Here is a 71,457-nt window from a genome sequence, read left to right as displayed (position 1 = left end):
AACATTAAATTAATTGGGTATTAAATTTCATAATTATTTTAATTTTCTTTTTATAGAGTTATTATAGTCTTATGACCTGGATCGCGAATTTTACAAGTTAGCATTATTGACTCGAATTATTTTTTTTCCTTTTCTTTTATTTTTTTCTCAACTTCATCTTTTAATATTGGATTCATTAAGAATTAAATTTTATAATTATTATTATATTTTTATTTTCTTTGTATTAGATTGTCATGATTTCATAATTTGAATTGTGAGTTTTAAGAGTTGGATAGGTTAACTTAGGTTTTTCCTTTTCTTCTTTTAATTGAATATTTTTTTTTTAATTTTATCATTTAATATTGGGTTGATTGAGAATTAGACTTTATAATTTTTTTAAATTTTCTTTATAGAGTTATCCCTATCTTCTCACTCGATTTTGATAAGTCAACGCGAGTTGACTCAAGTTATTTTTTTTATTTAATTTTTTTTAATTTAATCCTTCTATATTGGGTTGATTAAAAATTAAAATTTATAATTTACTTTTTATTTGCTTTTCATATGGTTATCACAGTTTTATGACCCGGTCACGGGTTAAGCCGGTTAACTTGGGCTTTTTTGTTCTTTTTTTGGATGAATTTTTTTTCAATATTAAATTGGTTGGGAATTGAACTTTATTATTTATTTCAATCTTTTATTGTATGAGATTTTCATGACCCAAGTCACGAGTTTGTTCTGTTAACTTGAGTAGTTTTTTGTATTTTTATTGTAATTGATTTTTTTATTTTTTTATTTAACATTGAATTGATTATGAATTGAGTTTTATAATTTATTTTTTATATAGTTATTTTGCTCTCATAACTCATATTTAACAGATTAACTAGAGTTCATTTGACTCATTTTTTAAATTAAACTTTATTTTTAATTTTATCATTCAACTTTGAGTTAATTGAGAGTTAAATTTAACAAAAATAAGTTTTTATTTTTTATAGGGTTATCAGGGTCTCAAAACTTGAGTATTAGATTTGACAAGTTAATATAATATATTGTAATCGTAATATATTTTTTAAAAATATAACCTAAATAATCAATAAAAATATAATTTGATTTAAAATATTTAATATATTTTTTAAAAACATATTGAATATTTTAAATCAAATTATATTTTTATTGATTATCTAGGTTATATTTATACTTATCAAATCAACTATATCATATAAGTTTTTATATAATTTTAATTTTTTATTAAAAAACACATTAAAATTACCTAATGTTATTTTTTTTGTCCAAAAAATATTTGATACGAGCCGTCACGGGAGTGGGAGTGTATATATAATATACACATTGAACCAGTCATTCAAAAGATTTGAAAAGGGCAGGGGAATCCAGGAGAGAGATGGAGAAAAAGACAAATGGTGGCCCCCACGTAATAAAACACAAATATGGGACCCCTCTCTCTCTCTAAAGAGACAGCTTCGCTTCATGTCATCTGTCCCACTTACCTACTTCACCATGCAATAAAACACTTAAAACAAAGGAATTCACAGTAAGATAATTAAGGGGAAAAAACCAGCACAGAAAGCTGAGCAGATGAGATCAGTGCAGGCAGCATTTTATTAAGGAGCTTAGCTAGTGCCTCGCTCGCTGCCCTAAAAAGGCTACGAGCTATAGAATATATCTCAATCTCACCTCTCCTTGATCTCCTCCAATCCATGGTGCCAGTTAACCCAAAAAGGCAGCCCTCCCTTGCCAGGCCATCATGTTCTTCTTTTCTGCCCCTTTGACTCGTGACTTTATATATATTCGTGACTTTATATATATATATATATATATAACCTTTCCCTCTCCTGGCCATGACCCATCACGCATCATCATCATCATGCTCGTACTGTTATTCATATCACTGCCTGGTAGCTGCACTTACTTCTCATATACCATGCCATAACACCCCCCTGTCTATATATATATATACCATCAAATAAAGCCATTATAAAAACAAGTGGATAAAGAAGTAGCATTACTGTTTAAGCCCAGTAATCAATTAAATAATCCCTTGCATGCCATGCTCTCTCTCTCTCTCTCTCTCTCCCCCTCCCCACTGGCTGTATGAACATTATGATCATATGCGCCAATGTCCAATTGCATGGTTAATGCAAGCTCAACACAGCTAGCTAGCAGAAGAATAAAGGGGGGCCTGTTTGTACACGGTCTAGCAAGGCGAGGCAAGGCGAGGCTTATCAAAGCTTCCATATGCATGCACTTGTTTTATGTTTGTTGGAATATGCCCTCTCTTGAAAATGACTTCCAAGTACACAAATTTAACCATCCATGATATTAATATTATTGGCTCATATTTACCCATGCCACGACAACGCAAATACAGCCATATTATATTAGATCGTGGAACAATTTCATCCAAAAGAAGAACACCTACCTTTTTTGTCTTAAATAAAATATTTATTAAATCTTTCATTCATATCCTCATCAATGTTCTTATTTAAATGCATGCACATGGACAATCAAGTGCAAGTGAAAGTAGTTTAGCGATCAAAATGCAGCTCGAATGATTGTATAGAAAGGAAATAAACATCATGAGAGAGAGAGCGAGAGAGGAGAGTTAAGACGAGATGGAAATTTCTTCCAGTAACACTTGACTCCATTGTCTTTCAGCCAAGTTCCTTGTCGACTACTATTCAACGAGTTGCTTATACATTGTCTAGTTTTTGAAAGCTTTGAGATTTGCCTAAGAAGAAGAAAGCCTAAAAAAGTGTCATAGACTCAACATCGGTACATTAGAAATAAATACAAACTTCGTCTGAGATCCCAACCGCAAAACTCATACAGGCTGTCTTTGATAATTAAACCACCACTATTTCTTCTATAAAGTCATTTCTGAACCCTAAAGTTTCAGACAACGGTAGCTAGCCATGGGAGAAGCTCAAGTTCAGTGCCTCGATGTAAACCTGCTAAAGCACAACTGCGCAGAAAAGGTCATGCAAGCTAACCACGGTGACTATGAAAAGCTTGGAGAATAAAACAGCGATGCTGATCTTGCCACGGTGGCTATGAAAAGCTTGGAGAATAATACAGCGATGCTGATCTTGGATGACCAGATGAGTTTGATGCAGCCACGAAAGGATTCTGTTGCAACACGCTGGGACCCTCCGATGGACAACCCCACCTAACAGGACTCGTATTAACTAACCTAGTGGCAGTTGCATGAAAGTTGCCATTGTGCAACAATGGTGTTCCACCAAGTGGAGGGTGGTCTTGTGACTGATAACAAGTAAAGGGATTCAAATTACTCGTGTTATAAACTGGGATGGTTGGAACAGAGATACCAGATGGAACTGCTTGTCTTTCCCTCCAGCCTTCATTGTATCTTGTAATGTCACTGATCACAACAGTTTGACTTTCAGGAACATCATCAATGATGATTATTTCTTTTACAGGATGAGCAGATGAATCTGCACGCTTGCACTGGCGGTCAGGAGTTTCCGTAGCTTTCTGCAAAGTACACGTAGGAAACGCATCTAGCCTTCTCTTTAGCCTGTTCTGAGAACTTGAGAAATTATAATCATCTTTGCACTGTTGAGGCTTCATGGATGTTACAAAACCACCATCATATTGTTGGTCACAAAACATGCCTGCTGGTAACTGCGATGGTGCCCGGGGTAGCTTAGAATCAGTGTGGCTTCCAAAACTGTTGGACAACCCAACATCAAAACGTTGAACTGCTGTCTTGTAATATGGATCCCGACTAAAGATGGCAAAACCTTGAGGGGTGACGCGATGAAATGAATGACTGTCCTGATTCTGAATATTGCCAGGAGAGACTGCAGAAATTGTTGGAAAGTGAGGAGTTCGATTGATTGTTTGAGCACAAGGTTGGACCTGCCCAATTGGCATGGCTACATTATCATCTTTGTTGACCACCATTAAGTTCTTCCCCATCAGCCTTAGTATAGGATTAGAAGCAGATGGACTAGCAGAATCACCATCCGCACAAGCTAAAGATCTCACTGCAGAATTATTGGGAGAGTCCTTCAAAGGAATAGGGTCTCCGGGGGGCTTGATGAATGGGAGAACCATCTTTTCAGATCCTGAAGCTGAGTAACTGTTCAGGGGAACTAATTCAGGCCTGACATCCAAATTAATCGGCATTGGGTTTGAATTGCAACCCATTTGCTTGCTAACAGAAGGAAATGTCATCGATGGCATTTTCCTCCGCCTTAGTAGCTGTGATTCCTGGTGATTTAGAGCAACACTCTCAGCAAACCTCTCCTTTCTTTGGCAACGGCATGGCTGATCATTTTTTATGCCAAAAGATTCCTTCTCAATGGGGATCCCATCAAGTTTCACGTACTCTACCAAGAAAGTAGCTCTTTCAACTCTTGTAGTTGCTGCTTGTGGAGCTGCATCAGCATTCTGTGCCAAAGGTTCAAGTCCAGCAGAAGTTAAGCATGACCTCATACTGTCTTGAAAAACATAATGTCCTGCTGATGATGGTGGTTCTGAATAATTGAAATCAGGTCTGCCAGCCATGGAGTTAGAGATGGTCGATGCTGCGGATAGAGGGGAATCTGATGAATCTCCATCAATCACATCATACTGATCTGGAGATGACTGAACCTGGCTACTAGTCAATGATGAGTTTCCTTGAAAATCTTCAGAGCCCATATCTCTAGGACTTGGCAAAAATGACCCCGGGGGTCCTGGAATCAGAATGGGATCAACCTCAGGAAAAGAGTCTACTTTCGCAGCTTCAGAATCCAATTCCACCACCATCATATCAGCATTTTGGCCCATCATGCCACTGCCAGCTTCAGCAGCAGAAAACATCCCTTGGTCGTGAACAAAACCTGGCTCAGGTGGACCAGTTGACCCATCATTTTGCCTTGAAAGTCCTTCATGATCTTCAATAGACCGAAGACATTTTGATGGGACCTTTGAAGAAACACCTAGCTCATAGAAACCAGTGTCAACGGATTTACTCGTACCAGAGGTGCTCGTCCTCCCATCCAAAGTCTTGGAAGATGTTTCAACAACAATGTCCTCATGTATTGGAACTTGTGTTCCAGGAGATTCTAGGGGATCAATTTTGCGCAAATAATCATCATCATCATCAAATCTAGCTGAAGAATCTACATTTATCTCCTCATCATGACCATAGTCAGGTGTAGATTTTGAGCTCCTCAAAGACAAGGCTTCCAGCCTTTCAGAACTACATGACAATCTTTTTTCTTGCCTAGTTTCCCGGATGGAGCTTCCACCAAGAGACACGTCATCAGTTATTTCTTCTCTTTCAAGTACATTTTCTGTATGATCCTGCATCAAATCATACTGTTCATGAACCTCAGGATGCCTGCACATTGCCTCTTCATCTATTTCTCTTGTCGAAGGCTCTTCAGACTTGTCAAGGGTTGACCATCTCCTAACCTTGCCGGGCCTGGATTCAGTCACAGAAGATTGGCTGCTGACAGCCAGTACACTTTTCCTAAAGGAGCAGAATCTCAATGCTTTGGATACAACTGTACGAGAACTCCGGGATGATTTTGTGCTAGCAATGGGAGAGGTATCTGAATTATTACTTGTATCAGCATGAGTATAGATTGTCTTCTTGGTTAGTGAAGAGACCTTTATCCTGGGAGAGTCTGGAGGTCTTAGCAAACAGTTATCAAGTGTATAAGTGCCATCTTTGCTCAACTTCATCGCTGGAAACAACTTATCCACTTCGCCATTAATCCTGTCTCTCACTGGAAGATTTGTTACTATCTTTCTTCCAGGAGAGTGCTCCATCCTCTCATTTACATGGTCTTTATGAAATGGCTTCTCCGTCCTCTCAATGTTTCTATGAGAAGATATTGGGTTATCAGACAAAATGACTGATTTCTGAGTGCGGCTCCTCTCTGAAAGATGACCATTCTCAACCAGCAAGTCTTGAGCCAAATGCCATTTACATCTCACAGGTTGATGACCCTCTGGAGTTGGAATCTTCTTTGAAAAACCTCTTCGTTTGGAGCAAATCCATGGTCTTAAAGTCCCGCCATCATCGGGATTGATTTGCTTCAACATCCGTTGTTCTTTCTCACAACTTTTCCCCTCTCCGTTAAATTCTTCTTGACCTCCAGAAATCTGTTTAACAGCAATGTTGACAGCCGTATATAACTGACATTAATGTTACTGACTTTGCAACAAAAGATGGTGTAAAATTTGTAAATTAAAGTACAGGAGATCTATAAAATATGTTATAGAAGGGCTTGAGGTGGAAAGATAGTGTTTTAGCAATTTTTCTGCACAATAATTCCATCCAGTTAACATAAACACTAAACAGATGGACGCGACATAATATCAGCTGAAGCATCCAAGATGCATTTTTCCCCAAAACATAACATCATTAAGCTTCTCGATGGCATTAGAAAACAAAAGGAAAATTAACTGATCTATCGCATACTCAAATTCTCAAATTTCTTGGCTATTGAAAATGGACAAGGGTAGTCAGTGAGATGATTATATATAGTTTGGGAAGGAAATAAGAACATGTAGTGCAAGCAAGAGATTGTACCTGAGCGCAAGGCGCCTTGTGGAAGAAAATATTTTTGCTCTGAGAAGCAAGTTTTAGATACTTATGATGCTTTTGTGCTAGGCGTTTTTTCTTTTTCTTTGAAATGTATTTGCTTGCTTTGCCTCCTTTCAAAGATTTCTTTGCTCCAATATCCTCCCTTCTTGCACCAACATCCTCGCTTACTTTTGCTACTGGTGGAGTATCATTAAACTTAGATAAAATCCGAACTTTGGTACCATCTGCATCAATATAAACTGGACCTACATCAGCAGCATCCTCAGGATGAATTGGGGACACCCTTTGCTTTTTCCCTTCATTAGGCGCGTCACTCTTCTCAGTCTCTTGACCCGGCAAGCTTGACATGGTGGCCCAGCTCGTACCATTTCTTCGATCAAGCTCTTCTAACGTGCAATATTGAGCTGTAGCGTAAATATCCACCATCAACCGTGTCTTTCTCGGCTTAATTCTATACCTTGTTGGCTTAGAATCTGCTGTCCACTTGGGTGTTGATTCCATAGAAAGGCACTGATCAATGTGAGCATTCAAGGTAGTGTTTGATGAGGATGAGAAAGTTTTGCAAACAGGACAAACTTTTGAAGCCATTGTTTCTGATGTAGTAGTACAATTAGAAGCAATATCTTCAGCTGAGCTACGATCAGAGCTGCCACCAAATTTCACAATCAACCTGCACTTCTTAGCCAACGGCCTGGAGGTGCTTTCAGTCTTGTGAGTCACAGGAGCTTCAACTTCAACAGCGGCTTTGACCAAAGATTGAGTTTCTAATGGTGATCTAGGATGCCTGTTATCAGGAACTGAGTTTATCTCACTTGTTGTTGTGGATGGGAAATCATTTCCTTCTCCAGATCTACATGAACTAATGTCTACACAGGATTCTGCTAGCTTGTTATTTAATTGAGCATCATCAGACGAGTCTAGCAGCACACGATTGTCCGGCCTAGAAGCCTTCTTGTCAAAATTGCTTCTTTTGCTGATGTTTTCCTTCTCAACTGAACTGGTTTCACCTGTACATCTCTTAAAGAACTGGTTTCTTACAGTATCATGAGGCTGAAATTTTGGCAACACGTCCTTCACGCCATGTTTCAAACAAAGTTGTAAATTGTTTTGAGAAAAAGGCCAGCTATTTTTGATATCCTTGCTCCTGGCTTTAAATACATAATCTCTGCAGTGCAAACCACAGCTTCTGTTAGCATGAACTAAGATCAAGCTACCTATAATAAGCTAAAAACATCAAATTATATATGTAAGCTATAATGATCTTATTATGTACATAAGAACTGGAACCCTCAATTATATCATATGTTAACAACACAACAAGTTCGAAAGGGAAAATCTGGTTCATAGAACTGGAAGTGAATCCCAAAACAGTAGGAAAACAGCCAAGCAAGATCCAAGTGAAGGCAAGATTCGAAAATCTAGTGACTGAGAAAAAGTCTGCAGGTTGCAGCAGTATATGATTAGAAAAAGTACAGATTGTTTGTACAGAGCGACATGAAATCACAAGCAAAAATAATCAACAGAGATTAGAACCAGTGAGTAATGACACAGAAAATCATTAAAAAACACAAACATATGAACCCCAAAAAGAAGCCTTGAATATGATCATTAAAAGCCAAGCGAGAAAAAAGTCTTCAAAGACCAAAATAGAGACAAGATGGGAGGTGTGCCCATGTTGAACTGAGCCATAAGGGGAACATGTAACTCTGGATCTGACCCATCAAAAGATCTTAGAGATCGATTAGCTGACTTTGATCAGATCACCACCATGGGAAAGGAAGAAACAGAAAGAGGAGTAGTCAGCTTAGCAAAGCAAAGCAAGAGAGCCACGACAAAAAATAAATAAATCAAATTTTAAAAAAATAGTACTGTTCATATCCCTGAAAGAAAGGATCAGATAAGAAGAATGAATTGGTTTTACCTTATGGAGAAATTAGGAAGTGGACTATGATGATGATGATGATGATGAAGAGATGGGTTTCTGTTTGGCAGATTTTCTACTACTACCTCTGACAAATTAGGAGAAGGAAGCTTATTATTAGTACTGGTAGGAAGCTGGGAAGCCCTCTCATCACTACTATTCAGCTGGGAAGAAGAACATGAGGGATCTGGTACTGGAGGGTTTTCAATGGATAACATCTGATGCTATTATTCTCTCTTCTTGTGCTGTTTCGGTAACAGTCACAAGCAGCAGCAACTTCAGCTTCTCCACAACTATAACTTCCAGTACTGCTGTCTTGCCATATCTTTATCTTCTTAGTCTCCAGCATATATATAGCTAGTACCTAGTAGTATATCACTACAGCCCCTCTCTTTTTCCTTCTTTCGTTCACATATAACTTGTAGCAGTAGAAGAAGTATTGCCTTTCTTTTTATCTTTCTCTCTCTCTTTCTATTTCAAAAAACCCCACCACCAAAGAACTCTCACCACATGCGATTGACCTCCACAGCCGCAACAACAGCAAAGACGCAAACCAAAGCTCTAGCTAGCTATCTATATTTGTACACACGAACAAGAAGAAGATCAAGCAACCCCATTAGAATCTTCATCCATTTAACCTGCCTGCAAAGATCACAGACAGAAACAAAAGGAAAAGAAATCATGAGATCATTAACAGTTGTAGCAAAGGACATGGCCAGAAGTAGAAGATATTAATATCAGTGGAGGATTAGTGGGTAGCTAGCTAGCAATTAAGGAGAGATTCGTCCGTAGAAAACGTTATTTTATGTGGGAATGAGTGAAACGGAAGCATCCTGTAGTGTTTTTGATTGATCAAGCAAAGAAAAACACCAAAGTTTTCGCAAAACAACAAACACCCACTTCAGCAAAGATGATGTTGAAACTCTTCTCAAAAGTTTTGATGAGTATGCGTTATTTTATGTGGGGAAAACAAATCCACAAGAACAAAGAAAAGATGAAGTTGAATGTTCAAAGTACAGTATCATCAAATCAAATCAAATCTCATATGATTATGATAATACATAGATAATCATCGAGATTAAAAACCTTAATTAAGAGGTTGTAATCTGCATAAACACACAACTTTCAAAAATCCAAAAGGAGCAAGGAATATTGAAAGAGATGTAGCTATCCAGCCAGCCAGCCAGCTAGCCAGTGAATTGTGAATGAAGCAAAATAAAGACCAAAAAGAAACTGGAAAAAAAAAAAAAACCCTACTTTAGATAGATGGATTGAATATATGGATAGCTGAGCAGCCAGCTGAGAGAAATCAGGAGAGAGAGTCAGACACCCCAAGATTTCAGGCATCTCTAGATTTACAAAGTGAACAGTTTGAACTGACCAAAAAAACCCAGGAGAAAATCTAATCTAAGAAAGGAAAGGCATATTTATGACCAGGGACCAGACTAAAACTATTGACTGCTTTCAAATTAAATATTGAAACAGAAACAACCCGGAAAATCAAAGTGAGAGAAAAATGAAAGAAAGAGAGAGATCATGAAATCACACGAACCCATATAAGAGTTAATTTGAAAGCAAAAACAAGAAAAGACTTGATCTTTGAGACAGGAACAAGCAACCCACTAAATTGAAGAGAAAGAATTAATTATTAATAAGTTAAACAAACCTTAACAAGCTTTGAGATGGTATTGGGTTGAAGAGCAGAAAATGAAAGAAAGAAGGGAAAAAATGAGGCTTTTCCAATTTTCTTTAGAAGAGAGATGACGAGAAGGAAAAGGAAAGAGACAGTACAAGTGCTCCCAGAGAAGAATAGAGAGAGAGAGGGTATAAATGAGAAAGAAGAGAGGAGAAAAGAGCACCACCCACTCACACATCAAAAGGCGCATCAGGGCCTCTCTCTCTCTCTCTCTCTCTCAAACATTTAAACAAAAAAAAAAAAAAGTTGAAGTCTTTAGAGTAAGATACAAAAACAAAAAAAGTTGAAGTCTTTAGAGTAAGATTTTTATTGTTAATATGAATTTATTTGTAAAATACAGAACCCAAAAGCTCGAAACAAAGAGGTACAATTAAGTTTATGTTTAATTTTTATGGTTATAATTTGGAAAAAAAAAGTGTTTAAGAGATGAGAATTTGTAGAGGATCCCGATCCATACAAAATTTCTGTGTTTTTATTAGTCAAATATTTTTAAATATATAATTTAAGCAAAGCAAGATTGCACAAAAACAATAGATATGTAGAGGGTGTTTAGAACTGTGAAAATGAATTATTTTTTAAAGTATTTCTAAAAATATTTATTAAAATAATATATTTTTTATTTTTTAAAATTTATTTGTTATACTAATATATTAAAATAATACAAAAAATACAAAAAATAACTTTAAAAAATTAGAATTTTTTAATTTTTTTAAAACACAGCAAACAAGTATGCTCTAAATATGAATTTAAAATAAAAAAACAACGTGAAATTTCATTTGCGGCAATGTTTTTAACATTGTGATATATCCTGTTTTTTTAAAATATTTTTTGATTAAAAATATATTAATATTATTTTTATAATTTTTTTATTTTAAATATTAACATATTAAAATCATTAGAAAATATTAAAAAATCATTGTTTAATATTTCTGAAGCCTTTTAAAATACATCCAAGAACACAAGAGACTCTCCTTAACAGAATTGTGTTTATCTCGTTCATCCCAACATTATTATTATTATTATTTGTAAATTGAAAGTGGTAATAAAAGTTAAAAATCTCCTTTGCTGGCTTATCGTCCTCCCCCATGTAATCTTGTCTAAGCTTTCCTACTATTTTGTTACTTGTAGTTTTTGTATATGTGGTGTAAAAAATATGGTAAAATATTTGATAACATATTAAATAGTATTTTTTATTATAAAACTCATTATAAAATTAAATTTGAAATATAGTTTTTAAAAAGTAATTTTTACATATTTTTATAATTAAATTTTATAAAATTCGGTTTGTTTTTGGGTTTTAAAAGTGTTTTTAAAAAAATAATTTGGGTTTTAAAAATGTTTTTAAAAAAATATTTTTTTTATTTTAAATTAATATTTTTTTTTGTTTTTAGATTATTTTGATGCATTGATATGAAAAATATTTTTTTAAAAAAATTATTTTAATATATTTTTAATTAAAAACTACTTTAAAAAACAACTACAACCACATAATTATTAAACATTTTATATATTTTTTAAACAGTTATACAATTATTAAACATTTTATATATTTTTTAAATATACATAAATTTTAAATATAATTTTTTTAAAAACAAACAGGCGTTTAAATTCTATTAACCACCTGAACAAACGCACTCTACTATTACGACCCCTACAATTCACCAAGATTTACGTCACTTGTTTATTTATTTATTTTGTGTGTGTGTGTGTGTGTGTGTGTGAAAGAGGGCGTTTTCTTCCCTGTTTTCCCAACCTCTGCCACGTTGGCTTGTTTGTTCCTTGCCCCACGCTACAGAAGGACAAAACCTCTCTCATCTCTTGATTGTTGACAATTTACCACCCCCTTTGAGGATTTCCTGCTCCTCATTCACATCTTTTTCATAATTTTCGATGAGTCTGTGATCTACTAGAGAACCCATCCTCAAGCTAGCTATGAATCATTTTCTTCATTCGGTGTTCTTAAAAGCTAGCCAAGGTCAAAAGTTTCTGAAGTCTCCAGCGGTACATTCCGAAATAAATGCCTCCTTTCTTGTTTGAAAATTATGTTCTCTTTTCCATGCCCAACACATCTCAAATCTCGTAGATAAACGTGACCTGGGTGGGTGATCTAATTGTTCTAATTCCAAAAAATAAAAATAAAAATGGAGGGAACAAGACACAGTCGTCCATTGACGGCACCGCTGCTTGCTTTGTTCCACGATGGAGATGGAGATTAAAGAATGGCACTGGTCTTGAGAAGAGATTAAAGTTGGATTTTCTCAAGGGAGCGAGCTAGCACAGATAATGCATTGTGGGAGCTAGCATTCATGCACGCACCTAAGAGTACTAACACTCACTACCAAGAATTAAAGAGGAGCTGCAGCAAGATATATATATATTGGAAAGAAAGCAATGCTTGTCATGCATGTATACTGTAGATGCATGTCCCCATGATGTCTGCTGCCCTGCCCAGCACCGATCAAAAGGAGAATGAATGGAGGAGGAGGAGGAGGAGGAGGAGGAGATTTCTTCTTTTTACTTTTATATAAGAGGCCGGAGCTTTCTTCCTTCCTTTCCTCCTTTCCCTGATATTCTAAAGAGATATGTATATATATACACACCCTTTTCCTGATGCTACAAGTAGTCACTAATTAATTAATTAAATGGAGATATTAATAAAGGAGACTGTGTGTACGTATGCACTGTTATAATAATATTAATCTTTCCACAACGAATATATGATCATATGTGTGTGTGTATCAACTTTAAAGCTGATCATCGCCCCTGTGAGCTGTTAACATTAATTATTTTTATCAAGCAGCGTCGATCGAGGCTCTCCTGCTTTCGTAAAGCTTTGTATTTGTATGCAGTCTTCTTAATCCATTGATTGATTTGTTTGTTGATGATAGAGAGTAGTATTTCTGGTTTCAATTCAGCTCCTAAGTTGCCTTCGATATCCTTTCAAATAAATTTGGAAAACTTTAACATAAATTAATATATTAAAAAAACATCAATAATATCATCTTAGTCACACCACTTTGTAATCACTAGCATCACAGCTATCTCCATTCACCGTCTCATTGCCACCCTGCCGTTCCCTTCATAGAAAATTTTGGGTCTTTATTTATTAAAACAAAATTCTTTTAATAAATATGTTTTTTATATAAATCACTAGAAAGGAATGGTACAGCTTTCATCAATGGTGAAGGCAGGGGGGTTGACAGGAGCCCCGCACTTGCAAGGAAAAATTTTTCAGCCCCTCCTTTGGTTTTCATTTAATACATATTTTAATAAAACAAATTTTTTTAAAATAATTCTTTTAATTTGACCCTCCTTAATTTTTTTTTCTTACTCTGTCCCTGGCTTTCACCTATAATTTTTTATGAAGGAATAATTAAAATCTAATATAGTACAATACCGAAAATTTATTTTATGTTGTTTAGGGATTCACATGGTTGTTGGATGGTTTGTAATGACATATATGGGAGTTTATTTCAGCACATAGAATGCTGTTAACCAACATCAGCACCTCATTGTTTGGTATTATGATAAGGGTATTTTTTTAACTAAAAATATTATTTATCTAAAAATATATCAAAATAATTATTTTTTATTTTTTAATTTGTAATGTTAGTGCATTAAAACTATAAAAAAAATAAAAAATATATCGATTTAATGTTTTCCATATAGAACAGGGACTTATAGGTTTCGTCATTATAATTACAGCGGAAAAAATTAAGAAAAAACAGGCATAACCCTTCAAAAAAACTCATTTTTTCTTTGCCAAATTTATTTATAAAAACAGCAACTATCCCAATTTAAAAAAAAAAAAAAAAGAGGAAGGCAATACACACCTTAAATCTCATTACCATGCTTCTTCCTCTTCCTTTTAATTCTTACTCAACCCTTGATAGTCATGGCGTATAAATTAAAATAATAGAACCTACCTTTACAACCCTTTTCTAGCTGCAAATCAAATTCAGATGCGCCTCTGCCAAGAAAATATATACATGCTGATTGTTGTTGAGAAAGAATTGTACCTTGGGTTATATTTTATACAGCACAAAAGGTAGAGGGGGGGACAAAGGCAGACCCCACCAGCCATTGAAGGAATTATCAATTTCTAAAGAAAATCATGAAACCAACTTACTATAAGTAATTAATTTAATTTATGATATATATTATAAGCTTGACCGATTTATATAGCAGTACTTTTCCTCTTGGTTTATCAGTAGATTCTTAGACAATCTCTCTTTGATTGCAATCACTAGACTCCAGAGTACAAGTTCGAGAAAGGGATCCGAATGCAAGCAATTTCAAGGTAGGCACCAATCATAGCCCTTTCACTTTTCCTCTTCTTAAAATATATTCTTCTAATTAATTAACTACCATGCGCTTCAATTCCTCCAGTGGGTGTTCTTCATATTTATTTTCTTACATGCATTCATTGGAATCCATCCTTTTCCCAGGCCCATCTTTTATTCCCAGCAGCTAGCTTTCCATCGAATATTTAACCTGACCAAGATTCACTCTTACACAAGTACTGATGTTCTTCTTTGTGTTATTTATGTGTGTCTATATATAATGATAATACAAATATTTTTTAAAAAAAATATAATATTTAGATCATTCACTCAAATAAGTTTAATAAACTCCACTAATTTAATAATATTATTAAAAAAAATATCAACAATAAATAAACGACAACGACAACGACAACGACAATAATTTAATACAAATAATGAATTCTTATCAATATCATAAAAATATATCTTTTCAATATTCCAAAGATATATTCATGATTGAGGGCGGAAGGAAGGAGGACAAGCAAGGCCCGAGCAATATATATATATATATATATATAATTGGGTAATTAAGTGTGGATTATTTTTTATTATAAAAGGTGAGTTTTCTTATGGTAATTAAGTGTGATTTTGTAATTTAATTTTTTTTGAATTATTTTGAGCAATCTGATATAAATTTTGTAAATATAAAATCATTACTTTGCACAATAAATCCTATAGCCGATCAAAAATAAAAATATAAATATAAATTATATGTAAAATGTTTTAACAGAAAGATTGAAGCAAAGCCACTAATTAATTTATTTTTTATCAAACAAAACAAGGTAACTTAAATTTAAAATCTATTTTTGTTTTGTTTTGAGATGCCTGTTAATAATTTGATGAGGTTTTTTTTATATAATTCTATCATTTTTACTTCATTTTTTTCTCAAATCTGCTAGTTTTACCAAAAAAAATTTAATTCTTGTTATATTAATTAAATATATTTTATCGGTTTGTTTTTATTATACTTGGATTTTTTTAATGTTTTGTTTTTAGCAGAGCCACCAAAATTATTAATTTTTTCTCACGATATATGTTTTGATTTTAGGTTGAACCATGAACAAAATCAGAAGAATTTGATTTTTTAAAAAAAAAGGATAAAATATTGATAACTCAAAATCTAGTAAACCAACTCTAATGTCTAATGTTAAAGTTATGGTTGAGCAACTTCTTAAAAAAAAGGATAAAATATTGATAACTTAAAGTCTAGTAAACCAACTTTAATGTGTAATGTTAAAGTTATGGTTGAGCAACTCCAATGCTCTTTAATTTATAAAGAACCCGTGTTGATTAGTGAGAATCAGCTCTTTAATTTACAAAGAACCCGTGTTGATTAGTGAGAATCATTTTTTATTATTTTTTACTTTATTTCAAAGTTTATTAAACATAAATAATGCTTCGCTTTAACTAATGTTTCTTGTATACTTTATATGTTTATATTTGATAGGTATAAAAACCAACAACGTTAAAGTTATGAATATATTATGAAGATAAAATTAACTTCATTGCTTTGACTTAATTTAGTATTACTTCGAACCTTTTATCTTATACAAAGGTCATTATATGTTTATGGTTAGTTATTTGAATAAAACCAAATTATACAAGTTTTTTTTTACAACTCATGTACAATAAATTAAAATAAATATTATATCTTATTATATTAATTTTAGCCCTACTAACAAATAATCCTAGATCCGCCCCTATCCATGATCCTATTTATTAACAAAGTGAAAATTATATGATAATGAAATAATTATATAGAAGGAAAAATAAATAAAATATGAATCTCAATTCTCATAAAAAAATGATGAATGGAAAAATTTAAAAGAAAATAAATTAAAAAAAGAAAAATTGACTCAAGTTTATCTGAGTCATGACATAGGTGAATTCTTAATACAAGATAAGAAGACTGAATAAAATTATGAAACTCAATTCTTAAACCAAGTATTGAAAGGAAAAAAAAACAATGATAAAAGGCTCGAGTCAAACTTTATAAACTTACTGAATCCATGATCTAAGACATGATATTGAGATAATTTTATAAAAAAAAAGGTGAAAAAAAAAATATCAATTTCCAACAAACTTAATGATTGATGGACAAAATTAAAATTAGAAATAAAATGATTGAAGCTAACCCGGCCCAACTTTTAGAACTTATAATATAGATCATAAGACTGAATCACAACATAAAAAGTAAAATAAAAAAATTATAAAGTAAAATTCTCAGCCAACCCAAATAATTAGAGATAAACTTGAAAAAACATATTAAAAAAATGGATAAAAAAGAAGAAAAAAATATAGATCTAAAAAGAATGAGAGCTAAATTTGATAAAAAATAAAATAAAATAAAATTATAAAGGATAAAATTGAAAAAAAAATCATTTAAGAAAAGGATAAGAAAAACTCAAAATAACAATCAAAAGAATAAGGATCATATTTGATATGGAAATCGAATGTCAATTGATGAAATTGAAGAAAAGATAAATTCAATAAATAATTCAAGACTAAATACAATGCAATTAAAAAAATAAGAACAAAATCTGATATAAAAATAAAATTGAAAAAGATAAATTTTAAAAAAATAAACTAACTCAATAAATGATCTAATGCTAAATATATTACAGTCAAAATAATAGGAACTTAATTTGACTCGAGAAAAAAATAACCAAACTTCTTTGTATTTTTACACTAACCTACAAAAGAAGAAGTAGATGTAACTTATAACTGTAAGGAGAGAAATTTTTGAAATTCTTCAGCTAAAATACTAGAATCAATGAAAATACCTAATAAGACTGCTATTGCAGTATTATGTTGTGGTGCTTTTGTAACCTTGAAGTGGTACATGAACATTAGATTATGATTGACTGTCAGGTTTTCAGGTTTAATGTTGTTGTCTTAGTTAAGGATATTGAGTCTTTCAATGACCTTTCTACTTACAGAAACTACATTCGACAAAAGCAACCCTTATATAAGGTTTATTTTGATTACTAGAGAATGACTTAGAAGGTACTTCTAGTGCATAAGGATTGGAGGTAGAGAGGAATTTCTTTTTAGAATAAGACTGAAGATATTTTTTTTAGTCAATAATTCACTGACAACTAAGTCAATAAAAAAAGTGGAGAACAGTGCAAAATTAAACCTTTAAATTCTTAAAAATTATTGTGAAGTACAATTAAAAATTATATCAATTGATGTTGTTTTCTACGATAATATAGGCATCACATACCTTTAATTTTGCTAATTCTGTAAGAGCTAATTGATCTCAAGGATATGTTATGGCAAAATAAAACTCTTAAATACTCATATTCTTTTTACAAAAGAGCTCGTGTGTTGTTCTTTAATTGATATTGTTTTACAAAATTTAATTGGATTAATAACTTTTATACATGATCACAAATCTCACATGCTGTCTTATATTTCACTAGCTATGTATCTAGGAATCCTCAACAAAATTATTAATTTAGGATTCCTCTACAAAATTATTAATTAAAGTAATAATCTTTATATTATTTATTTTTTCATGTATCTATTAAAATAGTATAACTTTTATTAATACTTGTAGATTTTACATATATTTTACTGATATATCTTTATATTTTTTTTACTTTTAAAAAGATTTCTCATCGTATAACTTTAATTTATCAAATAACTTTAGCACAAATCATTTTTTATACCTAATAATACATTTCCATACTTGTAGTTATGATCAACAAATATTAAAACCATAAAAATAAAGTAAAAAATATTTTTTATTTATTTACATGAAATATTTTGATCAGTTTACGTATTAAGAACACAGGAAGAAGGCGGGGGAGGGGGGGTGAAATGAAAATAACCTTATACTTGCTTACGAGATGATGGTCCTACGTCCGGATTAAAACCAGGTACGAACGACTAAGATGGACGAGAGGACGGCATGATCAGTTTGTGGTTGCTGCCGCATCATCATATCAAATGACAGGTTAATTAAAGCTAGCTAGCTAGCTACCTGCCTGCCTACACAGGTTAATTAAAGCTAGCTAGCTAGCTAGCTAGCTACCTGCCTGCCTACCTAATGGCAGACGATCGACATGTCTATTATGATCTTGACGAAACATATATATCTACACATAATCGGTTGGTGCATTTCTAGAGATGATATGTATTCCTCCATCTCTCCATGTCCTTTCATCAAATCTCTTAGACTCCAGAATTGTCGCTGGGGCGACCTTGCCCCCCTCCATCCTTGAATCTTCTCGCTCGCCGCTGTCATTTGCCTGTTGAGACGACTGTTGACATATAAACAACTAAAAGGGTCGAGCAAGCACTGGCTGCCATTTGATACCACTACACATATATATATATATAGCAGTGATGCCTGCCCAACCCCCATGTTGGGGTCCAATCCCACATTGAATCTGAATACGTTCACATTGGGTGTGGTGATGACCGCTTCCAACTCTACACTTTACTTGGATCACGCCAAATCTCATATTAGTTTTCTTAATATATATAGTTTTTTTTAATAATTTGAAGTATTTATATCAAAAATATTACTATTTGTATTATAAGTATTATTATTTTTATTATAACTCAAAGAATTGATATAAAAATATTATTATTTATATTATAATTATCTTTTAAATTATTAATTATTAATAAAGATCCTACAAGGTGCAGGATAGAATTTGATGCTGGGTGCCGGATCCTGAACCCAAAACACCTCTGGATACTCACATCTCCAGATCCACAATTGCTTTGAATCCCGAGACCAATCGCCAGGAACACTCTCTACACTATTAATTTATTCCTTGCATTTCACAAAAATACCAAAATGCTGGCTAAAAAGCCCACTTCAAAAGTCAAATAGTTTGTTTTCTTTCGGTCATGATATATATATATATATATATATATATATATTTGGGGGGTTGGTGGGTCCCCTCAACATGTAAGTAGTATCATCACGACGTTACAAGAAAATGAAGAATGGAGAGGGGCCACGTGTACGGCGATTACTGCAACTGGAAGCCACGTTTACTTTCTTTTTATTTATTATAAGTTTTGACTACAACTCTCCTGTCCCTGCCTACCTAACCTCACACCCATTTGTTTTCAAATCTAACCCATATATGATCATGGATCCATGAATCTAATTCCCCATTTATCAATTAAACATTAATCCTATTTTTTAATTAAAATAATTTTTTTAAATTCAACTGGATTTTTATTGTATTGTGTGACAAGGTTAGAATAATCAACCATATCTTAACTTGATTAATTAAATCTAATTTAATTAATAACTTATTGTTACAATTATAAATTAAACACGATTTGAAGTTTGAAATGCTAGGTTTTTAGGTTGACTATATCAAATTGATATGAGTTTTATACTCATGCATGCACCTTCCTCGTAAAGAATATGTGGTGTATATTATAAATTTTATTATGAACCATAAATATAAAGTAAAATATATTTTATTAAAATAATATTTTTAAATTTTTTTTAATATCAACACATTAAAATTATTGAAAAAAACATCAATTTCATGTTTTTATAAGTAAAAATAGTTTAAAAGCACTTTAAAAAATATAATGAAACCTTAAAAACAAACATTCCATGGCATTTACAAAATGCGGTTCTTTTTGCGTGTTTAATATTATAGTTTAGAATGTATTTTGCTTGAAAATATATTAAAATAATTTAATTTTTTAAATATTTAGTTCCTTTACATGTTTACATCAAATCAAAACTAATGAGAATCACCAGAGAAAAACATCAACATTGTGATGCCTTCTAAAGGCAAGCACATTTTTAAAATGTAACTAAAAACATAAAAAAAAAAAGAAGAAAAGAGTCAACTTATGTTGATTACCATAAAAAAAAAAAGAAGAAGAAAAGAGTCAACTTATGTTGATTAATTAAGCTCATATCTTTTAATTTACTAGAACACCATGCAAAAAGAAACCTAGAACTATAGTCCTGTTTGTTTGTTGAAAATAGTTTTCTTTTAGAAAGTGAATTCCAAGAAAATGAATTATTTTCTGATATTTGGTAGTGTAATGAAAAATAGATTGGAAAACGCTTTCCAGTATTTGGTTATATCATGAAAAATAAACTGAAAAATAACTTATTAATGTTTTATTTTTCTCAAGTTTATTAAAATAATAAGAAACAAATCTTATAAATTAAAAGGTTGAATGAGAATGAAAGAAAAAAAAAATAATTTCATAAATTATCTCAAATAAAATAAATAATAATCAAAATCATAAAGATCAAATCTAAGAAATAAAAAAATAAAAGATGAAGAAATTAAAAAATAATAGTTAACATTTCATAAATTATTTTAAATAAAATAAGTAACAATCAAAAGAATAAGGACCAAATTTGATAGATAAAAAAAATTCAATAAAAAAATGATAAGGAAAAAACAAATAACAATTATAAAAATGAGGACCAAAGTTAATATAAAAATTAAATTTTAAGAGATAAAATTAAAAAATAAATATTCAAAACCAAATATATAGCAATCAAAAGTTTGAAGATCAAATTTGATATAATTAACAAATAATATAATATTTTAAAATTTTTTACAATTTTCGGAAAGTGTTTTTTGCCCAAATTTTTCAAGAAAATACTTTCTTGGAAATCAAACTAAATTTTTCTTTAACTGAAAAGTGTTTTTCGTTGACCAACTTTCTTAATAACAAATAAACACAAGAAAGTTTGGAAAATGATTTCCCAGAAACCACTTTCTGAGAAATAAACTGGCCTATATGATTAATCACATGTTTGATCAATCACTATCAGAAAATTGATAAATATAAATAGAAATATCGAGAAAATATTTTCATTGGTAAATTATCAATGTATTTCATCGAAAGAATTACAGTGGAAAACAATAATTAAAACAAAGCAAAAAAATGATTACGTGCCATTTTTTACCAACATAATTACTAATGTAATTTATTCCATTGGTAATTCTGCCAGTAAAATCATTGGTAAATTGTTAACACTATTCATCATGTTAATTATAAAGAAAATCACCGACAAAACATTCCGTTGGTATTTTATAAAGAGTTGTAGAACTATTCACTTTTTAATTGCAAGGTTAAGTACTATTTTTTACAGATAAAATCACCGATGAATTAAAAAGTTGTCGGTATCATGTGGTGATTTTTTAAAAAAATTTAAATTAAATATTACAGACGGAATCATCGATGGATTGAAAAGTCATTGGTGATATTTGGTGGTTTCTGAAAATTTATGATTAAATTCAAAATTTAAATTAAATATTATAGATGGAAGCACTAACGAAATGATTAAAAATATTAATATTTAATTATCCATCAACAAAAACATCGATAAAACACCCCCATAAAAAGTCTAGAATTCCTAATTTCACAATAGACCCATCTCCTTTCTTCTTCTTCTTTATTTTCTTCTCTTCTCTCCTCAATTCCTTTTATTCTTCTCCATGCTCTGGTATGTCTTCTTCTTTTTCTTTTTCTTCTCTTTTCTTCTCAACTCCTTCTCTTCTTCTCCATGCTCAAGTATGTCTTCTTCTTCTTTCTTATTTTTTCTTCTCAATTTTTTTTGTAATTAATATACTTTATGAATTTTTTTTGCTCTTCTTAGCTTCACTTGTAACTACATTAAGGTAAAAAAATTTTTTTTCATGTTTTTTCACTATATTTGTTTTTTATTTTATTTTTAATTGTTTTTGTTCTCAATAACTGTATGAATGTTGTTGTAGGATTTGTTTTTTCAATATGAGATCAATTTTTAGTTGATTTATTTATAGGATTTTTAATTTTTTTTTCATATGAATGTTTTTTAGTTGAATTTATTTTTTCGTGCTATTTATTTGTTGCAGATTTTTTTGAGTTGATTTTCTTCTTCTTTTTTCTAAGCATTTTGAGTATTATAGAGTGTTAATTAATATTAATTTAATTATTTTATAGATTGTAAAATATATTTTTTAAAATATTTTTAAATAATTACTGACGTAATTACATAAGGTTTGTTTTTGAGAGAATTACTGATAGAATGAAATATTTTTTTCTGACTTTTTCCATCGGTAAATCCATCAGTAATAATATTTTTTTATATTACAAATGAATTTATGATAAATAAAAAGTTACCAACTAAAAATTCAATAAAATAGTGATATAAATACCAATAAAAAATTACATTAATAAATGAATTATTATAAGTAGCCATTAATTATTTATCGCTCTGTCAACAAGCTAGTAGGAAAAAGGAGAAGATAGCAGCCAAGTAAGAAAATCATGGCAAAGAAAGAGGAAAACTCCAAGAGATGTCTGATTTAGGTTGCCAAATAGCGAGGCAGGCAGGTGGCATTTTGCTGCATATAGAAACCATGGATGAAGCCCCGCAGCTCCAAAACATTCCATGATTAATGAATTAAACTAACTAGCTGTAATCCACCAAGTCCATCTCCTTGTTACTTTCCATTCAAATAAATGCTGCTGCCTTCATATATATACATAGAACCGCTGGGGTATCTGCCACTCATATTTTAATTGCTTGTAATAACAATACCATAATTCTAATTCTTCTCCTGCGAATGAAAATATTTTATGTGCTTAGATTACTACTACTATATAGACTTCATCAAGAAAAAAAATTTATATTTATTTTTTTAAAAAAATATTTATGTATAAAATAACTAGTGTAACCAGCTTTAATTTAAACCTACTTGATGTGAAATCTTTACTTGACAACTTAAAAGCTCTAAAAATAAATAAAATATATTTATTAATTATATTTTATAAAATAAAAATTATGAGTACTTAATAGAAAAGATTGCCCAGCAAATCATTTATTAGATATCGTTGAAAATTAATAAAAAAATATATTTATTTGAATACATTTTAAAAGGCTACAATTTGCGGAATTCCCCGTTCACCTCAAGCATGCTCCGAGAAAAAGCAGCCACATAATCACAAGGTCTAAACGAATTAAAGACAAATAAGCATTATATATTGCTTAATTGAAGGAGATGTCGTTTTCGGGTGGTGTTTGCTTAACGTAACCATGCAGTTTTTTTCCTCCAAGAAACTTCAATTCCATCCATGTCTATCGATCATCTCCCAGCTCGACAAAGACACCTAGCTGTCCCCTTTTAACACCTAGCTAGGCCACTTCCATTACACAAACTACTTGCCCCGCACATGTCATGCTGATCTCTCACTCGTGAAGACAACACTATTCAACTGCAAAGCAATCTCTTTTACGACGAAGAAGAAGAGAGAAGCTCAACATCCTCGCATCCAAGTGCTCCTGCTATTACTACTAACAAGTGATTTGCCAAATCCTATGACTCTCATGAGCACGAGCCATGAAGGAAGAGATGATAGAAGATAATTCCACTCATGCCATGCGAAAATTCAAGCCTAACTTCCTTTCGTTTTTTCTTTAACACCAGCTGAATTCTCTTTTGACCTGGGGCAGCTAGCACAATGGGCCCCTTGTGTTTCAGACAACACCGTCATCGAGTCAAGAGTCGAGACCCATCAAGCTACTGCCAACATGTATCTGGGAACTTACGTCATCAACAGCTACACTGCAGGCTGGAGAAGTGGCTTTACTAACACTGGCTGTACGAGTGATTTAAGCCCAAGACTCAACAAACATTCAGCGAAATGAGTGGATGATACTGCAAAATAAAAGAGTACAGAGTGCAGATGAAGAATGGCCATTGTTACATTACTATTTCAGTGTTATTTGTCAGAAATTAATGCTTCAAAAAAGATCGGTAGCAGGGAGGAGAATGAATCAAATCCTTCTCTCCCCCTCAGCTTTCTTCATCCAGTTTAAGCACGCTCAATTCCTTCTGTGGGAGTTGGTATAAACCAACCTAAGTGCTGACAATACAATCTCTCAGTAGAAATATGTTTACTCACAAAGGCGATACAATCTCTAATTCGAAGCCAAATGTCAAGCTGTTGTTTGCATTTGAAAGCTACATCAAATCTGGTATATGCTTTGAGGTTATTTGAAGAGTGTACACCAAGACTTTATTAAATAACCAAGTTGAGATGTCGAAGGAATCAGAAACTCCAGCAATATTCAGTACTGAGTTCCAAGTATCCCTTTGGAGGAACTGAAATCAAAGAACGAACCTAGAAGGCACATGTAACATGCCCATTCAGATTGGAATCTGCCAGAAAAGCTTATCCATGTGATACTTTGTGCCTTGAGAACCCAGGTTGATTTCTTAATCAATAGGACAAACCTCTTGAACCATATAATGAAGAATCCCAACAGCCAAATAAAAGAAAATCATTCAACATTCCTAAAATTCCTATCAGGAAAGTCATTTCCTGCATCCTTTATAAACAACATAGTAAGGGAGAGTAAAAAAAAAAAAAAAACAATAAAAAGCGAAGGACGGTGGCATCCCGAGTCATTGCAACAAAAGACCCCAACGACCGAGAGTAGGCATTCCAAGCAGTAGTCCTTGCTGATTCAAAGAAACGCTGAATCAAAAGGGCTTCTCATACTCCTGCGGTGTTGGCTGCTCCCAGGCAGGTATGAAGCCTACAAGAAGAAACAAGAAACTTAGTCGAGTAGAAAAGATGGTGTGAGATAAGATGCTGCAAATATTAACTGATAAATTGATAGGCTATTTATTTGCTCAGAACATCAGCAGCATGCATGTTAAAACAAAATTGCTGTGCTGCTTGATTATAAAGATGAATATCGACTAAAACACAGCATTAATGAATATGATAACATGCTCATATGAATTACTACCGTGTTAGTTGAAAAAACAGTTCATCTATGCCTCTGAAATCTGGATTCCTCTAGCCGAGAGTGAATAAAAAAGAACTAGGAGGACCAGCCATCTAATGGTTCATTTCACATAGACATTTACTTATATGACATTCACAGGACATCAATGTTGTCAACTTGCTCTTGAAACCAACACACACTCCTATCATATTTTATGTAGCTAGCAGATATAAATATCCTTGCTCCTGCTGAGTAGCTAACTTCTGCTTGTAGGCCAAGTTTACGAGACCGAGACCTTAAAGCAGCCTTTTAGTTTTACTTTGAAATCTCTTTGCATTGGTTTCAGGACACCAATATCATTAATTTGCTTGTTTCACAAGATAATTATTAAGGTATTAACATTTTAAGTTCTATGATGAAGACAGTGATGCAACTGAAAAGAACTCATCCAATTCTCATATGATAAGGACTGCAAATTAGGAGCAAAACGTAGTTTATAGGCTATTGAGCACCCTGGAATCCTGGAGTGCACTTAAATTTATTAACGGTCAATTTTCATTTCAAACAATTTTGAAGCAAATAAAGCTAATGCAGCATCATGATTTACTATTCCCCTAGCTTGTTTTAAAATCGCACATTTTTTGGATTGCACATCAGGTTTTTGGTAAAAGACTTCAGCTTTAATTTGAATGTCAAGCAGAAGCAGAGACGCCAGAAAGTTATTAAAGATGCCAGGAGAAGAAGTTTCTTTATAATCCTTTCCTTCTCCAGTCTATATGCTTTTGAGATCCAAATGGAGCCATTTGTCATTAAAATATATTACTTATCTATAGATCTATGCACAATTTATTGTAAAAAAAAAAAAAAACACAAATTTCACAATAATGTGAACAACCATCACCAAATATACCTCGATGGTTAATGGTGGTAAAAATGCGTTTGTAAAGCCTATAAGCATGTGATTAAACACCAGAGTTAGGCAGATCGACTACATGAACTCTAGATTTATAAGAAATCAAACCAAGAAGTTAAATATGTGGCATACTTAATGGTATTTCTCCCAGGGACATATAAATCGAGTCATCATCACCAAGAGTCCCCTGAAACAATCAGTAATACTAAGTGAGTTATTCATCAACTATATGATGGAAATGTATTTATTTATCTATCTTCCACTACCAAAAAGATGAATTCTAAAACTAAGTGCCGCATAAATGCCATGAGATCATGTGCATAGAATTATATATTTAATGAAGCAATTGATTGGAATATGAATGGAATGCATACAGCATCAAGTAGCAAAATGCATACATCTTAAAATTCTTGCAGACTTTATTTTTTTTAATTCAAAGAACGGCTACTTGGTTTTCATGTTCTACTCAGGCTAATAGGTTACTTCTATCATACCTCTCCATTGTCAAGGCCCATTTCGTTTTGCAGTGGATTTATGTTCTCCGGAACAGAGGTACAATTTGGGAAATTGTTGAGAAACTCTGAGAGCAGAAGACCATCAAAGTTATCCTGAACATCAGTAACATTACCAACATTTTGTGAATGGTTGGGAAAACCTTCTGTCCCATTAAATGCAATCTCCGTCCTAAGAAGATGGACAAGTTAAGATCAGGTAGAAAAAAAACTACATCCAGTATCTGAACAGACTAAAATGAGAAGATCATAAACACAATAATGAAGTAAGCTTCTTGATGTGAGAAACATGCAAGGTACCTGCCATTATAGTTTGACAAGTTAAGAAACATATAAGAGCAAAGAGAAGGAATAATTATAAAAGGAACGTACTTTCTTTGTGAACTATCAAAGTCTTTGTCTTCCAGGGTATCATTCTCTAAATCAATTATTTCAACCTGCTTACCATCAGCCACATGTCTAGTATATTCACCAGAAACGTTGGAATTACTCATTGACAAATCAATGTCAACCTGTGGTGCTTGTTTTCCAATTGTCATAATAGATGGGTGTGTGAGAACTGGATCACTACGATGTGTGTCATTCATATCAGATGTTTCCATGAGATTAAGATCAACGATTTTAAATGAACTAGGAAAAAGCTGTTTCTCTTGTGCATACTTGAATCCTGGTTCACCACCAGTTCTTGGAAATCGACAATCACTAACATAAGTGTCTCGAGTAGCAGCCATGGTAACTTGCTGATCAGGTGAAACCCTCTCTTCTTGAGAACCCCCTGTATTTTCATTCAAATTAGAAAGGTGCAAGAGCTCATCAGTGGTGTTAACCAAGGATGGAAGCCATTCTCTAGGTTTCTTCACCACCTCGCTAAAATCACTGCCTTCTGCAGCCCGTTTCTCACCTCGCTCTTTGACTGAGGTGGACCTTCCAAAACCAGAAGGCCCCAGGCTTGATTCTTGTTCATTGTCATGTATAAAAGCTCTAACCGGAAAAGAATGAGACCTCACACATTTTCCCTGCACAGCACCATATTCAGGGCCTTCTTCATCCACATCCTCGGCAGACTGGACAACAGCTACTTCAGTTATTTCAGAGTTGGGACAATTTGAATCACAAGGTGCATTTGCTAACACATCAGCTGCCGAAACATTGTCCATGCCATCTTGAACTGAATCTTCAGATCCTTTGTTAAGCCCAATACCAGAAGTGCCTTCCTCTTCATTATTGGGAACTTGATCAACCCTGGAGGACCTACATGACAATGCAGAGCGTGTTTTCGTTGGCACATTGGCGAACTTGCTCAATGTTAGTAAATCAGATCCATTCTTGCCTGAGATGTCACCCTCCACGGCACTCTGCTGGATAGGTAAATCCTCTGAAACAATCTGTTTCTCAGTTTCATAATCATAATCGCTATCCTTCACCTCCCCGTTCCCAAGATTTAAGTTTGCTGTATCACCAGAGCGCTTGGAGGGTTCGCCACCAGTCTCTTCTTTCGGAACACTAGAAGAACTTGCCTTGGAGCCAGTTTCATCTGGGTGGTTGTACTTGCTCAGTCCTGATTCTATATCAGCAGTTTCTTCACTTTCTGGTGCCACCCCACTCAGAGCAGATTTCTCCATCCCATCAACAACATCATTGCTAACTTGCTGCTCTTCATAGTGTTCAGAAACTGTATCACTCTGCCCCTCCATATCAGGGGACACTCTATTCCTATCCGACAATGGCCCACTCCTCCCATATTCTCTACCCCACTCAGCACTATAACACCGGTTATGCTCACCCCTCCTCCTTCCTTTCACATGATTCCTCGAATTGAAGTCATCAGAGTATCTTCTCCTGCTCAGTCCAGTATCAGAAGCGCCACTCCCTAGCCGAGAATGGGCAGATGTTCGGCCCTCATGCATAAGGTCTTCTTGTTGCCTAAAGTCATGATAATCCCCAGCTTGCATTTTGAAACCACCATTCTGCCATTTACCAGAAAGTGCACTCTGAGGTAACAATCCCTTGGAAACTAAATACTCAGCTGCAAGCCTACCAGCTTCCATCAAAACATCACCTTTCTGTGTCGGTGGCTGAGGAGGTTGGCGAAAAGATCTGGGGTGGCCCTGGCCACGGCCAAAGCCACGGTTATTGAAGCTTCTGTGTTCGGAATTGTAAAAGCCATGGCCTCTAGTTGAAGTATCTGGTGATATCCTGGATGCACCCACGCTCACCCCCATGGCACCAGACCTGTATCCATTTCCAGGACTTCTATGCCTAGCATGCATGTTCCTGCTTCTGATAGTGTGTATCCAAGTGAAATGCTTATAAACCCTACAAGCAATCAATTGTCACAAAATTGAATGAAAACCAATGATAGCAAATACAGTACAAGTAGCACAGGTTAACATTGTAGCTCCGAGCAGCAAACCCGTAATCAATCTATCTTCAATCAGGGAATTTACAGACAAGACTAATTCTTTCTCACATTAATCAGCTACTATAGGGAGAAGGAAAAAATCCCAGAAAGAAATGATATTGTAGAGGTAAGAGGCAGGTAGCTAACAATCAAAAAGTAAAATTAATATTAACAACAGTGCAATTGTGTAAGCTTAATAAAAAAGTCAACAGATGAAAATAGTCAGAATATGAAGCAAATCCAGGAAACCCAGAATCTGAAACTCGAAAATGAAGAGGGATCTTGTCTAAAAATCTGACCTTTCTTGTGTTTTGCTATTACGGATTGTACAGTGTAAATGTCCAAGACAAGAAGAAGAAGATCCAGAGGTGTGGTTATTAGGGTTTGAAGATCCCACATCAAAATCCCGTCATCATCGTCGTCATCATCATCATCATCTACACCATGACAAAGAAATGAAGAATAAGAATCCTCAAAGTAGTCGAATAATTAATTTATCCAGTGTGTAAATAAAAAGGGAAGAACTTTAAGGTCAAATCGATCACAGGTTTTGCAGCTTTCTTTCGAACAAGGAAATGCAGACACGTATAATAACCCTACGAATTCAACCTCTTTTTTTATTTTTCCTTCCGTTTCTCCTCCCGCTGATGGTGAGCGGCTTTTGGATTGCTGGAGGTTCAGTTTTCAGTATTTTCTTTTCTTTTTTGTTTAAATTTTCCTTTCTTAAGATCTAAAAAAGATTAAAAAGAAAATAGAAAAAGGAAAAGAGAGATTGACAGGCGGAGCGTGAGTGATAATTTTTTCCCCACGTCAATGCGCTCTCTGGCACGTGTCTAAACATGTTTTATTCAGTAATGCGGGGATAAGATTAATTATATATTTTTATTATGCCTGCTGGATTTATATAGGCGATTCAAACCATATTTAGCTTAAAAAAACATAATAAATAATGTCTTTTGAAGCTATATATTCTTTGAAACGCAGCGAGAACTGAACAAAAACATCGATAATCTTAACTCGACGCATCTCAAACACAAACGCATGCAAACGAGTCCTCTTCTTGACTTGGGATGCAAATTGTTCTTTCACCACTGGTTTGCGGAATTCATGGGAATTTAGGGTTTATTTTGGCCGAAGATTATTGTACTTTTAGAAGAGCCCTTTGTTTTAGTTTTACCTCAAGTTTAGGTACAGGAATGGAAGAGAAATGGAATGGGGGTGTTGACTCTTGTGTGGTGAGGCAGGAAAATGGGTGGGTGCTAAAGGTGAGGTGCTCTTTCCACCCACAAGAAAAAGGGAAAGTTGAGCGTGTCCTTTCCACTCTCAGTGTCATTGTATACCGACCGTTTACTAATTGCCTTTTGCTCTGCTCCATGGAAACAAATGCGAAGGAATTCGTTGTTAGAAATAAGGCAGTGTAAGCCCATGAGTGGCTGGTGAAGGGTTGTGTAACAAGAAAAGGAACAGAGGGCCATAGGCTACTTTCATCGATGGATCATGGATGTTTGATGGGCTGCGTGCACAACGCCTTCATCCTCTTGCGCTATTGCTTGAACAGGGAATCTAGGTTTAATTTGGTACAAAAATAAAAGATGGTGGTCGAGGTCTTGCCTTGATCATATTGCATGGTATTTGTAAATTGTATGATTTTTTCATGGAAAAAGAAAAAGAAAAAGAAAAAGAAAAAAGAAAAAAGAAAAAGAAAGGAATAGACGTGGAAATTGTCAAATAACCAAAGCACATACTATTATTGTGTTTGGCGATATTCTCTCGCAAGAATCATGATAAGACAATTTATCAATGTCGACGCTTCCGTATTCAGGATTGTAAAAAGCCATGGCCTCTAGCAGAAGTATCTGGCTGGGCATGTCCTGGATGCATCCATGCCCAACCGCACGGTGCATGAGACTTCTAAAGCCTAGAATGAATGCATCTTTCCGATTCTCACAGTATCCTCTCCCAATCCAGGTGCAATGCTTATAAACCCTACAAGCAATTAGTTGTCGGAACAAAAACAATTGAAAACCCATGATAGCAAATGAGTGACTGCAAGTAGCACACATCATTATGGCTCCAAGGAAAAGAAGAACAATCTACAATTCCTGTGAAATTTAAGCATCTCTTTGTCCTTAATGAAGCAGTGAGGAAGGAAGACATGCTGGACCTAAAGAATCACGCTGGCAGTCAAACAAAGTCTTGATTAACGTTGAACTATCAGCCTGTATCTCCCTTTTCCTTTTTCTTCCATCTTTTTTTTTAAACTTCAATCATGCTTTGGACATTGAAATGTATCTAGGATATTACATCTCCAAGGTGCAATTTGTGCATGTGGAAAACCCACCACATAATATTTAATTATGAGCCTGCAAGCCAAGAGACTCAAGAATATATACCGATTATCTGTGGACTTGGATTAATTCCAAAATACAGACATCCAGCTATCCGGGTCTCTCTTTCAACCTGTCTTCTGCTGCGGCAGCGCACAAAACTCTGAGACTTGCCTAGCACTTCCATCACCACATTAATGCCCGTTTTCAATCATCTCAATATCACCCTCTTTTCTGTTCTGATGGACTCGTCCCCTCCGAGCTATCTCCTCTCTGCAATGGAGAAAGATATCCCAACCAAACAGAAGTTTCAGGAAACGGAAAATGATTAAGATGCCAAGATAATGAAAAAAAGAAAAAAGAAAAAAGAAAAAAGAAAAGAAAAGATGCTTAACATCAAATAACACAATTAAATGAATTTTCCTAGTCAATAAAATAGAGAATTCACAAAAATGATGTGATATTCACATGTATGCCACTATGGCACCGTGTCCACTGATAAGGTGTTCACAACATTCTTGTTCAGTTACGAGCTGTATATAAATAATGAAGAAAATTCACAGAATCAACAATCAAAAACTGTAGGCAAATTCAATGGCCTAGCAAGCTTGTTTTCAGGTATGCTAGTTATTGTACAGAAAGCAGCTCCCTGCAAACTCAACAGAGAAATAAATCTGTGTCGCATGGCATGTTGATTACTAAAACACGAAACATTTCTTAAAGCTAAAACAAAATTGTTGGTATGACCAGTTTATAGGTGACACAAAAATACTTCACACTTGTATATTTGAATCATGTAACTTGCCAATATCACCTAACCATTTTCTTGTTGGTCATAGAGCTGATGCAAAAATATGTTACTTCTGATATTTCAATGGTTGGAAGTTCCTATGGCAGCTGGCTACACTTTCAACATTAAGAGCCAGCTTCATGATCTAGGCTGGTGCCTGGTGGAATCCACTGTCAGAAAATTTTCTGCCAAAAAGATGGCTGGGTTTTTAATTCACGCAACAAACTTCCATTTTGTTTCAAAAGTACAATGTAAAGTTGCAAGAACTAGAGCACTCATTTGTATCAAACACCGGATCATTATCATATGTAGAAAAGAAACTAAGACCAACAACTACACGTCTAAAATACATGATGGAGAAGATGCATCGATTATAGAAAAGAAAGAAAGCTATCATTGAGACATTAAAATCAGTAAGAACCTGAGGCAATTCCAGATTGAGTCATAATGAAGGATAGCAACAACCCTTCGTTTCCATTCTTTTCGAGAGCCTCCACTACGCTTAACCACAGGCAACTGCTTGATGCCTTTGGCCTCCATCAAATCCTTGGCAATTGCCAAATCAGTGTCAGGATAACATGTCAAAAGTCCACGAACTTGACCTCGGTACCTTATCTCCCGGGTGCAAACAGTAGAAAGACAGGTATTTACCTGCACCACATAAAAAATGAAAACTTCAAATATCACACTGGAAAGCATACACAAGCAGAAAGAAAGTTATCTTCATCCTTTTATACATCTATGATTGTTGAATCTCCCGTGGAAGCATCACTAGATGTCTTGGACAGCCGTCTAATGTCACCATATGTTAGTATTCCTTCCAGTAAATCTTCATCATCAACTACGAGCAAGCAATTCTGTTTGCTGTCATGCATATATTTTATAGCTTCTTTCAATGTTGAGCTTAATGAAACCTTTGCATAGTTCTTTGACATGGCCTTAGAAACCTAACAACAAGCAGGGAAGAAGTGTAAATAAATTACACCTAATACACAATTCTGTCTGAAGATAGGGTTTTGGTGCACATTAAATAACAAAAATAACTTAAGCATGGAGCTTCATTTCTTAAATAAATCAATTGTCCAGGCAAAAAAATGGAAAAATTCAAACCTTGAGATTTTCTGCAAGCAAATCTTCATTGATTGCTTCATCATCAGTATCATTTGAAAGAGAAGAATAACCTCTAGCCAAACTATGAGGATCAGGTTTTTCATTCTCCTTGCCATGGTCAGCCACAGATGGGACCCATATCGCTAACCCAACAGCTCCCTGCTCACATTTCATGGCAGAAGAACTAAATTAGCATTTAAAATGTGAATGACAGGAAACATACGGCGGCGCCAACCACAACAAAGCCTACTTCACAATGAGCCAATGACAACAAAACATTTTCAGTCCCATTTGCAGTGATACCAGATTATTGATGAGACCAAGCAGTAAAAATACAGTTGACAGTTTATTAAACCAAAATACACTGTTTCTATGCAGAAATATAAGGTTTATGATTGGTTTTAACACAGTTTTGACCAAGAATATTATAGCCTTTAAAACAAAAAAAAAAACAAAAATTCTTCAATGAAAATCCTATCACATATCCAGTTACTGAGAGGATAAAATAAACATCTCAACAATCAAGATTATTCTGGAAAAATTATCAAGTAAATCTAATTACCATGAGCGGAAGGATTATCCTGTAATCTTTTGTCAACTCAAACAGAAGTAGAATTGATGTCAAGGGAACTGAACAAACTGATGCTAACGTAGCAGCCATTCCAACCTACAGCAAAAGATTTGAAATACTTTAATCAGCTTGATACAAATTAAAAGGCACTTCGCCCAAGAGAGAGATATCGAGACCACATCTCATTAAAGTTACAATAGCCCAAAATAAATACCAACTTACCAATGCATATGCCTGTGGCTGGGCAACAGCAGCATTTCCTGGAATGGCTGAATTGATAAGTTCTGCGGCTGAACCTCCAAATACAGCACCAACAGCTGCACCAATCATCAAACTTGGTGCATAAAGGCCACCTACAAGCAACGAACCCTTACACAGAGCAGTGGCCACAACTTTGGCTGCTGCTAGTTGGGTTAATAACCAGATTCCAGGAGCAGAAGCACTCTTTCCAGTGTGTAAGATTTCTTCAACATTGGTGAAACCCCAATATAGTATTCCAGGATACTTCAGAGCAATTATCCCAGCTCCTAAACCACCTAAAGCAGGGCATGCAACAGGATGAAGGCCAAATTTTTCTTTGATAAACTCAAATGACTTGGTGAACCAAGTGACCAAGCGACTGAAGGCCACACTTACAACACCACATAGCATGCCCAATATCAGGTATAAGGGTAATTCTGCAAAGCAGAACCAAAAATAGGATAAAAATAGTCAGATTTGCTAGTGATACCAGTTTCTTACCAGGATAGGATTTGCACACAAAGATCTTACTGTTTTTTTTCCTTCATTTAGTTAAATGGGGAGAAAAAATGAAAAATGAAAAAATCATTATATTGTGTTTTACACAGACGTTCATGTCAAATGCAGCATCATAATAAAGAAATAAATACTTCAAGAGAAACGAATAATACCAGCAGCAGATTTCAAATCATACGATGGCACTGTAAAAGCTGATTGTGTTCCAAGCAACGTGTTTGATACAGTTGATGATATTACAGAAGCCAACAGAATCATTGCAGTTGTAAATGGAGGTGAATTTTCAGCATGGAGAGGCCTCAATACAGTTTCAATAGCAAAGAAGCAACCAGCAACAGGTGCGTTGAAACCTGAATGAGAAGAGCAAAAAGAAAATTAGAATGGAATTCAGATAAGTGTTTGCTGGAGCAGAATGGATAGAAACAGAAGAAGGAATTGTGATTTGATCCTGACTTTGTTTGCATAACAGATCACCAGGGAAGCAGAGATGAAATACAGTTAGATTGACAAAAACTACAGGATGATTGCAGAATATTTCAGTTGTGTTTGGAAATTAGAGATTCCTACTCATGTGAAAAGGCTAATGAATGCACTACACATGATTAAAGTGTATAGGAAATCAGTCTCAACATCCAGATTCTTAATACCCTCGAAACATGCATGCCATTTTCCCATATTTTTTCTTTTCAATTTTTTTCTTCTAAATGCCATATAAAGTGTCATTGCTCCTCCTTCAAGCCTTATCATGCTCAAGTTAATTACTTTAAGGCTAATTTTTTATGAACAGTTGGTCTTCCACTAACTAGGAGGTGCAATCTAAAACCTTCACTTGAAAAAACAGAACAGATGGGTTGCATTATAAGTGAATGACAGGCCATATAAGATCGTGTTGTTTTAGGCTATGAATGACCAAAAGTTGCCGGATGCTAGTAAATATGTATAAAATAGATGATCTTGAAACCAAAGCAGCCAGCCGCAGCCAGGTAATATCTGGCTTTTGAAATGGTGATTATCTAAAGGAAGCAAATAAGCAGAAACAAAATCTTATCATGTAAAAAAGGAGAGATACCTGAAGAAATCCCAGCAGCTGCGCCAGCTGCAACAAGAGTATTCATCCTTTCTCTATTGTTTGCCATCATTAAAGAGAATCCATGGGCACATGATTTGCCGATGTCTACACTAGGTCCTTCAGGACCCAAAGAACAACCAGTACCTAAAGTAACAGCTGCCTGAATAGCTTTCACTGTAGGAAACACTCCTGCGACCAAATCAAAACCTTTTCGGTGAGAAGAAAGGTTCTGCCTTATTTGCTCCAATATTTCAACCAAGCCATGCATCATTCCAACAATAACTCCTCCAGCGACAGGGATTAAAAGAATCCGATGCCAAGTGTCTGACAGCCTTTGCAGGCGGAGCCATGCAGCACCCTCGTTTGGAGTCCCAGCCCAGGCCCATTCATGAATTAAATGAACCTAAAGAAGCATTACCAAGATATAAATGACCGAAATCCTGAGGAAACTAGCAATGCAAACATAAGTGCATGAAAAAGCATAAGAAAGAAACATGTACGCCTTTTTTTTATTTTTTTTTATTTTCTTTCTTCCCCCTTGCTGCTCTTCTTCTTCAATATGAGACAAATGTGATGTGATTGCACAGTTGATTGTTAAAAGGCTTATGGCAGAGAATTGAGTAGTAAGCAAAATCAATAATAATAAAAAAAAAAACTTAAGCACAGCCAATTATTGAGAAATTAAACAGAAACTGACCAGCAAAGTACAATGAGAATGAGAGAGAGATCCATCCAGATGAATTAAACAAAGAGAGAGAAGAAGGCAGGGAAAAACAAACCCCTTTATTGAAAGCGGCGACACAGAGACCGGAGGCGAGACCGAGAAGGCAACCAATAAGAAGCAAGGCCCATTCAGGAGTGGCACCATTCTCTAAAACGTCGCCGTCGTCGTGATCATTAATATTCTTAACACGGTGGTCATAATTACGATTTTGGCGGTGGTCATGATCTGATATGGATGGAGTGTCGTCGTCTTCGTCGTCTAGATGATGATAATGAAGATTGTTGTTGTTGAGAGAGGAGGAGGGACGACGACCTGAGAAACCTCGAATCAGATCTTTGATAGCAGCAGTCTTCTTATGTCCTCCTCTGCTGTTATCACTGCTGCTTCTGTTGAATCCTCCTCCTCGTCCTCCTCCTCCTGCTTGTGCTGCTTCCAAGTCGTTATTGTCTGCAACATGAACTAGTGGTTGTTGGTCATGGTCATCGTGTTGTTGTGTAATTGATGAATTGGATTTGAGGAGGATATGCTTCTGATCGCCGTCTTCCATTGTTTCTCTCAACATTTTTATCTCTTTCTTTCCATTCCTAGATTCCGAATCAAATCAAATCAAATAATTGTATATGTGTATGTGTATATATATGCCTTTCTTCCTCTTCCTCTTCTTCTCCTCCTTCTCCGCAACGACAATTAAATTGCTTCTTCTACTCCTTCATTTTTTTTTTTCCTTTCTCTTTGCTCTGCTAAACTGGTAATAAATATAATTGGTATTTCCGTCCTCGAATAAAATCACCTTTTCTCAACCTCAACCTATTCGATCTGGCTTGTTCCAAAACCAAATTCCATTTAGATACTCGAATTTATTTTTATTCTGATTCTATCCCTAAGACTGATCATTCCTCCCCACTCGATCCACCCAAATCCTTTTGATATTGGACACCACTCCCACCAATTTTTCTTTCTTTCTTTCTTTTTACTCCATCATTAAGTAATGGAAGGCAAGATTGTGCAATTAATCAAATCATATTTTGTTGTCTCAATTTCTATTTAGGGCAATAGACTGTTTAATGTCAATTTCATGCTGTAACCTTGCGGTTCAACTCCTGCCCTGCTAGTGGGAGTCCCTGCTATGAATGAAATCCGCCTGTCCCCACTATTACATGACACTCATAATTTACCACCAACACAATACGCGTTTCGGTGCGTAATCTCTTTTTTTTTTAAAAATAAAATAAAATTAGGTTTGTTGGTTATTTTATATATAAGAAAAATTAAAATATAAATTAAAAAATTTATACAAGTATTTAATTAAATAAATTAATAATTATTTATGTAAATAAATAAAAAATATTAACAATAAATAAAAAATTAATAGATAAATATATGTCAAAATATTTGATCTTGAAAATTAAAATTTTTATTGAATTTATTTATTAAAAATAAATAAAAAAACATACAAAACTAATTAAATAAAATAAAAAATATTATGCAAAGCTAAGTATATCATAAATATTATTTTACAATAAATATTTTTTTATAAAATAAAGCTCATTTGTATATATATAAAAAAGAACTCCTCAAAAAACAAATACAAAAAAAATATTTTTTTAAAAAAATTCTATTAAAAACATATTAGAAAAACCCAGGACATAATAAACCAATACAGAAAAAAATTAAAAACAACCACTTAACCAATTTTTTTACAATAGTATAAAATAATAAAATCATAAAAAAAATGAGAAGAAAAAAAAGAGTCTCAAACTATATGAACTTATTAGATTGAAAACACAAAAAAAGAAAAACTCAAAAACCCATTTTCCCAAGTAAATTAAACATTAAAAGATAAAACATAAAAAAAAATTAAACACCCAAAAAATTGTGATTAAAAAAATAAAGGTAAAAATCAAATTAAAAAATAAATTAGAGAGATTAAAACAATAAATTGGAGAGATAAATTAAAAAGAAAAACTTTCACATAAGGGAAAAAATAAAGATAATAAAGGCTACATTAAAAATAATAAAATAACATAAATTTTAATTAAAAATATAAAATACTTTTATTAAAGAGCCAAAAACTTTATAAACAATAAAAAAAACATACCCATATATCAGTACGTCATTATTACGCACCAACAAATTTTTTAAAGCAGGTTTCCAAATGAAAAATACAAGAATGCTCTTAATAAACTTAAGAATTAAAAAAAAGAGAGAGAGAGAGACACAGATGCCAGAGACTTATGCCTTGATTTTTGTTTTTTAGGGTAAAAATAAATTTTTACTTATTCTCTAATAAGTGAAAAACAAAAAAAAAAATCCTTGATACAGCTGTAATAATAATTTTTTTTTTGGTGCTTGAGAAGTAAATAAATATTTTGACTTTCTAAAATTTTTTTAAAAACTAAATAATCATTTGTGAACAATTCTAGAGGTAAAAATATATTTTAATTGCAAAAATTAAAAAAATTCACACCCCGGAACAATTCTAATGTTAAATAGAACTCCAGAAAAGACAAAACTACTATAAGTAACAAAACATCTTATTTTTTTCACTAAAACTAAAATAATAATTTCACCGTGTGAAACTCCAACCTCCGCCTCGGGTAAGGTTTCTGTTAATATCGCATTGCAATCCCAACCAATTTGATAGTGCAGTACAGATCTAAAAACACTGATTTGATACACCTCAAGCAGCGCTTCCTCCTCGGAAAATACTGCTTTTGCTTCGATGCATAAATGAGAGCACCACATCAAGAGGAAAATGAGAACGAATGGTTTTTGCCCATTTATATATAGAGAGAGGAGTGAAAGTTTTCTATTTTCCTTGCAACAGAAGTAAAATAATTATAACAACAATAAATAAACGTTTGAGAATATAAGGAAATGGAAGATTTTACATCTGAGGCCCAAGAGGCAGCCTACTCATGATTTGCTGATACAGTGTTGGATTGTTGGAGAGGTTCAGACTAGGTTCTGTCACAGGCTCCACCTTTGGTTCTTCTTTCGGCATCATGAATCCCATTTCATTCCCAGGATGTTGCTGCGCCATGTATGGATGGATGGGCATAACAGGCATCTTTGGTTGGCCCTGACCTAAGCCAGCCATCGCAAGATTGGCCAAGCCAGGTTGATTCATTCCAAATGAGAAGCCAGGCGAAGGCCCCAGCTGCTGCCTTCCAGGCAGGCTGAAGGATCCAAATGCAGGAGGCCGCTCAAACCTAGCCATGCTGTTGTGAACCTGTGATGGTTCATGTCTGTGAACATGGGTTTGAACAGCAACAGCAGCTTGGCCTGGGGTGGCAGTGGAGGTGCCAGAGTTCACATGGCTGCTATTGCGAGCAGCAGGAACATCGTGATTGTGCTTCCCCTCATACGTAGTGATCACTGACTTGAGGTCATGTGATGCCCTCTCCACATGCTTTCTAACCGTGCAGCCTGTACTAGTACACTTGTAATAACTCCTGCAAAAAATCACCCGATTATCAATTTCAAATTGTGAACACTTGATTTCTTGCCTTCTGCACAAGAAAGAAGGATTATTATCATTTGTGGGCTGGGAGTTTGAACAAGAGGCCAATGTTGATTTAACAACCTAGGATTTGGATTTCCTTTCACAACTTTCTGCCCATACTTCCGCCAGCGATATCCATCATCAAGGATATCCACCTCACTGGTTGTCTGGACCACAACTCTAGGCTCACGAATAGCTCTAGTGGCTCCACTCATTTCAGTTGCGTATGTTTCAATTTTCCTGAGATGTCAAACAACATCAGTAAATCTTGTGCTGACAATGACGTCATGAGAGGTGCATGCATGGAAAAACAAAGAGATGGAGTGGTAACCTTCTCTTCGACTCAGATTCTTCTCCTTCACCATCGTAACCTACACTGCCATGTGTAGCCCGATCATCATCTTCATCATTTGAAAAGGTAGATGAGGCATCAATGGCATCAGCTGACTCAAAGGGAGTTCCACTCTGAGCCTGTACCAAGGAGGATGGATTCCCAACTTCAGGGCCTGGGCCCCCAGATGCTGAAGATGTAACCTCAACATTGTCACGCCTCCAATCAGAAGTCCCTGCAGCATTTCCCATTTGTGTACCTGCCCATGCCGAATCATTAACAGAACCAATCTGTGGACCAACTTGTTCAGGAATGTCCAGTTGTGTATCCAGTGATCCAACAGCTGACCTCCGGTTGGGTAGCGGCTTGGGATGGCTGTGTGCCCCCTTGTATATGATCTCTGTTATATGGCCCTCGAGAGAACGTTCCACTTTCTTCTTAACTGGGCAATTTGGATGAGTGCACTTGTAATAACTCCGTGGATATTCACTTCCTTTTACTTGTTTCTGTCCATATTTTCTCCAATTATATCCATCTTCAGATGGCGTGCCACCAGTACCACCAGCAGCCATTGAATCTCCACTGGCTCTTTGATCTCCTTCTTCATCTTGTTGCTCATCAAGAGGTGAAGAATGCTCAGCATTGCCACTAACAGTATCAAAAGTCCTCTGATCTGCTACAGTATTTCCTCCATTATCCTTTTCAGTTGTCAATTTGAAGAATTCTGCTGGAAAATGAAGGGAGTTTCTACTCTCAGACTGAACTTTGGTGGGTGCAACATCATGTGACTGATGAGCATTTTCAGAGTGAACAGAAACATCAATACTGGGAAAGGATTGCTGTGGGAAAGTGGCTGAAGTTATCTGTATGAAGAAGGCAAATTTTAACCCTAAGACAGATATTATTTACCTATTTATATCATCCACTCCCTTCTAAGTCTCACGCTTAGAGTGCTGTTTTTTTTTTTTGTCCAAACAAATAGTCAAAAGGCAAGACTGCCAAGTGTAATTACCTTGCTTGTTCCACCAAGGAAAAATGAAGAGCCCGATTCTCCCATAGGCTTGAATGCGAAAGAAGATGAATTGATGTCTTCAAAGAAAGTTTCTTTACTTCTGTCAGGAAGTTTGGAGCTGACTGTGGAGTTCTTACTGCTACCATTTGGAAAAAATGAAAACTTTCCAGTAGTTGGAGATGGCTGAGCCTGAGGAGCAAGGCAGAAAAACTCATAAAAAAATGTTTTTACTTTCAATGTACTATTAATGTAATATAACGTTGATCTTGGAAAGAGAAAAAAATTAGAGATTTAAGATGCTACTGAGTGAGCCTCAAACAATGGTCATTGCCAGATAGAATAGCCTTGAACTGAGTAATTTGACCTCAGAAATATCAAAAAAGCATGTTTTATCAAGGTTTTTCTGTGGCTACTCCAGACATGCTCTGGTGTGCAGATATTAATCCATAGCTTGTCAACCTATTTCCAAATCAAAAGACATTTAATATGCATGTCCAAGCATAAGACACTGATTTACAGCAACAACATCATGATAAATGGGTACTTGCAAGGTAGGGCCTACATAATTTTTGAGCTGCAGCACAAAATTAAAACTTTCGCATTTGACTGAAACATTGATATCTATAGCTAAGCTGTCACATAATCCAGATTTGTTGTATGTAATTTCAGTGTGAAAAGATTCAGTCATCACATGCCAAAATATCTGTTTCCCAAAATTCCATCAAACATGATGAGATCATGCTTGAATAAACAGAGAAATATGAAGATGACCTAAAATTATAAATTATTAAAAAAAGCTAAACATCTTCCAGTGATCTCTTATAATTTATACGAGCAACCAATAATCTTAAGTAACAAATCAGGGTCCTAATCCGTCAAGATGTGAAGAAAAGGGAAAAGAAGAAAGCAACAACCCCAGAATGAGGACATTGTATTTGGGCAATAAATACAGAAATCAAAACTAGAAGTCGTACTTATATTTAATTGAGCTCATAATGATCAAAGCTTAACCAGAATTAATGCCTTGGCGCAACAATCTGGCATATAATAAGTTATGTTATTGGATTCAGTTCTTTGTTATTCTGATCTAACTTGAATAAAGCATTGATTGCAAATCTTGAGAGCTTGTCACTGTCTCCTCAGATTCCATTTTTCTCAAAGGTGGCAACAATACTTCTCTTGAAGGCCAAGAGCCAACCAAACAGCATGTATGAATTTCAAGATTCCAAAACTTACCAAGTTTGAAAGGAAAACTGGAGAATCCAGCAAGGTTGTTGGGCTGAGACCAGGTGGAATTGTCAAATAAGGAGACCTAATCTCAGGGTTCAGTGAAGTTTCAGCAGACCTGATACTTTCTGTATTCAACCTTGGAGCATTAAATCCAGCTCTGGCTGCCATTCTTTCAACGAGACCTCCACGTGAGTTTGATTTTTGCTCAGAAAATGAACCCAATTCAGTCAACTGGGCACCACTAGTTCGTGCTCCATCCTTTTTTTCAGCATTTCCTGTTGTCATCTGCTCTGGTTGTCCCAGAAAGAGCCCTTTAGTTCTATTCTCCCCATGGGGTTCTGTGATTGTACTTGAGTTAATGTCATCACCTATCATTGCTGAGAAAAATGCTCTTGGGCTCGGACTAGGAGGTACCCAGTCACCAATTATAGCAACATTATCATCAATCCCAGCCATGTTTCCAAAACCTTGGAACAAGGTCTGAGGCAGCTATTAGCCAAGGCGATGGGGACGGCTAAGTGCCTGAAAGATTTAAGCAAGCATATTACTACATGGCTCAATAAAATACAGTCCCAGGAGTTCAAAGAATCACAAATCACAAACATGCCAGAAAACAAAACCCCATAAATTTAGTTGCAAAGGGCATGTAAGTAGAAAAAAAGGTCGAAAAAGGTTGCCCTTTTCAACTGAATTCTTGTTTTACTCAAGCTACAAAACCAACACTTTCACTCAACAAACTGCAACATACTTGAGGTTAGTATACAATAACCGGAAAGCAACACAAAAACAAAAATTGCATCCAAACAATGTATTTTCAGTTATCAAAAAGAGATTCGGCTATCAAGTAACAACTTTGCCAGTAACTTATTCAAATTGAACCCAACTCAGCCTGATTTCCAATTCCAACTAAGCATTAAAAACCAATAAAATGAAAGGGATAAAAATTTACAAACTTAGAAACACATAACATCCAAGCTTAAATATTTCCCATCAAGATCTAACAATAATAAGGCATTTGATATTACCCAAAGAACGCAACATAAGAAAGATTCTGAAGATTAAAAAACACCCCACAAAATAAAGTCCAAGATTTAGACTAAAAAGGTGATTTAAATTATGAAGCTGAAGGTCAGTATCTTAAAATGGCAGGGAAGATATACCTGTCAGATATACAATAATAACAATAACAACAATAACAATAATATTAATAAAGAGTTTAAAAACTTGAGAGATACAAAAAAAAAAAGGGAGATAGAGAGAGAATGATTAAAAATGATTACCTGATTGATTAAGGAGTCAGGCTAAGATGATGATATCTTAGGAAAAAGACCCACCACCACACCTCAACCTTCACCACCACCACCACCAACCTGCCCCTTCAATGAATGAAGTCCGGTTCCTTTGATCACCTCTCTGTTTAATTCAATAGAAATGGAAATGACCAACTTTTTTGTTTTAGCCCAAAAATGATATGATGATGTTTATTGATTTTGAAAACCAAAATCACAAAAAGGAATCACCTTTATTTATTTACAGTCAAGAGGTTTTTTAAAACAAAAATAAAAACCAACAGACAGGGTTAAAAAGGAGAGGAGATGATTGTGGAAATGGAATGGTGGGGGACCAGAAATGGATGGAATCTTTGAAGAATGAAAAGGAAAAGAAAGCAAAAAACAAAAGCTTTATGGAACAGCATGTTTCATCTTCTTGTTTCTAGTTTCCACAATAACCTTCCTCTTTCGCCAGCATTTTTTTTAACTCTCTTGAATAAATAAACAGCAAGGTGTGGGGCCCTTCTCAGCAGATGCAGTTAGGAAGTGCCACGCGGGTGCTGAAGGGCAGTGTTGCCAAACATGTCTTGAGATGGGTGGTCGAGATGGATTTGAAAAGGCAGGGTGCAGAGGAGGGAGGGTTGCAGGGGATTAAGGATTTGGGATTTTGGGGATAAAAGAGTGGTTGCTGAGGCTGGAATGAAGAGGAAAAACAAGATTCAATAATGGCAAATATGTGTAACGTTGGGGTGTCAAATTTCATAGGTGCCTAACACCTGTGTGTTTTACCTCCTATGAAAGTGAAAGATGTTATAACTAACTCAATCTTCTATTGAGATCCAATAATCTCCTAATCATCCAATCCATCCTCTCCTGGTGCTGCGGTTAAAAATGATCTTAGATTCTGGTTTTTGGATTAGTTTTTTCGAATATTGTTTTTATTACCAAATAAAAAAAAAAGAAAAGTAATTCTCAACACTTTTATTCAAGAGCACATTCACCATGGATTTTAAGAGTCTTGCTTGCTTTGTGAACGTACGGAGGCCCCAAGGATGCAGGATCATGGAGTCTAGGATGGGGACAAATGGAAAAGGGCTTAATTCCCATTTTTAAACCTCTCTCTTGGAACCATCTTACAAACTCATAATAATAAGGATTAATTTTATGTTTCATAGTAATAAATCATAGTAGAGCGTTACATTTCCTAATTCTGACTGTTAAGGGGATCCAATTCCCTAATCTTTTCAGTGCAAATGCAACGCAGCAATACCGGCCTCATCCTACTCTCTCCCCTCCTTTGCTAAATAAGGGAGAAAGAATTTTCTTTCGGTACTGCTGGCGCTCTGATCTGATCTGATCTGATCTTGTGAGGAGCTGCCCACTCACCAATCAAGTAATTAAAGCTATTCTTCCTACCATCCTATTCCCTTTTATATATATATAAAAAAAACAATTCTTGAAATCTTAAATATTTCAAGTTAAAACAGGAGATGCAATTTTAAGATTATCTTCTTAAGAGAAATAATATTAATTAACCTATAAATTGCTTAAAGACATCCTCGCCATCATGGAAAAAAAAATGTAATGAAAACATATAGTTTTTCAAAAGCTAGCTATCATAAAGAGAAATAGATATACCAAGTTGGACTGCAAATGTAACATTCCTAACCTCAAACCTAACCTTACCCTGTTCATGGACAACCTAGCAATGATCACCAACGCAATGTCACACAGGACTAGCCGGCTAGTAGTGGTAAGTTTTCAACCAAAAATCTTTGAATGCACGCGATGAAAAGTTATTTCACGTTTAATTGACAGTGATAAACGATGATCGTCAGATCATTTAATAGCAGGGAGGCAGGCAGGCAGGCATGCATGCAACAGTATTATCAACCAAAAAGAATACTTTCACCCCTTTTTCTCAATTCAATCATTCACTCTCAGAATCACAAGTTAGGAGTGAGAAGTAGTGCTGCTGCATGCATGGTGCAATCTCACTCTATTTGCTGATTACAAGTCTTATTTGCTGGTTCGGTCTGTGATTTTGATGTGGAAAGGATTATCCAGGAAATGAGACGTCCGATGGGCACTTCTTTCTTTCTTTCATCTCATCTTACCTCGCTTCCCAGTCAAAAAGATACTCTTTGACCAAGTGTTTGTCTTTTTTACACTGCCCATGTTTTCACAACAAATCAAATCCATTGGCAAGTGGACCCCCATTGCAGGACTGATTTCACCTTTCCTGCGGTAACATGCTTGGGAGATTACTGCCTGCTACCGCTTTTTAGAAAGAAAAACTAAGAAATGGAAGCAACATCAGAGATGAAATCATGACAGGGATATATGTATATGCTAATTCTTATTTAGTTCTGACTTGTGAAATGTTCGTGAACATATTCTCATCACGTACCTCTATTTTTACCAAAGCCGAAGGACCTGCACTTTATCTTCAGAATTTGTTGCTCGAGACGCCTTGATTCATGCTAGAGACCAAGCAACCGTTTAAGCCTAGTGAGGTGCTGTCTGCTGTGTGACTTTCACAACCTGTTTGTCTCCATTTTTGTCACAAACCCAGGAAAATTATAAAAGTTGTTATTGGTGGGGGACCTCAAAAAGGGTGGGATTGGGACGCTGTAAGCCAATCTTGGACTCTTTCAAGGTAGAACTCGAGTCAGAGAATTAGCCAGTTTTCCTGTCAATGGGACCTCTCCTTGGACTGAATTCCATGGCTGAATAATCTCAAGATTCTGTTCCCAGTGGGCCATATGGACCCCATCTTAGAAGAGCTGAAAGAGCCCTGCTGTGCAGTAGACGTGTGCCTTGGATTAGCATTGTTTTGGCCCATACTGAGCCTAGAAAACTATCTTACTTGGGTTGCATATATACTTGTCTGTGGGCCTTTCCAAGTCATGGATGTTTTACAGGCATCAATCGTGATTCAGGACTGACTTGAATGATTAGACAGGAAAGGATTGAAGCACTGTAATCAAGGAGATCATACGTTGAATGCAGGTATCTATCTACACAGTCACATGCAGGTTAGGAAATGCCCTGTAATGTTTTTCCACGTGTGTGGCATTGTGGAATTTGTCCATGCCTTCTACGAATACGAAGGTATAAGAAATTTTTGTTTTTTATTATTAAAAAAATAAAATAAAAATTATTATTTAATATTTTAATTATTAAAAACTCTAATTGATTTTAAAAATTAAATATAGAGACTGATTATGTAAAGATAAAATATTAATATTTTAACCACGTCATATTTAAAGTAAGCTATATTGTTTTATTGTCTGATAAAAATCTATGGTCTTGTCATGTATATGTAAAGATAAAATATTAATATTTTAACTACGTCATATTTAAAGTAAGCTACATTGTTTTATTGTTTGATAAAAATCTACGGTCTTGTCATGTTTTCTAATTTTTTTGATCTATCTATAGTTTAAGAAAAGAAATCTTTATTTTATCGGGTAAAACCTAAAAATTCCACCATCCACAAAAAACTTTGATATCCGGAATACTTTTTACGTGTAATATAGTACCCTAGATACTATAAGACAAACAAAATAATTTTTTTTTTGAAATTTTAGTCTAGTTCTTGTGAGTTTAATAAATTGGTTATTAAAGTCAAAATACATGTTAAAACATATTTTGAAGTTTTTTGTATTATATGAAAACATAATATGATTTTTTTTTAATCTTTGAAAGACTTGGTTGTATGCATAAAAACGTTTCATTTTTATGAAAACGGGGCATTTTAATACTAGATTTGTATCTTTATAGTATAAAAATATAAACTAATATTAATCAAAATATCATTAAACATTTACGCGGGAAAATCATGAATTTCAAAATAATTTTTTATATATTTCTTTTACCGGGCCGGACCCGGCCTATAGAAAATTAGGCCTACTTTCTGCAAGACTGGACTTAACTTAGTCATGTAGGATGGGCTAATGATCCACCCCATATCCACCAGAAATGGGTTATTATGTGTCATAACTCAATTCTGAGTTATTTCTCATAAATCATTTTCTTTTTAAAATAAAAAAAATAACAATAAAGACTGAAAAGTTAGAGAAAGCAAATTAGGGAATCAAGCTGTAATTTTGGAGGAATTCAAGGCCTAATTATACCTTATTATGCCTAAAAATAAAGAAAAAAATATAAATTCAAGGTCAAATAAAATAATTATTGGATGAATTTGCATAAAAATTAAGTCCGAGAATATAATTAAATTTTTAATAGGCTAATTTGATTTAATCATGGGCCAAATTAAATTTTAATTATGTTTAAGAATCAATTTAGTTCTAATTGAAGGATGTAATTAAGTGTAAGGACTTAATTATATTTTAAATGGATCAAATTAATTTTATTTTAGGCTTAATTGATAAAAAATTAAGTTTGGAAGCCTAATTTTAAGGTTTTATATCATCATTTTGCACTTAAAGTATCAATAACTCTTTAACTAAAGCATGTTTTATAATAACATATCTAATAATATAGTATACATTTAATTTGTGATAAATGTTCATTTTAAATGCATGCCTATCACATAAATGTAAGGATTGATTGATGAATTTAAGAACTGAAATTGAAAGGGCAAAGAGATGGCCAAATTTAGAAAAAAAGATGGTGCAGTCCAAATTGGGTCTTTTAGGTCTACTTTATATGGATAGAAAGGTAAGATTTAAGCCTACAATATTTATATGGAGCTCAAGATTTAAAAAGATCATTTGTAAGTCCAAATTGTAGCAACAACAAAGAAGTCTGAATATGTCCTCTAGCCCGTGCACTGTTTAGTGTTTGGCCCATATCTGGAGTTCCAGAAATCTAAATGATTAGTACTTAAAAGTGCATTTTTTATCAAGGTTTTATGTCATTATTTTGCACTTGAAGTATCAATAACTCCTTAACTAAAGCATGTTTTATAATAATATATCTAATAATATAAGATACCTTTAATTTATGGTAAATATTCATTTTAAATGCAGGCCTATCACATAAATAAAAGGATTGATTGATGAATTTAAGAACTGAAATTGAAAGGACAAAGAGATGGCCAAACTTAGAAAAAAAGATGGTGCAGTCCAAATTGGGTCTTTTAGGTCTACTTTATATGGATAGAAAGGTAAGATTTAAGCCTACAATAGTCTACTTTATATGGATAGAAATGTAAGATTTAGGCCTATAATGTTTATATGGAGCTCAAGATTTAAAAAGACCATTTGTAAGTCCAAATTGTAGCAACAACAAAGAAGTCTGAATATGTCCTCTAGCCCGTGCACTGTTTAGTGTTTGGCCCATATCTGGAGTTCCAGCAATCTAAATGATTAGTACTTAAAAGTGCATTTTTTATCAAGGTTTTATGTCATTATTTTGCACTTGAAGTATCAATAACTCCTTAACTAAAGCATGTTTTATAATAATATATCTAATAATATAAGATACCTTTAATTTATGGTAAATATTTATTTTAAATGTAGGCCTATCACATAAATGAAAGGATTGATTGATGACTTTAAGAACTGAAATTGAAAGGACAAAGAGATGGTCAAACCTAGAAAAGAGATAGCGGTGCAATCCAAACCGGAACACTGTCCGGTAATTAGGTCATATAAAAAGAATGAGAGAACAAAATGGGGGCAGCCAACCAAGAGGAGAAAAATGCCCCCCTCCTCTAAGAAGCCTGAAATCATGCTTTCCTCTTTCTTTTTCATTAGTTTTTCAACAAATATGCAAGGCTAAACTCATTTTCTTAGTTGTAATGACATGAAAACCTTCGAATTTCAAGAATTGTGAGATTTATTTTACCTTTTCTTTTCAGTTTATATGATGAATATGTTTGTTCTCTTATACTTATTTTTTCTAAGATTGTTTATTTTAATTGTTAGAACATATTCAAAGTTATTATTGTAGACAATCTATTGCTAAGTTTGATATCAAAACCAGAGTTGTGGTATATGAACTTGTAAAGCAACTGAGTTTAATAATTATGGCGGGGGTATTAATATTAGGGAGAACATTCAATCAAATCAAACATAGATTACAGACAATTAAGTTTTCTTGATTAATCAACTTATATAGTTCTTAAGGCTATCATTGAATTAGATTACTAGTGTGGACATTGTAGTTGTTTGATGGTTAATGTTAGTTATATGGCGGATCTATTAAGTAACTAATGTTAAGAAGGGATAAAAATTCAAAATATAAATTGATGTCTCGTTTCCATGATCAATTCTAATTTTTATAAGTGGATGTGTGCTTGCGACCAAAGTTTATTCTCTTGATAATTTTTTGATTTTATTAAATTTTGCTTGATAGTTTTTTGTTTTTCTTTCTTTAGCCTAGATAACATCCAACCCCCCCCCTCCCTGAAAATTGCATATCATCTAGTATAAAAATCTAACTTGAACCTTCCTCATGGGATCAATCTCTTGCTTGCTCTATACTATCTTGTGTGTTGTGTTTGAAGCTAAGGTAATTAATTTATGCGATTGTGACATCGTAAAAAATTTTGGTGCCGTTACTGAGGAAGTAATTTTAGTTGATTCTTATGCTATTATTTTTATTTGTTATGATTGCAATGGGTTTGTGTTCATATTATGGGTTTCTTCCAATTCTATTCACCTAGCCTTGATTAATTGTAGAAGCTTTCTCTTAAAGACGCTGCAAGTATGGATGCTATGCCCAGCAATACCAGTATGGTATTCACAAGTGAGCTCTAGCTTTACAAATTAGGATCAGGTGGCTGCAAAGTACTCGAGAATCAAGAGTTATCTACCCAATGCTTAATAGTTTATGGTACATCTCATTTAGGGGCAGCAGTAATGGAGGTAATTGTTCTTAGACTCTTTGGTAATTTCTAATTTAGCTTTTGACTTTAAAATTTTAGGGCTCATGTTTTTTAATGTTGACAATGTGGGATGGAATGTAGTAGTTTTTGGATGAGTTTCTCCTATCCTTATAGTTATCTTCAACATGATGGACTTGTTTTCTTTTGAAGCCTTTTTTCTCGATAGGTGCAGAAATTCTACCACTCTTGACACCTTGCTCTATGCATTTATACACTATCATAAAGTCAATGAATTATTAGGTTGAACTACCCATCACATGTTTGTAATATGGCGCTTTGAGTGTGTTGGCAAATAAAGAGACCATCTCTTTGTCCAGAAGTGGAGGATGTACTTCAACAGCTGATTCTCGCCATCTTTGAGCGTGTTCCCTTATTCTTTCTTGTTCTTTTCTCTAGATTGGGCAAGCTGGTTTTGTTGGGAGTGATGTCGAGGTTGTACTTGTACTGCTTGATAAAATTATCCACCAATTATGGATTTCCAAATCATTCAACGAATGAAGTCAAAATTTATCAGTTTTAACTGACCTTATTTGAAATGAAAACAGACCATCTTTGTTATCCCTTCACTTTCTAAAGATTATATCCCTTATTGTCCTCATTTAAGCCTGATGGAATATTTTTTTAAACAAACCCTGACTAGGATCACACCCCCACAACGAGGGTAAATAAGAGATATTTTAAAGATAGTAATCCTTATTTTTCTTTTAGCTCGTTCCTTTATCTGTTCTCTGTTCTCCTTTTTTTTCTTCTTTTTCCCTTTCCCTCCTCTGTTCTACCTTGATTTTTCTTTCCCTCTCTTTTTCTGTTTCAATTTTTCCCCATCTTCTGGTCTCTCCCCCCTGTTTCCTTCCCTGTTTTCTCTTCTTTATTCTTTCCCCTATTTTTTTCTTTTCTCCTTTTACTTTGTGTTTTTCTTCCTTTGCTCTTCACCCCTTTCTCTTCAGAAAAATTCCCCCCTATTTTTTTTAGCACCAGTCCTCTAGTATTTATAGGCAGAGAAGGAGAGGGTCAACTTACTAGAGGAGGGGGTGCTAAAAAATAGGGTAAGTTGAGCTAGGGAGTTGCTGGCAGAGCATAGCTCCCCTAACTTTCTTCATCATTGTGGCATGGTGTGGTGGCAGGGCATGTTTGGGCATGGGTCCTTGCTGGGTTTCTTAAGCAAGTGGGGTGGAGAGAGAGAGACTGTGTTGCAGGGAGAGAAACTTCTTCCCCTGCCTCTGCCATGTGCAGGGGAAGAAGAAGCACGGTGTCGTTCAAAACGACATTATTTCGTGCTCACCCTCCTTATATTATTATTATTATTATTAGCATAATAATAATAATAATAATAATAATAATAATAATGCAATAAAATGACACTATTTTGACAAAAATGCATCATTTCATTTAAAGAAAAAAGGCACCAAAGAGCTAATTTTCAAATCAGTCCCTCTATTCATGAGCTTTTTTTAGTTTAGTCCTTGATTTTGAATTTCTTCAATCAAGTCCTTAATTGACCATTAAACTTTAATATTTATGCAATTAAGCCCCTGATTTGATCAAATCAACTCTTAAAAAATATAATCTGACCTTAGAACTTTAATTTATTTTAATTAAAGCCTAAATTGAATTAAACATCAATTTTTTCTTGTAATCAAACTTTCCATAAATTTAATTAAACCTTTAATAAAATTTAATTGAATTCATAAATATTTGATTTTGGACTTTTCTTCTTCCAATCAAATTTTCTTCATCTACAAGGCTTTCGTCGGCCAACAATATACTATTAAATTTCAATATTTGTATTTTTAAATCTCCTCAACTAATTTTTAGTCATTTTCTAAGTGTTCTGAAATTCTCTTTATACTGTCATTATTTTTTTGAATTTTTTCTGACTATATTTTTTATCTTTTTATATATTTTTTCTGTACAGAACCCAAAAAAGGATTATAATAAATATTATGGAAGCTATAGGGAGGGGGCTCGACTCAGGTGCATGGAGCTGCACAGTTGAGCTCACTGTAACATTTGCTTTAATTTCTCACAGAAATAGCTCCATGTAAAAGGCATGGTTTGAAATGCCTGCATCACCAAAAAAGAACATAAGGGACTATGCTAATGCCATGAGAATTGAGAAGGAACAGAAACAATCTTATCCTCAACCAAAAAATAATTAAAAAACAACAACATTGTTATTCATGATCAATCCCCCAACTGGATGGATTTGAGACTAGATGACGTCTTGGAATAAAAAAAATGAAAAAAAAAATCAAACTGGATTGAAGAAAACAGGAATGGTGGGCCACGTTGGGTTTTTTTTTCTTCCCTAAAATCAGAAGCAATCTGAGGACTTTCAGTAGGAAGAATTCGAGCCAGGAAAGATTTGTTTACATGCATGCTTGTGTTGACAAATGCATCTTTATCAACCACAAGAGTTCTATCAAGAACATCATGAGAGAGTTTTGAGTCCTGGAATCTAAATAAAAGAGATGTTGACGATGCTCAAAAGATTCATATTCCTAAGCAGAAACCTAGTGCTAGACCTTTCTTGATAAAACAGGCAAACAAAGATCATAACGGGCCTAACACTCAACACGCAGGATGCCATATATCAGACAAAAATCACCAGCATTTGCTTATGTCACCATATTGTCAAGAGTTGCCTTTTCTTTCTTTATTTATCCGTTTTACACTGCCAATGGATCCTTTGAAAGCGCAATGAGATGAGCACAAGTTGTTACAAGAGATTCCATTACTTGAGATGCTGCTTGTTTACAACGGTTGCAATCAACAACGAGAATATAAATCTAATTACATTCCAAAACTTTCTTATTACATTCTCAATGAATCTCAATAGGATGATGTCAAAAATTCTACAGGGTTCTTGAAAAGAAACTTAGATAATCTTTAGCAGCCTCCCCAGGGGCGCTTCAGTTAAATGGATGGCGGCGTGTGTTGCAACTTGATTTGGGGTGTGTAATAAATCTAAAGCAGCTTGAAACGGTATAGCCTTCATGACGATCCGTAAAAGGATAGGGGCAAAAGACTAATGGGAATGTTACAGGGGTTGACTGGAAAAGAAATGCTTGTGGATCATCATATTCCTGAATCAATTGCCGTAATCCGTTCCACATCATCTACTGAAGTTTACTACTAAATGCAAGAAATGTACTTTGTGATTTACTTTCCAACAATGCTACCACTACAACTTTACAGAACTGTGTGTTCATTTCTAAAATCATGGCTTCCTATAAACAGCAATAATTGGAAAATAAACAAACAAATAGTGAAGCATCAGTTAGCAAAACTGTGACGGAATAAAGAAGCTAATGGTGAAGAGAGACAGTTTCAAGTCTTTTGCATTATACATCATGATCAATGGAAACAAAAAGTATAAGTTACCCATCGTTGAGCAACTGAAAGACCCGCTCGTTTGTTCTCTCCCCATTTTCCAGCAACTTTCTCAGTGTCATTTCAGCATTCTATTATTTACAGTAGCTGAAGTTTGAAGGATTACCCCATATCCAATTCAGAAGCGCAAATGACCACTTCCATATCTGTAATCACAGGCAGAGCAGATCAAAGGTGCCAAAAGACAAAACCTTAAAGTCCAATCAAAAGCTAAACATCATTAGCTGGACTCTTTCTCCCTGAATTCATCAATGCTTGCATCTTTCAAGGAGAATCCATCTAGGATATCGCTTTCAGAGTCAACCTGAAGCTCTTTGAACATAGCCATAACCTGTATCATGGTCGGCCGTCTGAAAGGCCTGTCATCAAGGCACTCGAATGCGATTCTCAAATACTGGTATAATTCAGCTTCTCCAGATTTTTGTGTCATCAACTCAGGGTCCAGTATCCCATTGCTTCTCTTCTCTCTATATAGCTGCTTTGCCCATCCAACAAGGTTGTTATCATCACCAAACTCAGCGGAATCTATGGGCTTCTTGCCCGAGAGGAGCTCCAGAAGTATGACACCATAGCTGTAGACATCCCCTTTTGATGTGCATCTAAAGCTCTGATAATACTCAGGGGGCACATAACCTGGAGTTCCTGCAAGTGTACTCACGCTAAGATGTGTGTCAAGGGCGTTCACCAATCTTGCCATTCCAAAATCAGATACCCGCGCTTCAAAGTTTTCATCTAAAAGAACATTACTAGACTTCATGTCACGGTGGATAATGTGAGGTATGCAGCTGTGATGAAGGAAAGCAAGGCCTCTTGCTGACCCTATTGCAATCTTCTTTCTTGCTGCCCAATCAAGCCTTGAGCATCCTCCTTTGGACCTGTCATGAAGAACAGACTCTAAACTCCCCCATTTCATGTATTCATACACAAGAAGCCTCTCCTCTCCAATTTTGCAGTAACCCAACAAAGGAACCAGGTTGCGGTGCTTGATCTTCCCAATAGTTTCCATTTCTGCCATAAACTCTCTGTCCCCCTGACCTGTGACATGAATCAGCTTCTTTATAGCAACAATACATCCATCTTTTAGTTGTGCCTTGTATACCTCTCCAAATCCACCAGACCCTATTAAGCTATCAGCACTGAAACCATTCGTAGCTTCAAGTAGATGGGCAAAAGTCAACTTTCTTAGAGGTTTCTCGAAAGTGGCAATGTTGATGCTCAAAGGCTCAGGAACACCTGAAAGTTTCCAGCTGCTGCTACCTGAAGTTGGGAGGCTGTCGATGTACTTCTCCCTCTGTTCTTCCTTCCGCTGGTACCTCTTTACTCGATAAAGAGCCAATGTAAGACCAAAGAGGCATAAGACGAAAAATGTGATGCCAATGACCACCCCTACTTCCACAGATTGCTTCTTTCCCCGAGGGGCAAAACTTTGTGGGTGACCTCCAGAGCTACAAGGGGGCAATGGTACACCGCAGAGGCCAGAATTGTTTTCATACCTGGATTGGGGGAAAGTAGTTAGCTGCCCTCCAGAAGGGATAGGACCAGTGAGGTTGTTGTTCGACACATCAAGATCACTAAGAAATGAGAGAGTCCCTAAAGACCCTGGCAGAAATCCTTGGAGATCATTGTGTGAGAGATCCAGAACTCCAATCGCTTTCAAACCCCCAAAACTGTCAGGAATATTTCCAGTTAGCTTATTGTGCCCCAAGTTCAAGACCTGCAAATAGCTCATCGAACCAAAATTTTGAGGGATAGTTCCTGACAACGAATTGTAGGCAAGATCAAGGAATATCATGCTGCCATTTGTGACGAATGTATAAACTGTCATGCCAGAATAAATTCTTGTTGTAGGACAAGAGTGAACCATAGGAAGATTTTCCAACCTTTCTGCCCGGATCCCCTGAAATTCAACCAGTCCCCCAGCACCTCGGCATGATGTCCCACCCTCATTTCTTACAAATGCAAACTGCTTCCCGGATACAATTCCAGGAACAACTAGACCAGCTTGGTCTGCAAGCTCAGGTGGAAGAGGACCAGTTAGGTTGTTGCTGTTCAAATCAAGCCAAATGAGGCTCCGACACTTGCCAAGCTCTGGTGGTATTTGCCCGGTAAGTGAATTATTACCCATTTGGAGAACAGCCAGGTCAACTAGATTTCCAATGCCAGCAGGAATTTCTCCAGTAAGCCGGTTGCTGGAAAGAGAAACCCAGATCATATTAGTGCAATTACCAATGGACTGAGGAATGCTTCCTGTGATGAGATTGTTATTGAGAATCAAAGTCTCGAGGTTTCCTCCATTAACACAAATGCCTTCCGGGATCTCACCAGTGAGATTGTTTGCCCACATTACCAAGTCCAAAAGATTTGGCAAGGTCCAAACCTCCAAGGGAATTGGTCCATTCAAGCTGTTGAAACTAAGATCAATGCTCCTCAGGTTTTTGCAGCTTCCAAGCTCGGATGGAACTTTTCCTGATAGGTAATTATCAGCTAGGAGTAACTTTTGGAGTGCTGTTGGATTCGAGGAGGAACACAACTTAGAAGGAACATCCCCCGTGAAGCCATTAGAACTGAGGTCAAGCACTTGAAGCTGAGTACAATTTGCGAGAGAAAGAGGGACGGTACCGGTAATGTTGTTGAATGGAACATACAGATATATCAGACTTTGAAGATTGCTTACAACAGTAATGAGGAAATCCCCGGAGAGTAGATTGTTGCCAAGATTCAGACTCTGCATAGAAGAACACGATGCAAAAGTCAGCGGCAAGCAACCAGTGAGTTTGTTTGCTGATAGATCCAATTCCTGTAGAGTTCCACAGGTCTGTCCCAACTCAAGAGGAATGTCACCATGAAACAGATTGTGAGCCAGAGACAACTGCCTTAAATTCGTGAAACTCCCCAAAAAGGTACCAGGAATCTTTAATTGTAGCTCGTTACGGGAGAGGTTAAGCGTCTGTAGAAGCAAACAATTCCTCAAACTTAATGGAAATCCAATGCCGGAGAGCCTATTTTGTGACAAACTGAGCCAAGTAAGATTGCAATAGTGCCCAAAATCAAGGCTGGAGAAGTTGGCAGAGAGGTTGTTGTGTGAGAGATCCAAATATTTGAGAGATGGAGAGTCTGCAACAAAATTAGGTGGTATCTCCCCAGATAATAGATTGTATGATAGGTCTAAAACCGATAAACTGTTGCAGGACAAGGGAGTCACCGCAAGTTTTCCAGCAAGCTTGTTATCGGAGAAGTTAAGATGATTCAAGTTCTGGCAGGTGGAAAGAGAGTAGGCCAGCCAGGTGGAATCGGAAATAGTATTGCGAGAGAGGTCAAGCTGTAGCAAGGAAGGACTAAATCGAAGGGAACCACCAGGAATGGAATTATGAGAGAGATTAACATAAGAGAGGTGACTGCAAGACTCAAAAAAGGACTTTCTTGGAAGAGGGTCCGAGATGTTGTTTGAAGACAAGTCAAGACTCTCAAGAACACAAGAAGAGGAAGCAGAAAGATCAGAAGCAGAGAAAGAATTGCCTTGCAAATAAAGATGTTTGAGAGATGGCAAGGCCCCAGTTAGGTTATAGAGGTTTAGGGTTCCAATCAGACCAGCGTTGGTGAGGTTGAGAGTGGTGACATGGGAATCAAGAGAGCAAGAGATGCCTGACCATGAACATGGAGTAGCAGAATTCGGAGACCAGTTGGCTAATAAATTACTTGGATCAGAGTGAACAGAGGATTTCTTGAAGGCTAATAATCCCACAACTTCATCATTGGTACTTTGCTGCGATGACAACTCTCTGGTTTGTGATGATGATGGCATAAATAGCAACAGCAACACATAACCAAAGATTCTAATCATGGCTTTGGGTGGTGGCCTTTGTGATGATATCCTCCATTGTTTCTTCATTTTTTTTCCTTTTGGGGTTAATCTGGGTGTTCAGATTTGCTGAAATATCCCCTCTTAATTAGTCTCTCTGCATTAGTGGTGCAATTGAATCAATCTTGAAAAAATGACAGCTTAATCTCTCCTTTCTTCTGTCTGTTAGCTTCTCTGTATCTTCCTTCCAATCAAAGAAGCATCTCTCCCAAAGCATTTAGAGATCTGTTCTTAATTAAATCATCTTCTGAGGTTTCATATTTCACCAAATTTCCAAACTTTGACTTGCTGCTTGAAAATCTGAAATAAAGAAAAAAGTTGTATTAATTAATAATAAATTAAGAAAAGAAAGAGATGGTGGAAATCACTATCAAGGTAGTAATCAAGTGTACTAAAATTCCAAACCTTTTCCCCAAAAAAACTGATAATAATAACATCAAAAAATAAAAAAGAGAAAGAGAAGGGAGGGGGGGATTTTACCTGGAGAAGTTATGAAGTAGAGGGGAGGTGATGTGATGGTTTCTTGTACAGTACAAATTAAGTCCAAGGAAATCAGAGAATCAGTTAAGGAAGAAGACAGAAGTGTGCGTGTGTGTGAGGGGAAGGGTACGATGTGCAGAAAGAAAGAAATGTCGGCTGTCACTTGTTGACAGATAGCATTACCACCGTGTGACAGACATGAACTAGTACTAGAAATAGCATCATTACCAATCAAATAAACCAAAATTATTCAAGAATCAGCCAGAAACACGAACGAGAACAAGCAGTCGTGCTAGGCTGCTCAGCCCAGGTGCCAGGCAGAGGTGGATGCTTAGGAAAAGGAGGAGGAGAAGAAAATAGGCATAGAAGTAAAGAAAGAAAAAGATGTCAAGACCAAGTAAAGTGAAATCTCCACACGCACACATTTCAGAGGGAGAGAGAGGAGAATAGAATATTAGTAGTAGTGAGTCTCTTGAGAGGACAGGTTGAATGGTGGTGCATTGGGGGTAGGCAAGGGAACAGAGAGAGAGAGAGAGAGAGAGAAGGCAAAGGGAGGGAGGGAGGGAAGGGAAGGGAAGAGTGAATTGTGGGAGATGTGAATCTGTTGCTCCCCCACTTATTTTTTAAAATTTGTTCTCATTTTTCGGGTACAGTCAAACCTTTGGATTTCATCCTCTCTTCTCTCTCCCTTCCAAACTCCATCTTTTCTAGGAAATAGGAGGAGCTTTTGGCTTGCTTGTACGCCTCTCCCTCCCTCCCTTATATATATATATATTCCATTTCTCACCTCAATTTCTTTTTGTTTGTTTAATCTTTCATCCTCCACGGTACTTCTTCTACCGTATCGAAATCTTCATTTCCCGAATTTAATTAAAAAAAATACTGAGAAAGCTACATCCTCATACTCGTGCATAATAACTAGAAATCTGTAGCTTTTTACCCCCAACGTGTATCTCATCTTAACATGCCACAAGACACGCTAGCTCACCACCCTAAGTTTGCCCCTTTCTTGGCACTTCACTGCCCCGCCCCCCCGGCCCCTCCAGTACTCTTTTCTTTTCATCTCTGAATAATCTTCGATGATGATGTAGTTTAGTTTACCCACCGCCATGTTCGATTCGAATGTATTCAGGTGTGCAAGTATATATGGCAAAACACAAGAAAAAGATTAAGAAAATCCCAGCCTATTTGCTCTCTCTCTCTCTCTCTCTCTCAAATTTCGCGTTCTATGAAAATTAATTTGCACCTGATACATGTTTGTATTAGGATTACCATTATATATTGTTACTCGGGGAAATTTCTTATAGAGGCAGTAGCAGCGCTCCTAACTCAAGCTAGCATGCTCTTCAGTTCACACAACAATAATGTTATTAAAAAGATTCTAGTCATTCTCCTCCTAGCTCCTCTTCTTCCTTGTTGTTATTGTTATTACGATAAGTAAAGTAGAGAATTTTCCAAGTCAGTTGTTAGCAAATCAGGCTAGTATATATAAAAATAACTTACATGACATGAAATACTTGTAGTGGAGTACCCCAAAGGCAACTCAATCCAAGCTGTCAAGTTTCCCTTCTTTATTTTCATTGCCATTCATGATTTATATAATTAATCTATGTTAATATTGGGAATATGTACAATTCCTTGATTAGTTTTTAATTTAATTATTGAACCAGCCTTTTATTCTTCGGCATAATTCACATGACATGAAATAATTATTTTTTTTATTTGAAAAATATTAAATTAATATTTTTAAAATTAATTAATATACATGCGCGCTCCCATAAATTAATATTTTTAAAATTAATTAATATCATGCGCGCTCCCATAAAAATAAAAAAAATATTATTTTAATATATTTTTAATTAAAAAATACCCTACACGGCATCAGCAAACACCCAATTACTATATTTATCTATATATCTTGACTCACCTACTTTATTGTTTGAAAAAATCATTCGTATTTTGTTCACATAAGCAATTAATAATAATAATGTTTGAATATTCTACAAATCATTTGTATTTTGTCCACATAAATAGGCAATTAATAATAATATATAATAATGCGAGGAGATAGCAACATCTTGTGCCAAGACTAAATAGAAGGTAATGACCCTCTGTTTTCTACTTAATTAATTACACATGAAATTGGCCATAGGTTCATATTCCTGTCTATCCAATATGAACCAACTCTTAATTTTAAGTGTTAAAATTGAGTTTTCGTAATCAAGTTTTAAACAATTGAATTCGAAGGTAAGATAAAATTACATGTAGAAAATTTATTTACTTCATATATAATTAATTAAGCGCATTCCATGTCGATTTTTTTTATTGAAAAATAGAATTTATCAAATAATTGCCACTAATAAGAAATATGGGCACGTTCCTTATAGATTTTATTCTTAAGAGTCAATATTAAACCCCCACAAATTATATATATATATATATATATGGACATGGATTGGCAAGCAAGAATGAAGCAACGATAGCTGTAAAGTGCAATGTTGTTGTTGTTAATTTTATTTCCTTGATGCATGATGTAGTATATTATATTAATTAATTTCCTACTCTTAATTTGTAGTTGAAGCCATAGTGAATGAGAAATAGAACACCCAGCCACAGAGGGAGAGGTAATTAATGACGTTAGGTAGGATAGACCCAAAGAGAAATTAATTGAGAAAAATACATGTAGACGTCGTAGTTGTTGTCTAGTTTCAGGTCAATGGTTATTGTGGGAGTACATGCATGAAACAAGAAGAGGCTTGCTTAATTAGCCAAGGCAGCATAAAAGAATGGATGCGCATCGATGATCTCTTACATCATGCATGATGGAACTGAGAGAGCGATATTAATTAAATTGAAAAACCCTGAGATGCAACTAAGATTAAAAAAAAAGAGAGAGAATCCCTTGGCATAGGGATATCGGATGTAGTGGAAGGGACAACATCTTGCTTGGAAAGTGGTGGGTTCCCTATACTATGGGGCACTAGTATTTCTATGTTAATATTAATTGACGATAAGTGCCAACATGTATAGACATCTTTGATTCTTGAAAGATGATACAGATTAGTAGAAGGCTAAGCATAGGCAGGCACGGGGCGCGGGACGTCGGGCCGGCTGGATGGCTATGGGTATTGGATGGAACTTGGAAGTGTGTGGGCACCAAATCACATGAAAGAAAAAAGAAAGAAGGCGGGGAAGATGAAGGGGAGTGGGGAAGCATTTTGTCTCTATACACGCACCACACGAGTGCATCTTGTCGTCTCCTACCTGGCTGCTACCTCGTCAATGTTTTCGTGATATCAAAGCCTGCTAGCTGCTCTCTTCCAAGTTAAAACATTATTCTTATAAGGAAGAGGACAAAACCATCTCTTCCACAAGTCACAACCCCACAACACGTGCAGTCAAGTAGGTAGTTTGAAAAAACCATCTAGGTACCCCACAACACGTGCAGTCAAGTAGGTAGCTAGAGAGCACCCACGGCATTAGCCTAGCGGTGGCAGGAGTATTTGCTCCTTCCACTGCCACAGGTTTGATTTTTGGAGTTGCATACTTGTGAGCTCTGCGCTGTGAGGCTTACATGGTCGTTAACTTCAGGGCCCGTGGGATTAGTCGTGGTGCGCGTAAGCTGGCCCGGACACCCACGTTAATCTAAAAAAAAAAAAAAGTAGGTAGTTTGAAAAATCATCTAGATAATGGCTAAGTGGTAAAGATTTAGAATTAAAAGGTTTGCTCCCTCTATGGTCTCAGGTTCGAGTCCTTGGTTGCTCGTATGATGACCACTGGAGGCTTACATGATCGTTAACTTCAGAACCCGTGGAATTAATCGTGGTGCACGCAAACTGGCCCGGATACCCATATTAATCCAAAAAAAAGTAGAACTTCAAGACCCGTGAGATTAGTCGTGATGCATGCAAGCTGGTCCGGACACCCACGTTAATCTAAAAAAAATAAATAGCTAGAGAGATGAGACAAAAGGTCCTTTTCCACGTAAGACTTGTAACATGCATGGATGGATAACCGGGTAGAAATTGGAAACTTGATTAGATTAAAGAGATTAAATACGACAACGATTATTGAGAGGAAAAAAAGCACATACTACTTGCTTTCAGATAGAAAACAGCGGAATCCAGGCAGATTTCTGAACCCGTATCCCTTTTATATATATATATATATATATATGTTGATTATCAAGACAAGGGTGTGGCCCCTTCCTCTTACCAAAGCCAGGACTTTTCATTAACGTTGGTCATTAACTCCTCCTTGGTCACTATTTAATTTCCCAACTCGTGGAAACGTGAAGGTACCCCAGTACTGTTTATTAATTATGTGTCCTTCTCATTTTACCACACGAGCGTCCCTCTTTTAATCAATTCATTCATTCATTTCAGTTCATCGATATCTCAATATTCATGCAGATTACAGTTGATCGAGTCGCTGGTATTAATTACAATTGCTCTCCGTTTCTGTTTTTTAACCCTTTTTTTTCATATAGAAATTAAGAGAATATTGATCAATTCTTTCTTAACGGGATCTTACCTGAGGCAGGCACCGAGTTTGAAACAATGACATAAGATCAGAAATTTTTAATAATCGTTCTGGTCACACGATTGAAAATTTCGTTTGAATGAAGGTGCTGATTTCTTTTGAAAATTTGGAACAATAGAAATATTCCTTTAGGTCTCCTTGAGCGGGTGAAAAAGGAGGACAAAAACCAATTGGTCTAGCTGGTGATAGCACTGGCAATTAGTGAACGAATTGTGGTGGGGCTAAGGTGGACCCTTTCGAAATACTTGACTCGGAAGATGTGCATTATATTGTGCGTTTGAAATGGACTCCTTTTTTCAAATAATTTTTAACTATAATAGGGTTTTTTTTTTTACAGAAAACGTGTCCAAAATATATGTGCAAATGGTAGGGACATTAGCTGGAATTGGTTAGCTTAGAATAGACGTCTAATGGCAGCTACACATCCTGATTTAATGCCATATCTAGGGTTTGGCAGGCACTGCATCTGCAAACTTCCCAAGCCTACAAATTTGGACTTTTCTTTAACATTCAAACTCTCTTTTTTCGCGATGAGAATAGTATCTTTAAACTAATTTACGCTACAACAAAAGAGAGAATTCGCCTTATAAGATCTTTACTTGTGGAGATTTAACTTTTTTCTTTTCAAAAAAACAAAAAAAGAGTTCGAAATTTAACATAATTATTAAACTTATTTAAGTTTGTGTTTTCAAAATTGATTGAAAAATGAATATATATAATCTCGAGTAATGTACAGATAAATTAATTTATAAGTATTATTTACGTACTCTTGATTTAAAAAGAATGCTATGAAAGAGAATTAAAGGAGATATATGATTAATTTTTCTTTTTCTATTTTGATTCCATATAGGTTAAATTATTTTTGTGGGACACCATGAAGTCATTAATAAACGAGTTTTTTAAAAGTATTTATTAAATAAAAATATATCAAAATAATATTTTTTTAGAATATTTTTTTATTTTTTATAGCATCATATTAAAATTATAAATAAATATCTTTAAAACCATGAATTTGATGATTTTTTAAATAAAAAATAATATTAAAAAATTTTAAGAACCTAATTATAACGCAAACACTTATAATTAAGGAGACCCTTTTCCTAAATTAGTGCGGTTTAAAGCATAACTAGTAATGTGCCAACTTTATTACTCATCCATATCTGGTGGGATCATAATTGCTTGATTTATTACTTCTACTCTTGTAAGTTTGTAACAATAGTTCTGGAAACTAATATTATTATTATTATTATTATTATTATTATTCAAGGAAAAAATGAGTAAAATGTGGGAACCACGTTTTTCTTCCTTTCTTTTTCCCGTGAGGTAGGGGACCTGCATGCCTCCGTCCCTTTAATTTCTTCGTTTAAACCTAACGAGTGATCTCTTCTTCTTTAATTTTTTGTTATTAGAAGCTAGCCTTTTTTGCTTTGACACTCGGAACCGGCCAACTTATGAGTGAAAACAATTGTTAAGAACAATCAATGTCCTATCGTAGTCATGGACTTTCATCATCATCCCACCGTATATACATCTGTTCAAATGTTCAAGTCATTTCAATCGACACGTTTACGATGTGATATGATATGACATTATTCATCCAGAGCCTGCCGGAGGAATTGGAAAACTCGAGCAATTAACTAAGATACCTATTTCAAAAAAAAAAAATATATGTTTACCGATTATACTTTATAAAATGAAAATTATCTCTAAATAAATTTTTATTTAATTAAAAAATAAAAAAATCAAGAATAAAAAAGTTATATTTACCAATTATACTTCATAAAATAAAAATTGCCTCATAAAAAATTAAACGTTTAAATTCTTCACCGTTCAAATCAAAGATTTATCACGTCGTAAAAGCCGTCAACAAGAATATTAAGAAAATTATTTAGAAAATGATAATCACTTACAAAAATTGATATAAAAAATGTTGTTATTTGCTTTTCACACATATCGCATTACAGTCAAAACCTCAACAGGAATTACTTCGTATTTTCTAATATATAGAATGAAGAGGGTGATGTCTTTAGAAGTGAAAATCCTCTCGTTAAGAGTATTGATGAATTCTAAATTAAAAGAATCCAGGTAGGCTAAAGTGAGATATCAACAGTTAAACCTGATTAGTGAAAAAAAAATAGCTTTAATTTTTCATCATCAACTCTACCTGAAAAGAATGGTCAAGGCATATGATATGAAGGTTAGACCTTGGTTGTTCCAGAAAAGAAACCTAATGCTGAAAAAAATATTGTCTTTACCATAAGAGGCTCTCTATATAATGAAGCAGCTAAGGTTGTCTAAAATGGATGAATAAGATCTAATCTATATAATGAAGCAGCTAAGGTTGTCTAGAATGGATGAATAAGATCTAGACCTGTGAATTTTGATTCTCTAAAAAAAATTATGTATTATGTGTTTAGTTTTCTTCTAAATTAATAAAATGAAGTTTGGTCATAATTTCTTCATGTAAAGAACATTTTTTTATAAAAAATTGCATGATCTCGTAACTTTTGAATTGCTTTTCCTAAAAGAAAGGATATGGCTTTTATGCATGATTATAAGAAATGAATCATAAAACTCTCAAAATAATATTTAAGCAATTCTTGATTAAGAGGTGAATGAGCTAAACAAAACCAAAGTTAACTATGAGATAAAACTCTCTTTGAATAGCATTTTTAATTGCTTAGATAAATGGTTAGGCAATCACTCTGTAATCATTAGAAAGTTTCTTTTAGGAAAAGGACAATGTTTATCAATCTTAATGATGCATGTTTGAAATGAGGAAAAATAATTTTTTTATTATTATCCTTTCACTTTCTAAGAATACATCTTTTGTGATCCCTATTTGAGCATCGATGAGTTTTTCTTTATGAAAAACCCTTACTAGGATCATACCTTATATTAGAGGCAGAAAAAAGAAAAAGAAATTTGAGTAAAATGCTAGAATACAAACATGGATCAATGATAGTCAGAACCCAACACAAAAGGGCATCATTTAAAACCTCTAAGAAAAAAAATAATAAATTGACTAGTTTCATGTAAAAAAAAATTCATAACTCTTGATTGGATTATTAGAAAATTTTGAAAATTTACGTGAAATTTTTTAATATGATGCCTTAGCTTGGGTTAAAATTTTAGATTTTTTGGATGAAATTCTAAAATTTCACAAAAAAATCATACTTTAATTAGTTATTATGTTATTGGATGGAATTTTCAATCTAACCATTGGATTGAGCTGAAATTTTATGAGGAACCTTAAAATATTAAAATTTGGTTAAAATTTTAAGATAAATAGAGCTTAGTAGTACTAGAAAAAGAACCATCAAATAGAGGCAAAAATACTCATTAAGAGTGGAATGGTTATTTACCATTGAAAAGAAAACAAATAAGCTCTCCTTCTCTTTTATTAATTGTCGACTGGGTAGAAGTAAAAAAATATGAAAAGAAAGAACAGAAAGAACATGAGAGAAAGAAAGAAAAGTAAGGAAAAATAAAAATAAATTAAGAGAATAACTTCATAAACTTGCAAGTTCAACTTATAAAATACTAAATCAAGTGAAGGAAGGAGGAATTGAGAAGGCGAATCGACTAATTTTGAAAGAGAAGAGAAATTGAAAGAAAAGCAATAGGTAAGCATAAGAAGTTTGAATTTAATGTTTGATTTAGATGTTTTCTTAAGCTTACTTGATTAAGTTAGAAGTAATTTCATGGAATTTTACCTTAGTTTCCCTTAAATCCTAGATTTTTGAACTTAGGGTTCTTATGTGAATTTGGGGGAATTAGGAGGGGAAGGAAAAATGATGAAATTGAAGTGGAATAGAATGAAAATAAGTTGAAATAACAAGTAAATAAAGAAAAAATTGGGGAAGAAAAAGAAACATCACATTCAGCCAAATGAAGGAAAAAGTAGGAGAATGGTTTTTGATGTTAGTGTTTAGAAAAACCATGTCTAATCATGATATTTGAAAATGTAAGAAAGACTAAATGAAGAAGTAGCATTTAAGTTGAGAAAAAAAAATAATAAGTAAATTCAAATTAAAAGAGAAATAAACTAGTTGAAAGAAAACATGAAGACAAGATGTCTAGATTGTGTTCGAATATAGTTCTTACATATATTTAGATAGAATAAATAATATGATGTGAGGCATAAATAATAGAAGGATTATTTGATGTAGGAATTAAGCACATAAAGTAAGAAAAGAAGTAACTTGAGTTCAATATGAGGTTGTATGTAAAATAATAATGTTATGTTTGAGAATGAATTTTTATAAGAATAAAGAACATATAAAAATATTATATGCTTTGTGTTTCGGCACATAAGAAAAATATTGATAGATTAATGATATAATGATACTTGATTGATTCAGGAGTTGTGCCTGGAACTGGTTGTCAGATAAGAAAAGCTGGGTCATCCCAAGTAGAAGATAGGTGATTCGTCACCTTATTTTGTAATTTTTAGTTTCCCTAAATATCTATGTTGTTTATTTAATTGATGTTAAAAGAATGGAGCAAATGAATAATTTGAGTTATGATTATGTGAACTATCAGTAAATTATGTGAAATTATTGGGTTTATTAGTTAACGTAAAGGTTAACTGGATATGAGATAATTTGTATGGAATTACTAGATTGTTTGGCTAATAAAAGAAGTTAGAGGGATGCTGGGTAATTTAAATAAAATTACTGGATTGATTGACTAACAAAAGAGGTTAGCTGGATGCTGGGTAATTCATATGGAATTGCCAGATTGATTTTGGTAACCGGAATGGGTTAATTAGAGTTTTGGGTAATTAAAAGAATTATCGGGTTTATTGGTTAATAAAGAAGAGAATTATCGGGTTTATTGGTTAATAAAAAAGTTAACCAGATAAGAAGTAATTCATATTGAATTATCGGATTGATTAGCTAACAAAAGAGGTTAGCCAGATTATGGGTAATTCAAATAGAATTACCAAATCTACTAATAACCGAGGAAGGAAAACTAAATTTCTAAGTAATTATATAGAAGTATTAGATTTATTTGGTAATTAAAATTAGTTAGTTGATTTTTTAAGTTTTGAAAAGATTATGTAAATTAAGGGAATGAGTTAGGTTGAAGAATAAGTATTAAATTTCAAACGTTAAGAGTAAATAATTAATATTAGACTAATATAGCAAGTAAGTTAATTAATATGGTTATTGTTGAAATATGTATACCGCGAGGTGATACAAATCATTAGATGTAGGAATTTTTTGTTATGAATTATCATTTTGAAATGTAATATTCATGTTTTTACTTTCAGTGGCAATCCTCTCGTATTGTAAAAATCAAGCAAAAGATGTTTATTATGTAATAAACGTACTGTTTTTGTGTCGTAAAACTCAAGTATAAGTTTTAATAAGTAGTGGATGTTTGTGTATGTGTGCGCTGTTTTTGTGTCGTAAAACTCAAGTATAAGGTTTAATAAGTAGTGGATGTTTGTGTGTGTGTGCGCGCGCGCGCGCGTGTCTATATATATATAGTTGTTAGCATGATCAAATAATTTTCAAAATGATAAGACAAGATTTTAATATAAAATCTTAATGCTGTATTCATGATGTTTAAAGGCATATATATAGTTAGTTAACACTTATTACTTTTAGTGATGAATTTGTTTATCTTTTAAATTATTTTAGTAGTATTTTTATATTGATTTACTAATTGATATTATAAGACTTGAATATATTGATAAGTATAAGTAATAAGTTATTGTTTGATGAATGGAATATGATCAAGGATTATTTGTTAATTGTATTAAATTTGATCCCTAAACTTTTAATTACTATATATATTTTGTTTTGAATATTTATTTTTTAATTTTATAGCTTAAAAATTTATTTTTTATATTAACTTTGGTCCTCATTTTTATAATTGTTATTTATTTTTTTCTTATTATTTTTTTATTGAAATTTTTTATCTGACAAATTTGGTCATTATTTTTTTAATTATTACTTATTTTATTTGAAATAATTTATGAAATGTCAACTATTACTATTTTAATTTCTTCATCTGTCAATTTTTTTTTTTAGATTTGATCTTTATTATTTTGATTATTATTTATTTTATTTGAGATAATTTATGAATTTTTTTCTTAATTTTATTCTCATTCAACTTTTTAATTTGTAAGATTTGATCCTCATTATTTTAATAAACTTGAGAAAAATAAAAAATTAATAAGTTATTTTTCAGCTCACTTTCCATCACATTACCAAATACTAGAAAGTGTTTTTCAACTTATTTTTCTATTACACTACCAAATATCAAAAAATAATTTATTTTTCCGGAATTTACTTTCCTGCGAACAAATAAGACCTTAATTTCTTTGAATTTTAGTTTATTTAAGTCTTATATAAAGTATAGTTGTTAATATATTTTCATTATGTAATAACAAATAGAAAATCTGCAAATTCAAAATGTTTTATCCGCATGCATAACACCCATATCAACCAATTCTCTAGCTTGAAAAACTAACCCAAAATCAACCATCATAGGATCCATCACGAATATAAAAGATAAATAACCTTAACTTCTCACATCAAGAAAAAGAAATGTTAATGACAAAAAAAAATTATAAATTTGAAATTACTTTATAAAATTTGTGTTGATCCTAAAATGTCTAGAATTAAATATAATTATTATAGAAAATATTATGCATTATTGTTAATAGCATAATATGCATACTCATTTAAAGGTGTGAAAAATATATATATATTTTTTTGTTCGTCTACGGGAAACAAGAGAATGGCTAAGAAAGGAACCCATTTTAGTGCTTATTTTGGAGTGCTTTTCAATGCCTTTATCTTTCTCGTTGCTCCCTCTCTCCTTTGTCTATTCTCCGGATACCCCCCCTCTCAGGTATTTCTCCCTCCCCTCCCCTCCCCTCCCCTCCCCTCCTGTTAGTGTTGATATATGTGTGAGTGTGTGTGTAATTTACTGCCTTTTAATGTTTCCATGTCATGTCATTATTAGCAGACCTGCAGTGTTCAGTCTTTAGAGGTCCTACTATATTAAATATTGAATTCAACGCATGCGATCCATTTCTTCCTCCTTTAAATTCCACCACTAATTACTACTTTTTATTAATTTTCCATAATTAATGAAGTCTTTTCAAGTTATGAAAAAGTATATGTTTCTTTGGGGCTGGGGCTGACTGACACATGTTTCTTTCTTTACCGATTTGTTTTGGTGCCTCTCTTTGAAAATTAAAGCAACAGAGCATGACGTGCAACCTTTTGCATCCATTCCATTCTTGCTGCCCAGAACTAATGAAATTCTCGAGTCGAAACCTGTGCTTGGAGATGATGCAAGCTTTCTGGTAGAGAAAATCGGAGCTTCCTCTTCCAAGGATATTGATTTCAGCATTCCACTGCCTCCATTATTGTCCTCTGCTTTTGCATTACATTGTTTGTCGCGTCACGTAGATTATATATCGGACAGGCTAATGTAAACTATAAACAACTCCCTCCCTAATCTGCTAGAGTTGCATCTTGAAGATAGACCACACTATGAACCGCTACCTTACCAAGACTTGGCCAATGGTGGGATTCAATCCTTGGCTTCTTTCATCAACTAACTGCCCTCTCCCTAGTACGTAGTGGAAAGAACTACCAAGGATCGTTTGAAAGTGTAACTGACATAGCCATGTTTCTGCTTTCTGAGAGTCACAAAAGCTTGGAGTCCGTGAGACTTGCTCCATCCTGCCACAAGGTAAAGAAATTTGAAGTTCAAAATGCCTTGTTATTGTCAGCCTTTGCTTTCTACCATCTCACCAAGTTTCAAGCATTTAGATGTTCTGTTGCAGAGCCCAATGCTAATTGCATGGCGAGGCGAAAATGAAAAACGTGAAGGGCTTGGTCCAATAAGGAGACCATCGAATGAAAAATGAGTTGAGCTTATTTTTGTACAATTGACTGTAAATGGGCAAGATTTAGATCTCAGTTTTGGTGCCGTTACTGACAATCTGCGTTAAAATGGTCTTCAAGCCCGCTCTACGTCTTTCAAGTCTCCCGTGCGTCACTGAGGTGAGCATCATTGCTTTGATCAACAAATTATATGCATGGCTTTTGGAAACCACATCTTTCTACGCCCAAGACTAGTTAATAATTGAATCAAAACCATAAATTGCAAAACGCGGAAGCCAAATAGATATGTGAGATGGGAGAATAATCTGATTGATTTATATTCTTTTCTTTTTTTCAGAATGTTTCATTTTCTGCTAAATATAATTCCTAAGCTTCTATGTGCTAATTAAGCACATCAAAACAAAACGGCACCACTCAATTCTTAAATGGTTAGAAACGGCCACAAGAGAGCGAGTAGTTGTTCGTCCACCCCTTCGACTGTGCCTGTCAAAGGCAGTGTCGGATTTGTCTACAAGCTCATTCATTGTGCTGGAGAAAAGGGAAGGAAACGGGGAAAATGTCGTGTTAAATTAAAGGATGAAAGGTATAACCATGGCACATCAAGTGAAAACAATCATTCCATAATATGAAAGCTGCACGTATGTGCGTATGCACACTCCAAGGACACAAATAGGTACAAGAAGCCAATC

At 34.5% G+C, this 71,457-nt stretch overlaps 5 protein-coding genes across 14 annotated transcripts; all 5 read right to left on the bottom strand.

Moving 5' to 3' along the window:
* Window positions 1–2,593: 2,593 nt before the first annotated feature.
* On the bottom strand, window positions 2,594–10,324 carry LOC105112855 (hapless protein). Of its 2 annotated transcripts, XM_011008738.1 has the most exons (5): window positions 10,147–10,324; window positions 8,481–9,122; window positions 6,545–7,724; window positions 3,080–6,114; window positions 2,594–3,029 (listed from the first exon to the last, which is right to left on the bottom strand). In XM_011008738.1, the coding sequence occupies exons 2-5, from the start codon at window positions 8,696–8,698 to the stop codon at window positions 2,993–2,995; spliced, it is 4,470 nt and encodes a 1,489-aa protein (XP_011007040.1). In that variant the 5' UTR covers window positions 8,699–9,122; window positions 10,147–10,324; the 3' UTR covers window positions 2,594–2,992. The 2 variants fall into 2 exon arrangements, with proteins under 2 accessions (XP_011007040.1, XP_011007039.1); XM_011008737.1 differs by having other exon boundaries at window positions 2,594–6,114; window positions 10,147–10,323.
* A 14,359-nt stretch (window positions 10,325–24,683) lies between these two features.
* Window positions 24,684–29,821, bottom strand: LOC105112854 (uncharacterized protein At4g26450-like). Of its 6 annotated transcripts, none has more exons than XM_011008732.1 (6): window positions 29,591–29,821; window positions 29,365–29,502; window positions 27,037–28,980; window positions 26,647–26,836; window positions 26,285–26,339; window positions 26,070–26,187 (listed from the first exon to the last, which is right to left on the bottom strand). In XM_011008732.1, the coding sequence occupies exons 3-6, from the start codon at window positions 28,932–28,934 to the stop codon at window positions 26,075–26,077; spliced, it is 2,256 nt and encodes a 751-aa protein (XP_011007034.1). In that variant the 5' UTR covers window positions 28,935–28,980; window positions 29,365–29,502; window positions 29,591–29,821; the 3' UTR covers window positions 26,070–26,074. The 6 variants fall into 6 exon arrangements, with proteins under 6 accessions (XP_011007037.1, XP_011007038.1, XP_011007034.1 ...); XM_011008734.1 differs by having other exon boundaries at window positions 29,611–29,821; XM_011008733.1 differs by having other exon boundaries at window positions 29,675–29,821.
* A 1,335-nt stretch (window positions 29,822–31,156) lies between these two features.
* CLC-F (chloride channel F) lies at window positions 31,157–37,376 on the bottom strand. 2 transcript variants are annotated; one of them, XM_011008729.1, is made up of 9 exons: window positions 36,468–37,376; window positions 35,689–36,091; window positions 34,775–34,969; window positions 34,086–34,540; window positions 33,855–33,959; window positions 33,293–33,451; window positions 32,917–33,129; window positions 32,604–32,836; window positions 31,157–31,665 (listed from the first exon to the last, which is right to left on the bottom strand). In XM_011008729.1, the coding sequence occupies exons 1-9, from the start codon at window positions 36,972–36,974 to the stop codon at window positions 31,587–31,589; spliced, it is 2,349 nt and encodes a 782-aa protein (XP_011007031.1). In that variant the 5' UTR covers window positions 36,975–37,376; the 3' UTR covers window positions 31,157–31,586. The 2 variants fall into 2 exon arrangements, with proteins under 2 accessions (XP_011007031.1, XP_011007032.1); XM_011008730.1 differs by having other exon boundaries at window positions 32,604–32,833; window positions 32,920–33,129; window positions 36,468–37,374.
* A 1,734-nt stretch (window positions 37,377–39,110) lies between these two features.
* On the bottom strand, window positions 39,111–44,333 carry LOC105112852 (probable WRKY transcription factor 2). 3 transcript variants are annotated; one of them, XM_011008728.1, is made up of 6 exons: window positions 43,771–44,333; window positions 42,497–43,012; window positions 41,261–41,449; window positions 40,249–41,087; window positions 39,999–40,157; window positions 39,111–39,867 (listed from the first exon to the last, which is right to left on the bottom strand). In XM_011008728.1, the coding sequence occupies exons 2-6, from the start codon at window positions 42,944–42,946 to the stop codon at window positions 39,300–39,302; spliced, it is 2,205 nt and encodes a 734-aa protein (XP_011007030.1). In that variant the 5' UTR covers window positions 42,947–43,012; window positions 43,771–44,333; the 3' UTR covers window positions 39,111–39,299. The 3 variants fall into 3 exon arrangements, with proteins under 3 accessions (XP_011007030.1, XP_011007028.1, XP_011007029.1); XM_011008726.1 differs by having other exon boundaries at window positions 40,249–41,111; window positions 43,771–44,328; XM_011008727.1 differs by lacking the exon at window positions 43,771–44,333 and adding an exon at window positions 43,516–43,666 and having other exon boundaries at window positions 40,249–41,111.
* A 9,338-nt stretch (window positions 44,334–53,671) lies between these two features.
* Window positions 53,672–59,067, bottom strand: LOC105112851 (serine/threonine-protein kinase BRI1-like 1). Its single transcript, XM_011008725.1, has 2 exons — window positions 58,350–59,067; window positions 53,672–58,169 (listed from the first exon to the last, which is right to left on the bottom strand). Exon 2 carries the CDS (start codon window positions 57,897–57,899, stop codon window positions 54,231–54,233), a length of 3,669 nt encoding a protein of 1,222 aa, XP_011007027.1. The 5' UTR covers window positions 57,900–58,169; window positions 58,350–59,067; the 3' UTR covers window positions 53,672–54,230.
* Between the last annotated feature and the right edge of the window lie 12,390 nt (window positions 59,068–71,457).

Source organism: Populus euphratica, unplaced genomic scaffold (assembly GCF_000495115.2).
Source record: "Populus euphratica unplaced genomic scaffold, PopEup_1.0 scaffold371.1, whole genome shotgun sequence".
NCBI classification, from domain to species: domain Eukaryota; kingdom Viridiplantae; phylum Streptophyta; class Magnoliopsida; order Malpighiales; family Salicaceae; genus Populus; species Populus euphratica.
This window is presented reverse-complemented; position numbering and strand designations above follow the sequence as displayed.

Excerpts from the sequence above, each read along its gene's own strand:
- LOC105112855 (XM_011008738.1), bottom strand. The coding sequence starts at position 8,698 with ATGTTATCCATTGAAAACCCTCCAGTACCAGATCCCTCATGTTCTTCT. Across the intron at positions 6,115-6,544 it reads ACAAGGCGCCTTGCGCTCAG|ATTTCTGGAGGTCAAGAAGA; the intron begins GTACAATCTCTT and ends GCTGTTAAACAG. Across the intron at positions 3,030-3,079 it reads AACTCATCTGGTCATCCAAG|ATCAGCATCGCTGTTTTATT; the intron begins ATCAGCATCGCT and ends CACCGTGGCAAG.
- LOC105112854 (XM_011008731.1), bottom strand. The coding sequence starts at position 28,934 with ATGCATGCTAGGCATAGAAGTCCTGGAAATGGATACAGGTCTGGTGCC. Across the intron at positions 26,837-27,036 it reads TTTGATAGTTCACAAAGAAA|GACGGAGATTGCATTTAATG; the intron begins GTACGTTCCTTT and ends CCATCTTCTTAG. Across the intron at positions 26,340-26,646 it reads TGGGCCTTGACAATGGAGAG|GGGACTCTTGGTGATGATGA; the intron begins GTATGATAGAAG and ends TGATTGTTTCAG.
- CLC-F (XM_011008729.1), bottom strand. The coding sequence starts at position 36,974 with ATGTTGAGAGAAACAATGGAAGACGGCGATCAGAAGCATATCCTCCTC. Across the intron at positions 34,970-35,688 it reads AGCTGCTGGGATTTCTTCAG|GTTTCAACGCACCTGTTGCT; the intron begins GTATCTCTCCTT and ends CTTCTCATTCAG. Across the intron at positions 33,130-33,292 it reads TGCTTGCAGAAAATCTCAAG|GTTTCTAAGGCCATGTCAAA; the intron begins GTTTGAATTTTT and ends GCTTGTTGTTAG.
- LOC105112851 (XM_011008725.1), bottom strand. The coding sequence starts at position 57,899 with ATGAAGAAACAATGGAGGATATCATCACAAAGGCCACCACCCAAAGCC.
- LOC105112852 (XM_011008726.1), bottom strand. The coding sequence starts at position 42,946 with ATGGCTGGGATTGATGATAATGTTGCTATAATTGGTGACTGGGTACCT. Across the intron at positions 41,112-41,260 it reads TCCTTGGTGGAACAAGCAAG|ATAACTTCAGCCACTTTCCC; the intron begins GTAATTACACTT and ends TTCTTCATACAG. Across the intron at positions 39,868-39,998 it reads AAAGGAAATCCAAATCCTAG|GAGTTATTACAAGTGTACTA; the intron begins GTTGTTAAATCA and ends GATTTTTTGCAG.